Source organism: Magnolia sinica, chromosome 19 (assembly GCF_029962835.1).
Source record: "Magnolia sinica isolate HGM2019 chromosome 19, MsV1, whole genome shotgun sequence".
Classification (NCBI taxonomy): domain Eukaryota; kingdom Viridiplantae; phylum Streptophyta; class Magnoliopsida; order Magnoliales; family Magnoliaceae; genus Magnolia; species Magnolia sinica.
In genome coordinates, this window is record NC_080591.1 from 34278326 (window position 1) to 34350414 (window position 72089).

Here is a 72089-nt window from a genome sequence, read left to right on the forward strand (position 1 = left end):
ACACATGCACACCATACACACATGTGCATATGTCAAAAATATATATATTTAAATAAAATAAGAGAGATGGAGAGACGTTGCTGCCCAGCGTACAAGGATGCTGCTTGCCTACTGCATGAATTGGAAAGGAGGGGCTGTGGGCCCGCAATAGGCCCCACCCTTGATGTATGTACCTAATCCACACCGTCCATCATATTTCCCAGTTCATTTTAGGCCTTGAGCCGAAAAATGAAGCCAATCCAAATCTCTGGTAGGCAACACCATCAAAAAAATTATTTTAAAGGTAATAATTTGTTAGGGCCCGCTGTGATGTTCTGTATGCCTAAAAATAATGAATATTGGACTTGTTACATTTGTCCCAGGCCATAGAACCCAGCTGATGGATTGGATTGTCCTATTGTGGGCCCCATACTTGAAAAAGTATGATTTTGAAAAAAATAATAAAAAAAATAAATGGCAGCACCTGACGCTGTTGCTGTCAGCGTCAAAATGACGCTGCAGCAAGCAGCGTCTACCGCTGGACGCTGGAAGAATGTGGGCCCCACCACAGGCCCCACCTTGATGTATCTTGAACATCAGCACCGTACATTTAATGGGTTCCATTTAAAAATGGGTCACCCCCAAATTTTAGCCATACACGGAACTCAAGTGGCCCACACCATCAAAAATCATGTAAAGACATACTAAAACATATAGAAGTACTTGTTAGGGCCCAACTGAAACTTTGAAGCATCTGAAACTTGGACTGACCTCTCCACCAAGTGGGACACACACAATGGATGGATTGGATCTCTCAAGTGACCCACCTTGATGAGAAAATATACAAATAATAATAATAATAATAATAATAATAATAAAATAAAATAAAATAAAAGGGACGAGGAGGAGGTGACGTCCTCCCTGAACGTCCAGAGAGGGCGGTGATCATGGCCACACCATGATGTATGTGTTAAATCCACACCATTCATCCATCTTACTAGCACCATTTATTATATGGTCCCAAAAATCAGGCCGATTAGAAGTTCATGTAGGCCATGCCACTTGGACAGTGAAAATTGTACACAAAATACTTAGATTTTTCTGGGGCCCACCTTGGTGATGAAAGGTATATCTGGGTCATTCATCCACTCCTTCAGACCATTTTAAGTCATGAGTGAATGAGGCAGATCCACAACTTAAGTGGACCACACTATATGAAACAGTGGAAACGAAATTCCCTACTATTAAATCCTTTGAGTTCTATTGTGATATGTGACTGCCACCAAAGTTGGGTCAGCCATTAGATCGTGGAGCCAACTCGTTACATGTATTTTACATCCCAGTCGTCCACCATTTAGACCATCCATGTTTTATAAGTCTCACCCGACGTGTGTACCTTATATCCATGTCATTCATCTAGTGGGTGGTATCAGCTATGATGTTGTTTGTTATATGAATTGTTCATGGGTTGAACCCCACCATGTTAATGGGACCCACAATTATACAAAATATAATAATAATAATAATAATAATAATAATAATAATAAGGAAAGGGAATTGCATGCTTACCAATGAAAGCTTCCCTGGACATAATGCAATGCATGTAAAGCCCACCTAGGTGCATGTGTTGTATACCCACACTGCCTATATATTTTCAAGTCACTTGGGAAGTGAGCCCACCTCCTGCCCGTGGGCACAAGATGAAGTAGAACTCAATTTTAGGTGGGTCAGGCCACGCTACAAGTAGAAACCGTGTAATAACCATTGAAAATTCTTAGGCTCTAGTGTGCCCTTATATGCTGGGATACTTCCTTGACCATGGACTCCACTTTGTAGTATGATGTAGATCTATGCCTTTCATCAGTTTATCCTCATCATTTTAGGATATAGTTCCATAAACTAGTCAGATCCAAATCTCATGACACGGGAGCAATATTGATCACTTGTCCACCGTTAAATATTTCCTAGAGTTGCAGTAATGTTTGTGAGAAATCTATCCATCTATTCCTTTTAACCGATCATGGACCACCTAATATACATGTTTTACCAGCCATTCATCTATTTTGATTAGATCATTTTAGAGTGTGGGGCTGCCTATATATTTACTGCAATCTAAGTCATTTTCATGGTGCCTATTGTAATAGTTATTCCTCATTTAGTCCGCCAGTTGGTAGGAATCATGTGGATCACTACACTATAAGAATTTGTGATCTTGGGTGGCCCAACTAGTAGTGTGGATTGGTGGAAGTTGTGTGGAGCACCACATGTGAGTGCTTGATTTTTATAGCCCACCTAACTGTATGAAAATTGGGGCAATCGTATGACTACTTGTCTAAGTAGATTTATAATTGTTGTGGCCATTAACTATATGATCACTGACGAGATGAGTGATAACTAGATTTGACAAAATAGTGCTGAATATGTAGCTCATAAATCTTGTGATCATGCATAACGTGGATAGCCGTAAATTATGTGGGTATGTGGGGAATGTGTAGCCCAACCATATGATCAAGTAGTGCTTTTGTGACTACTAAACTATGTAAAATTGTGGTACTGGCTGCCCGGCTACGTGAAAATTTAGTAAAGCGGTTACCCCATTATGCGAAATATAACCATCTCACCTTAAGTCCTTAATTATGACAAGTAGAGTGACATTTGTGTGGCCACTCAACCATACGGACTTCTGATAATGGAGTGGACATAAGACCATGTGGGCATATGAGAATTGTGTGATTACTTAGACTCATGGACTATGCCGATGGTGTAACTTCCTAGGTACATGAACTTAGGACTTGTGACAGATTGATCATAGGCCCATTAAGATATATTTCCGGCCCATATGATGAGGCTCATTATGATGTATTTCATGCCCATGTGATGTGGCCCATAGTGATGTGTATTAGGCTCAGGTAGTGGCCTACCTGTAAAATAGATTTAAGGCCACTTGCAATGTATTCGAGGCCCATGGGCAAAGCCCAATGTGATGTATTTGAGACCCATGGGCGTGGCTCATTGAGATGTATTTTAGGTCCATGGGTTGTGGCTCATCGTGATGTATTTGAGGCCCATGTGTAGGGCTCACCTCTTGTGTATTTGAAGCCCATAGGTCGTGAAGCTTGATGTGGTATATTCATGGCTCATGAGCCGAGGCTCATTGCAATGTGTAGTTCACATATGATACGGCCTAATGTGATGTTTATGCGGCCCATAAGTGAGTCTCAATGCGATGAATGTGCGGCCCTTATGTGAGACCTAAAGCAATGTATCTGAGGACCGATGTGATGTGTGATTTTGCCATGATATATGTATTGATGTTTATGTGGGCTATTCCTTGGGGGCAATGTTGATTAAATGTCCACATTGTCGAAGCCGATTGTTGAGGCCAGTTATTGATATCGATTATGAGTATGTGACAGCATAGCATCATCATACATGCCCATACGCATCATTTGCATATTTGTTATGAGATGTGGTTGATCATTGCATATGTCATTGAGCAGATTGTTATGAGACTCCCTGATAGGCAAAGGTTATCTCACATGAGTGCACGGTATGTGCAGGATTGATGCATGACTAGATTGTATGACTTATGCATCTTGCATTGTGATTACTGTACGCCCTAGCGACATTAGGGTCGTAGCCTCCACAGGCATATCGTGGATGGCCAGATGGGACACCGAAAATCTGTTCTAGCATCGGGCTGCCATAGATGGCCCTGGGTGAAAATTCCTAAACCCTCTTGGTACCAGAGAACGCCCCAACGTCGAGACCGAGTGGATACATGAGTGCCCGAGTGTCGAATACCAGGAAGTCACGTCTCCCACTGTGTCGTGGTCGGTTGGGAGAGGGTGTGGCCTTACCCGCCCGACCGTAGGGGGCAATACTAGGCTGATTTTGACCAGCTCATGAATGGGTCCGCTATCGACATGCCGGATAGGTATTGGCAGACTATTGGCTAGGCGGATAATGAGGTTTCTTACGCTCACTTGGATCGTGTGGCTGGGAGAGCGGCAGTGCCATTTGGAGTGTACTAAACCCCAGTGATGATCCCAGAGATGAACTATACTGATATGTGGACTTATTGAGCAGGAGTTGCATATTTATTCATTCATTCATTCACTATCCACTCAGGCTGATGGTGCGCAAATATTTGTCATGTGTACCTTTGCAATGGCCAGGATTTCGGTTGGGACGCGACTAACCTGAAATCAGAAGTCTACCACATTGAGTCTGACTATCCAAATTAGGTATGAGACTGGTTTGGATAGAAGTCCCTTGTGATGGACCCCGTAGCCTGTGATACTACGTACTATCATCCCGACTTCACACTCCAGTAAGGTCATTTCATTCGCACCGCATATTGCATTACATCCATAACATACGGCATTTTGGGTTACTGTGCTTTTGCATTTAGATACGGCTGACGGTATGCGTGAACTCATTAGGAATTGTATATTGCATTGCATCCTCGGCATCTGATATTTGACTCTTTATGACCCTCATTTGCATAGTTGATCTGTATTGTGTACTTTGATATTGTATGATTATGGCATGACAATATGATGATGATGATGTGATTACGGATGCGTGTAATACGGTTATGGCCGTGGTATAGGAGAATGAAAATATGACTTGGTGATACTGGTAGCATTAACTCGGAGTATTACTATGATGCATATGCATTGCATTGACATTGATATCATACCTTACGTGCTACATGCCTTTCATATATATAATTTTCTTGTGATATATTTATCTTGCTTGTATGCAGAACACACTACACACACGTGTGTACTCACTAGGCTTTTTGCCTAAGCTTCCTATTTTCCATTTTTTTAGGGTTGGAGCAGCTTGGAAGACTTAGCTTTCTCGATGCATTGCATCTATCTTTCAATTTGGCAATGATGACGTTATGTACCTCTTGAAAAGCTTTGTACTTGTAGCCATCAGGACTTATAATGGAGAGTGTTGCTTGGTAATTTGATCATGCATCTTCATGCTCAGGTATTATTATATATAGATATATATACAAAAAAAGAAAATCAGTCAAAAATCTTCCTTATGGTGCGCCGAACTCGGGACTTGGTGTATGGAAGTCGAGTGCCGGATTCGGGGCATCACGGAAGCTGTCCGTTTCCGGGTTTGGGGCGTGACATTTTTCATGTAGACATCACTGAGGGTTAGGGATTTAAGTGAAAGAGGAGTGAAAGAGAGGAGAGAGACGAACCAGAGAAGCACCACACATGTGGACAACAATGAAGGCCCAGACGCACGTGCATGTGTGAGGGGCCCACGAATCGAAAAACGGTCAACTTGGCCCTGGTCGGCCAGGGGTGGACCACAAAACCCCTAAGTTTCGCGATGATCTAACAATTGATCTGTGCGCCGCGCTTTGCCGAAGTTTCAGCCCTCCTGCAAGGCCAGATTCCAGAAATCTATTGTAGGAAAGAAACGTCTGCAAAATATTGATGGATTTGCTGGGAGGATGGTTGTAGGGGAAGAGAAATATGGAAGATAGAAGGTAGGGCGAATCGGGATGAGTATGACTTCGCACCACAGTAGTCGGCCCTTCGAGGAAGGGAGGGTTTCACACCTAATTAGATTTCCACAACTCAAAAACTCAGAGAAGCAGAAAAAAAAAAATGCCGAAATTTTATTAATCTTCAATGAGAAAAACGACTATAAGGGATGCCTATTTATAATAAAACCATATACTCTAAAACTCGCGTCATGCGCGCAATCTATTACTTGGAGACGAATTAATTAAAAATAACAACTAATTAAAGTAATCTAAACCGTTCATGATATTCCTAATAACAATAATAAACAAAACCCAAAGTAGTAGATTAATTAAAATAGTGGGTCACGATCATGAGATCATGAGAACCCATGGTGGGATTCACATGACTATCGGGTCCACTCCAACAAACTAAAATGCAGTCTTCTAACTAGGAGGCCCTCCCTAGACATCGTTATCAATCCAGATCGATGGTGGGGCCCTCTTCCTTGCGCACGTGCGTAGGGTGAGCGTGCGTGTGAGCGTGATGTCCCCATCAAATAAGGAATTCTCTTGGAAGAAGTTGTGGTCATGCTATACTTCTTTTCTTGGTTTATATTGTGATTGTTCTTCTTTAAGCGCTAATGTTTATGTCCCCCTTGCACCATCCCTTGACCTTCCGCCAAAAAGAAAAAAGAGCATGGAGTACACAGCCAGAGGAGAACAAACACCTCAGTTTTATTATTAAATTCATACAATATATAATACACAGCTCATGAAAAAGACATGGTGAACCCAAAATACAAAGTGTTTTGTAGGTGACTAAAACAGAGAGAAGTGATGCGATCATCGATCCAATCATACAATAGTAAACCCAGTTTCCAATTGGTACCAGTGGGGCCAATGGCAATGGTTCAGTGCTCCAGACAATTGGTCCCTTGAGTTTGAGACCCTCCATGGATGGATCATGCACATTTTACTTTTCTTTTCTTTTTTTTTCTTTTTTTAATTTTTTTTTCTTTTTTATTTTAAAGCTAGAAAAAGGGCCCAAGATAGTACAGTCCTGACCTTTCAATTTGTGGACTACAACTGGATGGCTAAAAGCATAGTTCAAAAACACGAATCAGCTTGACATTCAGCAGGTATGGGTTGAGTCGAAGACTCTTCACTTGATTCGACTCGGTATTTAACAATTAAGTAACCAGTATTTAAAATCGTTAAAAAGTATAAAAGTAAGAAATGAAAATTTATGGAAAATATAGAAAATAGGAAAAAGTTAATGGATGGACAGTTTCTGCATGGTGAGATGAAAAATATACAATTGTCTAAATTCAGCAAAGAAGTATCTCCAAACCAGAGGTTAAGGTTGTTCAATGAATTTGATTTTTGGATAATGAACTATCTACTATGGGTCCCACAGCTTGGATAGTTCACTGAGTTAACAGTGGCACGTGTATAACCTCTTAGTGCATGCGTATCAGCTAATTCACCCATTGCCCTTTAAAGATTTGCTAAGCCCACACATGTACAAGGCCGCTCTTTTGCACACCAATCCATGTACCCAACAAACACAGAAGTGCAATATCTGGGCCATATATTAGGTCATTCCCACCATAACCATATAGGTGCACTGGTACAAAAATCAACAGTACACTCATTGGGTGAGCTACAACATCTGGAAACCACTTAAAGTTTTTTCTTAGCCATCCACCTATCTCTAATATTGTGGCCCACCTGATGAATGATGAGTGGAAGCACCTGAGTTTTTTGCCACATTATCCACAAGATATCAGTTTGGCCAGTGAACTGATTAGATCTCACACTTATGTGCCACCACGAACACATGCAGAGGTGTGTAGAATCTGTAGATAAGAAGCCTCAGCATGTCGGCCATGCATACCTCTTGCCAGGGTTTGCAAACCTCTCATTTTAGAGTCCTTTTTTTAAAATTTTTATTTTTAATTTTTTTTATTTTTTTATTTTTAAATTGCCTCCATCCACTTAGGATCCAGCGCGTCTCATTGCCAAGTGCTAATTGGGGCCCACAGATTATTGTGGTCTGATGGCTTGATTGAGTCAGGGAACCAACACGAATCTCCACTGAATCACTTCTAGTGTGTTTCATGGTGACTCGGCTCAAAATCTCGTTGAGTCAGCCAAGTTTCAAGTCGAGTCACCTAGTTTTAGAAGTATGGTTTAAAGAATAAAAATCCACATTCAACTGGTTTAAAAAAAAAAAAAAACAAGAAAGAAAGAAAGAAAGAAAGAAAGTAAGAAAGAAGAAGAAGAAGAAAGAAAGGCCCAAGATTGATGTCGATGATCTTCTTACCTGGAAGACTTTTGGGGGCATGGTCCATTGTCGGTGGATCCCAACAGACCAGTTGCCACTGAACCATGGTCCCGCTTGTGCAAACTGAAACCCCGAGTGAGTACACTGAATATCCTCAGTCCGCCTGAACCAACATGAAGGGAGAAGGAACTGTGCAACATAGAAATAACATGGTCAGGCCTATCGTTAGCAAATGATCATTTCCCAGTGAGTATCAATCAAGTAAAATTGAGAACAATGACTTGAATAGAAATTGATATATTGGATTAATCAAGTGTCACATCATAAGCCTACTAATTTACCACAGAATCCATTATCAGTGTCTTACCAGCAGCCACGTCGCAGAAATAGATGCTAGAAATGATACAAAGGGCAATCAAGGCTCCTTTCCAAACCCCGATGCAGGTCGTTGTAAATCTGATGGCCAAGAAAGATATCTGTAGGTTTGGCACCTTAAATCTCCGCTAGCAAAAGAACCAATGTAATTAAAGTACCACTCATCCGACGAATAGCCAAAGAAGAGAAACAAAAATCCACCTGATTCAGCAGACAAAATCATAGGCTGATTGGCAGAAAAATTCTCGAAGAATGGGAGGGTAATATGGTACTACCAAACTAGCGCAAGAACAAACATAAAGCTAAAAAAGAACCCATAGCCAAAAGTAACTGAATTTATTGTTGTAAATCATCAAACCCATAAACTAATAATAATAATAATAATAATAATAATAAATAGAATCTGCAATGACACCAAGAGATGAAGCGGACGCCATCCTACGGATCCATGCCTCGAGAATGCTCTTCTTCTAGATGGCCCAGCTGGGTTTCGAGATCATCGAAAGAGGACTCATCACCCATCCACTTGTCAATTCTTGAACCTTCCTCTGGTTTTCGTGATCCAAGGTCCCCAAAGTTGCATAACCCAGCTGAAAATGCCAATTCTTGATCATCAGAACTGAGGATATTTCCCCACACATCATGGCTAGAACTAGGCTGACTTGCACCAGCATCAAAACCCATGCTCCATATGTCTTCCTGTTTGATGATGCCCTCGATTGCCGGGGACATGAAGACCAACGGCATTTTATCTTGTGACAACTCCTCTGGAAATGAAATGAAATACTCAGAACTGCTGGAGCTAACATCAGTGTGGGAGCTCAATACATTCTTCTGCTTGAAGTGGACATCGCTGGGGTCCACAGTTGACAATCTGGACCCCTCCACTCCAATCTGATTCGATGCTTCTGTAAATTCTTGCTCTATTTCATCAGAAGTGAAACCCCCGATTTGGGCTTCAGCACCAGAAACTGCATCAAGCCCGAGCTTGCCCACCATATCTTGTAAAAGATAGTCTGGTAGTTGTTTACCTGCATCTGGTCCAACATCTTGCAGTGCTGTCATAGATGTAGTTGTGTCACCCAAACTTGGTTTGTACCTCACTATCTGCCCTTCCATAGATGAGCCCTGATTGCTGTGGCCCGCTTGTTGCTGCTTGAGAAACTTCCTTTTTACCCGCATAGCAGCAATCTCATGCTGTTCCTTCTGATGCTGAAGATGGGTTAAGAAGACTGGGTTTTGAAGTACCTTTGCCAAGAAAGAGACCATCTGCTTCTGCCGCTGCTCTGCTGCCTGTAGCCGTTGGTTCATCCTGTCCACTTGGTTGACTGTTGTGAGGTGCTCCTGCTGCAATTTCACAACCTCCTGCATCATCAAGTTCTTGTCTTTTCTCAGTTTCTCGGCCTCATCTTCCAATTCGGATTTCACTGTTACAAGGGATGGCCCCAGAGAGGGCCCAATCTGCGGGACCTGAGATGACTTGCGCCTGTGGATGTTTTTTAACAGATGCCTCTTCCCCTTCAGGAATTCTTCATTAGCAAACTCCCACCGATCTGTATCAATCTTGCGAAAACCCTGAGAAAATATCCAAAAAGAATCACAATAGAATAAAGAATAGAGGAAGGATCATGCAAGGAGTGAAATGCAATACCATGAACATGATGACATAACAATACTCTTGATACAATAGATATAAATGGAGGAAAGGCCCTAGACAGAAATCTGTGTAAGAGGGATTGCAGTATTTAAAAATCAAGCATGAAACTAAAAGAGAAGTAGTAAAAATTAATGCTGACACCACTATAGAATTATCAGTATCTGGAATATATACCAATACCTGTGAAAGCGGAAACTCCATCCTTCTGCACGTAATCAAAATTAAAATTGGAAGAAGAGGAGATGACTTTTTTCCCTTCTTAGTACTGAGTATAAACTATGAAACTTCATAAAAGAGAGCATAGTATCCAAAGCCAATATAGTGACCAACAGCCACAAAATTAGCTCATGACCATTAAGATGCTGATGTAAAAAAAACAAAACAAAAAAAAAAAAAAAAACCACTAAGAAACACCTGAAAGATACTATATAATAGCGCATATCCCTCGGTACGTTCTCCTTAACATGATCACATAAGTAGCAAAAAACAAATGAGAGAGCTGTGTGAGCCTTTTAGATTGGCTTCTGACTTGAGAGATGGGAAACCAAAAGAATCAGATGAATTGTTGCAATAAATATTCAGTAACTATATGGTAACTAGGTGTTCTATTTCCTGTAAATAACAAAAATAAAAATAAAATCACCTACTATCACAAAGATACAGTTATTTGTGCAATTTAGCAAAATGGGCAGAAAGAAACAGTCCGGATGCATGATGCAGCAAGTAGCAAATAAACGCCTTCCAACTACAAAGAACATCTGAAAGTATCCCTGTTCCAGTAAAAAGCAACAATGCTGAACTTTCCGAGGATATTCATACATGAAGCCAACAAATACAACTTCCAACCAGATGAACCCGGATCTATTCCTCTCAAAATCAATCAACATGGATTATTTTATCTCAAGAATATATACATCTTCAATTCAGTATGTACATTCAATTTCAGAACAAGTAAGGATACAGCAGAAAATTCTCCCAATTCCCAAATGATTGCAAGGTTCATCATGGTTCCACACAGATGCCCACAACAGCAATCTACAAATAAGTGTCTGCATCAAATACCAAATCACCTCAACACAAAGAAGGGTCGTGATCAAATTACCTCAAAGAGTAAGAGCAAGCACATGTATACATTTTCAATTCAATAACATGTACAAAATCAATTCCAGAAAAAGAAAAAAGGATACATTGGCAAATTCTCCTCATTTCCAGATGGCTTACAAGATACACAGCGGTTCTACAAAAATGCCCTCACCAGCAATCTACAAATTACATCAGCTGACTAATAGTAAACACCAGCAATAAAGAAAAGGAGGGGGGAAAACAAAACAAAAATTGAGAATTTACACACAGATTACATCAGCTGATTTCGGCAGGTTTTTAGCAATACCCACATATGTGTTGAGCTGCCGAACAAAACTGGAGAAATTGTTGTGCTTGAAATGGCGAGGAAGGACAGCCCGTGAGAACTCCACAGGGTCCCACACCACAAAGCTCTCTCCGCTCAAGCCCCACGAGATGACTGAATCCAATGACGGGTCATCAATCAGATCATAAATCTTGGAAAGGAATGGGGGGATTGGGATGCCTTGGAGGCAATCAAGGGGCTGAGGAACCCCCATTTTTTCTCGCTCTGCATCCATAGAACTTCCAGTCTCTGGCAGCATTTGAGGTGAGGAAAAGTTCATGACCTTTTCCTCAGACGAGCTGCATTTAGAGCCAATTAATGAAGAAGATGGCTCTTTCATGGCAGGAAGAACCATTTTTTCTCCAAATGAGCTGCTTTTACTTTCGGATTTCACCAAAGAAAAAGCTCCACAATCCATACTCAGTGAAGAAGAAGTAGACGAATGCTCTTTCAAGCCCATTTTTTCTCCAAAGGAGCTACCTTTGGAAGACATTGGAGCAGAAAGGGATTCAAAATCCATCAACACCGAAGAAGACAATGAAAAAGATGGAATTTCCCGAGAAAACCCCACCTTCTCTCTCAGAGAGTGATCTTTGGAAGACATCAGAACTGAAAAGGCTTCAAATTCCATCAAAGGAGATGACGAAGAAGGTGACACAAGCTCTTTCATCATGGAAACGCCCGATTTCTCCCCAATAGAGCTGTCTTTGGATGATTGCAAAGCAGAAAATGCTTCGAACTCCATCAATGGAGAAGAAGAAGACGGAAACTCTTCAGTATCCGAGAAACCCGTTATTTCTCCAAAAGACCCGTCTTTCGACGATTTCAGAGCAGAAGGGGCTCTGAAATCCGGTTTCTCACAGGAAGTTGATCCGATCGAGACCTCCAAATTGATCAATGGAGGAGAAGAAGAAGACGAAGAAGGTGGCGGAGCCAACGGTGGGGATTTCAACCGATTGAAATAGGGGTTTTCTCTGGAAGCCATCAACGGGGAGGAAATTAGGGGGTTTTGATTTGCGGAGAGAAAAAAGATAACTCCCTCTCCTTCTCTCTCTGAATGGAGGAGAAATGATCGGTGGAGGAGAGGGCATTTTATATAGAGCTGGGCTTTGCCGACTTTCTGTAGCTTTTTTCTGAGATAAAAATCTAGGGTTAGGGTTTCTGGAACTTTCGATTTTTTTTATTTTATTTTTTTTTTCTTGTTGAAAGAGACGAAGGCGGTGGTGGGTATTTGTAATACGCGGAGAAACGGGCTTTCCCGGCAGTAACAGTCGTTGGCGGGTAGAAGAAAAGTCTTTAGGTTTGAGCGCCATGTTGGGGGCTCGGAGAGGATGGGCCCCACCGGGGATGAACCACGGACTCGGTTTCGGTATTAACCCCGCCAGTACGGAACCGGACTGCCTGTGACGCCAGGGACGCGGATTGCGTACTACCCCCGCCCGTACCTGGCTCCGAATGGGCAGTTCTGTGGGCGGGCCCACCGTGATGTATCTGTAAATCCAAGCCGTTAATCCCTTTTTTTAGATTATTTTAAGATGTGGGCACAAAAATGAGTCAGATCCAACGCTCAAGTGGACCACACCAAATAATAAGCTTGGTTGTATTAAAATGCGCAGAGCACTAAATGTCAATTGCATTAAATGCAAAAGTCATCTGGTGTGGTACATTTAACCGTTGGATCTGCTTAAAGTTTGTTTCGTTGCCTTAAAATAATCTGAAAAAAGGGATAAACGGCTTGGATGTACAGATGCATTAAGGTGGACCAGCCCACAGAACTGCATGGGCATGGGTAGTACGCGATCCGTGTCCTGACCCAGGGGAAGCAGATTGGCTGGTGTGCCACACGCCACCGACCGGCTGTGTGTTGACGTCGCCAAGTTCCGTGGGTCTCATCATGAGGTACATGCTGTATCCAAACCGTCTGTTCATTTTGCGAGCTTTTGTAATGCTTGAGTCAAAAAAAAAAAAAATGACAGATCCAAACATTAAATGTACCACATTGTCAAAAGAGAACATCTACCATTGAAACCCTTTTGGGGTTCTTGGAAGTTTTGGATGAATATGTTTTTTATGATTTTTATTTCCTTGTCTGATCTTATGGATAAATTAGATGGAAAATAAACATCATGTTTGGCCATATGAATGTTTTAAATGTGAGAGCCATTCTCCCCATCGCCATTTGTACGGTGACTTACTTTATCTCTGAATGTGACTCATTTCTTTGTTACATGCTCTAAAACGATACGTCCGAATGAAAAGTTGATTTGGATATGATAAGTACATCATTTCGAGGCTCAAGGAGCATCCGTGCTGGCCTTCGCAGGACAAGTGTACACATCAGCTAGCTATATCAATGGTGGGTGTACACCAGCCAATCCATTTCCAACACTGAGGGAGGAGATATTCCTGTGCCGGAGGCTGTGGGGGGCAATGGATATATACGCCAAAAATTTACCATTACATGAGATCATAACAGGACAGTCTAAAAATTAAGCAGATCCAAATCTCATGTATGCAATACCACAGGAACAGTGGGAATTGAATTTATGGGGATACAAGTTTTGTATGAAGATTAGGGGTGTACACAAACTGAGTTAGCTTGGTTTGCTCGCTCAACTCAACTAGAAAAAGCTTGATTTGACTCGGTTTGAAGTTAAGTCTGAACTGATTTTTTTAGCTCAAAAAAATTTTGAATCGAGTTCGAGCTTGCCCGAGCTCAACTCGACTCGGATCAAACTAGTTCGGTGACTCAGCTACTCTAATATTGATGTTGCTCACTAAGTGTTTGATGAAATGACTCAAGGAGGTGTCAGCTGGTGGCAAGGAAGGTATGTATATGAAACAAATACCATTTTTCCTTTATATTAATGGTGCCTGTACAGTGTTTGATGAAATACTTGTAAATAGCTACTATTGTTTTACATAAAGTGAGAAATTGAAAGTGCATTGCATGTGTTTATGAAAATGCTGCAAAGGCTCGATTTTGGATCGAACTCGGCTCGAACTGGCCCTAGCTGCTGACTGAATAGAGACGAGCTAGCCCATCAGGCTCGAGGACCGAGCCGAGCCAAGTTCGAGCTGGGGTCAGCCGGTGGCCGAGCCGAGTCGAGCTGACCCCAGCCCGAGCTCGACTCGATCCAACTCGATGTACACCCTTAATCAAGATGATATTTCTGCTCACAATTTATCTGGTTGGTAATAACTATATGAACGGCTTAGGTAACAAAATGTTTTAACTCTAAACGTATTTCTCCCAACTATTCCATCTGTTGTGGCCCACTTGAGTTCGGATATATCTAATTTTTAGATTTCTGTCTTATTATTTTCTTTCAAAGCAGATGGATGAAGTTAATTTGTCTAGACAACTCTATAGACCTAAACAGCCTGGGCACACAGACAATCTGCTTCCCACCTGTGTTGAACCTGCCCCAGTATGGGAGGATTTGCCTATGATCATGGCACAAAGATATTCCTATGCAGGTGACTGTGTGAGGTCCACCGAGATGTCCGTGACAAATCAACTCCGTTCATCTGTTTTCAAATATCACAATAGAACATGATTCTAAAAATAGGCAGATCCAAAACTCATCTGAACCATACCACATGAAACAATGGCGATTGAATGGTTGAGGTAACATGAGTTTTTTATAGTATGATATTTGTTCCCGTGGATGACATATAAGATATTCAAGGAAAATTTCAATAGCAGACGTTGTTGTTTTCACTGTTTTGTTGGAACCGTTATGGCAGGGTGCTATGTGGGCCCACTATGACATAATTTTACCCTCGTCATTTAATTTGTCCATTCATCTTAGGGGTTGAGCTTAAAATTGAGGCAGATCCATATCTCACGTGGATCACAACATTAGAAAAGTGGCGATTAAGTCCTCATAGTTAAAAACTTCTGTGGAGCCTCAAAAGCATTGGATCAAACTGAGTTTTCCTTTGGTATAGTCTTTACAACCTCATCAACAGCTTGAATGGTGAATGGCAGACAAACATAACAGCTAGCTCTGAGATGTTTTAGTAGTTAGCGTTCAATCACCACTATTGTCCCTTAGTGTTGTGTGGTCCATCTGAGATTTCGATCTGCCTCATTTTTGGGATCATTCTCTAAAATGAGCTGCAAAAGGATAACGTAAAGATCAAACACATTATGTTTAGGGCCATCGAATACCCACCAGTAGCCACGTCAGTACTGGGAGGGTAGTATGCAAACCGCATTGTAATTGACCTCTGTTGGGCTCACCTTAATGTTTATGTTATTGTTCAGATCAAATTCGCTTTTGTGTGTTTGTAGGGCATGTTAGAGTTAGACGCGGCTCAAATTGAATCGAACTCCGTGTGACCCTAGGTGCTGAGATAGATCGATTAAGACTGGATCTGTAAAGATCAGCTATCTACTCAACCGTCAATCATTTATAATTATGCAATTTACATATGGGAGGGTTCATCATTCAAATAGATTTTTTTTCTTGCATTTTGATTAAAAGGATTTTAATATTCATGTGATTGCAATTGTAGTTTAATAATAAAAAAACAATAGAGAAAGAAAATAAAAGAGGAAAGTATTTTATTAATAATTTTTACAATTGACACTCACAGTCGGCTTAAGGGATAATAATAGTTTGTCGCCCAGCACGGACTAAGATTCATAACAGGACGGTCATAATGTGCGGGATGCTTGTTTGTTCGTTGCTCGATTGAAAACTAAGCTTCATAGCGAGATGGCTGATAGAGGGCAAATCTTCGACAATCTATTCATAGCTCAATTGGAACCAAGCTTTGTGGTAAGATGGTTGGTGATGTAGTTGTTTGTTCATAGTCTTGGAGGGAATCAAACATTTGGCGAGACGATTACGATTCGACTACCTGTTCATAGTCTGGTATGAGCCAAACTTCATAGCGAGATGGCCGGTGGAATCACTTATCACATAATAGGAAAACTCCGCAACCTTCAGTTTAAAATTGTATGATCTTCCTTATGATCTAACAAGATGTTATGGACGAAGGGTCGAGAGATAAATTAAGAATTAAAAACTAGGGCCACATGCTATGAACAATGATGAGAGTTAAATTAAAATAAATTAGAAAGATAAATGTCCATAGTGGGTGGATAGATGAGGCAGCATAGAGCTAGGTTTGGCTCTGTTCATATTTGTTAATTTGTCCCTTGAGCTCTTCATGGAATGTTGTTTATATAGGCTTTTAAGAGACAGTGGGCTTTCATGGTCTTCGACATCATGAAAAAGTTTGAGGATTGGTGTAACACCTCGTATTTCTCAGTACTCGAGTGTTACTATGGAGGCCCCAACTTAGTGTAAACATAGATCTAGCCTATTTAAACATTCAACTTCATGCAAGACTAAATCCAACCATCAAGTATAATCGTCATCCATAGATTGAGCCATCCATCCATTGATTCTCGAAATTAATCATCAAATCATTAAATCCACCATTCATCAGGTTTGTAATGTTCTATTGTATGGTCCATCCTTTGGAAAATACAGATCGGATTATATGGTTTCATATTCAACTCACAGATCACACCTAAACATTCTTAGGATCCCTAGGCTTATCGATGATTAAATACAAGCCAATCCAACCGTTGGATTGTTGGAATGGTTAGGATGCCAGGAGTTAGTAATTAGACTTTCGTGTGGTGTAACCCACTTAACAGTCAAAATTTCTTTAAGATTTAGGTACATGACTCATACTGATTAATCCATCGCAAGGACAAACCTGTTTTGAAAGTAGGTCCTACCATTTTAACTTAAGGTAGTAGTAATAATAATAAATAAATAAATTACAATATGGAAAACGTTATAATAACCACAATTTGTAGAATAAGTGGTCCGATCATTCGAACGACTTCCAAGACAAATTGAGGTCCAAGCTAGAATCAATTCAATCGCCAAATCAATACAAACCAACAAAATAAGACAAAATCGCTTGGTGTGACCCACCAAAGCTTCAAATTTGCCTCACCTTTAGTATATCACATGAAAATGATCAATTTAAACAAATAGACGGTGTGAATTGGCCATAAACATCACTGTGGATCCCACTTTTGATCTGAGTGCACACTAGTGTGTGTGCACCCACAACACACAAAACCAAAAAATCGGGTCAACTGCGATTGACCCGATACTTTTCAAAAAAGGGCAGCTACTTCCCTCCTTTTCTTTAGAAACGGCCAGCGAGCGGACTATGTCCACGAATCTCGATTAGGTGGGCCCCATTGGAGGTCAGACTAATGATTTGAACTGTCCATCATGCTTGGCTAGAAAAACCATCCAAACCCACGATGTCCGTGCAAGATCATGCATATGCACATATGCACAACTAGGAGCGCGAAGTGCGCTGCATGCGATTGTTTTGCCAAAAATAGAATATTCAATTTCTCTATAACAGCTGGCAAATTTGAGAATCCTTTCTCAAATCCTATCTGTCCATCCAAAAGAATCCTAGCCCTTGAAGCTAGGTTGTTATAACAAGAAAGAGAGAGAAGCCGCGGAAAGAATATTTTCGTTATGAAACGTGGCTCCATCTCAGCCATTCAAGGGCTTCTAGAAGCTCTTCCAGAGCATCCGTAGCACCCATTATAAGGCAACCAACAAGGCCATCTCGCGTCGATTGAAGTTATCGTGAGAAGCTCGTGGGTGTGCGAGTTAATAACCGCGACCAAAAATCTCGGAACCCACCAAGATATGGTTGTCATCCATCCAAATGGTGGGTCCCACAAGATCTTTCAGACCCATCCGAACTGTCTAAAGGCCTTAGACTCGAAGGTCAGCCACCTGATTCAGTTTCACCATTAACGACGGTGTCATCGTCCTCCTTTAATTGAACAAACCCATTGCTTGGCATGGACCCCATCCATTGATCTGAGACATTCATCATGTGGCCCATGGTGCCAGAAGTGCATCCATAACCTTCGATTACATCCATATAAACTAAATTCGGTAATATCATCATTGAAACTTAACGGATTACACCACTAAAACCATAACTAATCCGATGATTAGTTATGTCTGAATCTTTCAGAAAGGGATTAATAGAGCCTATTTAAGGCAGCCTTTTAGGGCAACCCTTTCCCGAAAAGGAAAGCCGAAAAGAGAGAGAAATTTCGAGTCGAGAGTTGCCGCACCAACTTGACTCGGTGAGTTGGTAGGCCGAGTTCGAGCGTAGTTCGAGTCCGGACCTCGCAAAGTTTAGAGAGAAAAAGAGAAGGAAGTTAGGAAAGAAAGAAGAAGAAGGAGAAGGTAGAGAAGAAAATGAGAGAGGCGACACCGCTTAACCACTACTCGAGTTGAGTCGACTTGCTGCGGGTCGGGTCTGATTCGTTCAAGAACCAGTTCGAGCCTTCCCAATGTCCAAAAGATTACTGGACTTCCAGCAAGGAGTTTGGAAGAAAAGAAAAAAAAAAGGGGGGGGGGGGGTGGTTTAGGTTCGTTAGTTCTCCATAGGCTGTCCAATTAAGCACTGAGTTAACTTGTTTTCCTATTTGACGCTGAAATCCAGTGCCATTTCTAGTTTGTTGGGTTTAGAGGAGAGAGAAGGATGGGGGAAAGAAGGGAAGAGAAGGAAGAAAGAGATGAAGAAGAAAGAGGAAAAAGTGGGGAGCACTATCGAGTTGACTTGGCTGAAACTGCCGAGTCAAGTTAGGTTGAGTCAAATCAGGTTGGGCACCCATTGTTGGACATTACATTTGGAAGAAAAAGAGATAAATATAGAAAGAAAAGGGGAGAAGGAAGAAGAAGATGAAAGAAAAGAAGAAGAGAAGAAAGGTGAGTCACTGAGTTGACTTGGTTCAAAACCGAGTCGGGTCTCTGACTCACTGACTGGTCAAGTCTAGGCCCTGCTAGAAAATTCTCAGTAAAAGAAGAAAAGAAGAAAAAGAGAAAGGTGAAAGTGCCCTGGTTTGTTAATTAGCGTGAGTGTTGAGTCAGCAAGTCAAGTGAGCTCCACAGGAAGATCATTCAAGTGTCTGCCTCAACTGGATGTGTTCTCTGAACTCGTCAAAGGTAAACTTAGCCTCACATCCCATGTCCCAAAACCCCCAAGTATATAAAACCTTAAAATGAGTAAAACAACTAAGGTGTTTAAGTATATCTTGCAAAATAGGAAAATTTCTAAGTTTTTAACCTTTCTCGATGTATTGATATCACATCGATGTGATCAAACACCTGTTATCGATGTCCTCGGAAAGTACTCGATATCATTGAATTGAGGACATCTTGTGTCCAACAACCAACTTGATCCTTGGACAACATTCTCGATGAATCGATGGACTCTTCGACATCATCGACATTCAAATACCGAAAACATCAAGATAGCTCGACATAATCAAACTGGCTAGTTTGTGTCCAGCGTGCTGTTAAGGCAAACCATATATTTATCGATATCTCGAAGCAAGCCTCGATGTCATTGGAACTCAAATTTCAATGATATCAACAGAGCTTCGATGATATCAAATTTGGACCAAATTAGTCCAGCGTGCTTTTGGGAAAATCTTCTGGATATGTTTGAAGAATCGAGACACTCTCGATAATATCGATATTCAAATTTTGATAATATTAAAAACAGGTCGATAGCATCGAAATCGGATAAAGGATTGTCTAGTGAGTTTACAGGAAAATCTTTTGAAAAAGATCGATGTATCGAACTAGGTATCGATATCATCGACATTTGAAATTCGATGATATCGAGGGAGGCTCGATAATATCAAAGCCGGTCAGTTTCAAGTCCAGCCTGCTCTCATGTATTTATTGTCGAGTTATTGAACCGTGTGTCGATGAAATCGGAGTTCAAATTCTGATGCCAATGAAGCATGTTCGATATCATCGAGCCTTGGTAAAAAAGATCCAGTTGCGTTTAACAGTTGAGTTTGTATCATCGAACGGACCTTCGACATCATCGAAAGTATACATTCGATGATATCGAAGCCTGTTCGGTGATATCGAACTCTATCAAAAATCTAACTATTTTATTACCGTTGGATCTTTTTGCCTATTTAAGGAGAGCTTGTTCTTGGTTGTTGTACTGAGAAAAAGAGAGAGAATTTTGAGAGAGTAACTACATATCCTCTAACCTAAGTCCTTTTTTTCTCATGGGAGTTCATTCCTTAATTCACCCTCATCATTGACATTTAATAGAGTGGATTGGTGAATGAACTTCCACATTTAAGGATCTTCCAGCTACCACCTTAATGAAAAATCATTGAGATGGGATCCCTTGAATGCCTAAGATCTTGGAATTACTCTGTCTCTTCAATGATTATCATTTAATAAAATAATTACTAACATAACCTTCTTGACTCAACCCGTCGCCATGCATCGAAGTATCATCAGTGTTACGCTTCAAGTGAGCTGAAGATTCTTCGTCATCAAAGGAGGAGATCTTCTTCATCAATGTGCTTAATGGGGCTCATCTACTTATCTATAAGTCATTAGAGTCCAAAGACCCTGCTGATCATTCCTTTGTGTAGGATTTAGTCACAGGTGGTTCTCACCCCTTTCAAGTCCTCAGAGGAGGCCTCCGACGAGAGAGTACGTGTGAGTGATGTGTGTTGATCTTTGATCTTGTAAAGCATAAACTTAGGTCCTTGGCCTATGTGGCCGAAAAGTTAGGTTCCTAGTGTGGATCCTTGGCCTGTGTGGCCTAAAAGGTTAGGTTCCTTGTGTGAATCCTTTGCTCATGTGTAGAGCATAAAACTCAGGTGCTGTGTGTTGACCCTTGCTCCTGTATAAGGCATAAATTTGTGTCTAGGTTCCTTGTATAGGTACTAGAGTCGACCTTGTGTAGGTTGTGAAGGTTAGAGGTAAACTTGATTTAAAACCTCTTTCAGTGAGATCCGGTACACTCAAGGGTTGAGTGCATCCGCCGGAAGTGGAGTAGGCACGTAGCCGAACCACTATAAATGAATGTGTTTGGGATTGATATTTTTGCCTTACTGTTTGTGTTTACTTTAAATGTTCTCATAAAGCTTGCTAACATAATTATTTTTAACTGATAAGAATCACATTACACACACAGTCGCATTGTTCATTCATTATAGACTAAGATTGAATACTCTTTAAATACTAGATAGTCTTATGACTGGATCCTTTATTTGGCTTGGAAGCCATTAGAGTTAAATTAGGGTCATCTTGATAGTTGCTTGTTAAATTAGGATTATGATAATGGGATTTTAAATCATCATAAAATTGTATAAAGTCCTATTCACCTCCCCCCCCCCCCCCCCCCCCCCCCCCCCCCCCCAAGACACTTTGACCTATTCCTAGTTCTACTAGTGCAGTCATTACCGCAATTTCAGTTGGTATCAGAGAGGATCTCTCTTAAGGGTTTAACCGCCTAAAGAGCGATCTTGACTGAAGTTAAAAATATGGCTAAAGGAGAGGACTCATCTATGACTAGACCTCCTGTATTTGATGGGTAAAACTATGCTTACTAGAAGGCTAGGATGCATTACTTTTTGAGATCTTTGGATCATGATGTTTGGGACATTGTTGAAAACGAATAAGTGCCTCCAACCGATCAGGTAGTACGTGATGATGGCACAACCATATCCAAACCAAAATCCAAAGAGTTGTAGTCTACTTATGACAAAGAAAAACAGACTGCAGAGGCAAAAGCAATGAATGTCATTTACTATGCTGTGTCCCAAGAAGTGTTTAATTAGATCAGTATGTGTGGAACTTCTAAAGAAGCATGGGACTTGTTGGAAACAACTCATGAGGGAACCAACATAGTAAAAAGATTCAAACTGCGCTCCTAACATCACATTTTGAAAGTCTCAGAATGGAAGAGCATGAGACCTTCATGGAATTCTTTACAAAATTGAACATCATCTGCAATTCTATGGGTGGATTAGGAGAAAAATTTCCGATCCTGAAAATATGTAGGAAAATTTTGAGATCCTTATCAGAACGGTTCAACTCGAAAGTTACAACCATTGAAGAGTGTAGAAACATGGATGAAATAAAAGTAGAATAACTAGTAGGTTCCCTACAAACATTTGAACTACACTTCAAGCAAACTCCTAAACCCAAAAATATTGTCCTCAAAACTTTAAAGCACACCACTAATGAGGAAAAGGAAAGTGAAAAGGATAATGAGGATGAGGAAGTAGCTCTCTTGGCTCAAAGGTTCAAAAAAAATTTCAAAACAGATAGATAACAAGCACAATATAGGCAAACCTTCTAAAAAGTCCAAAGAACCTTAGTGTTAAAACTGTAAGAAATTTAGACATTTGTCCACTGAATGCCCCAACACAAAAATCGAAGGAAAGGCCATGCCCGCTACCTGGGATAACACTGAAGAATCAAACTCAGACTTCAATGATTCAGAAAGTGATGGAGACCAAAAGTCCTTAAAAATACTCATGGCCTCCACATCTACAAACATTCCAGTGATACTTGAGGAAATTAATGAACCTCAAATTGAAGAGACATTTCCATTAGATGATGAGAAAGAAAAAGAAGAGAAAGAGAAGGATAAATTACAAGATACCTATAATCAACTTTATACACATAGCATCCATATCTTTAAAACACTTGGGATGAATGAAACTAAAACTAGTTGCTGCAGATGGATTTAGATAAAACTTTAGAGATCAATACACACTTGATCAATCATCTTCAAGTTCAACAATACCACTTTGAAATGATAAGCTGGAAAGAATTAATTTATCCCTTAAATCTGATGAGTCTAAACAGATTGAACTATTGAAAGATGAAAATATGCATCTTAAGAATGAAAATCACACACTTAGCTTTGATGCAGAACAATCTAGGAAGTCTGTTGAACTGAATTACAAATTCTCTTAGAGTAGTGAAAAATTAGAAAGACTCTTAAGGATGGGAAAACCTGGAAAAGAGAAGAGTGGATTGTGATATGAAAAAGTCAAATCAAGTCCTAAAAATGCAGCACTAATGATTAAGAAATTAACTGCATCAGAAAGTAAAACAAAAGCTACTTCTATCTGTCATTCATGTGGAGACTCAAGCCATCTTAAATTTGAATGTATTACTCCTAGGTTTAGCATCCTCGGCCTCGTCCGCAGCAAGAACATCAAGGTCGATGGTCGGGTGGAGCTTTTGGACCTCAGTAAGGCAAGTGTCGAAACTGGTGTTGTAGCCAAAGAGATACAGTTTGTCTAACTCTTCGGCCCTTTCCAACGACTCTTTGTACGCTTCCACTGCCTCGGCAGTTTGAGAGATCGCTTGGGCCTCGAACTTCCTTCGCAGCCTCTCCTGCTCCAAAACAGTTGCGGCCTCAAGAACGGTCCACTATTGAGCTAACCCATCGGCGGCTTTGCTTTGCTACCTCTTAAGGTCTTCTGTCAGCTGCTTGTTGTCCCCCTATGCTTGCTCGACCAAGGCCTTCAAGTGCTCGACTGCCTCCCGCAGGCGCACGACTTTGGGATTGGCCATATCCAAGCAAGCTTGGAGTGGATTGACCTCACCCTGGAGCTTCAACTCCCTCATTCGGCCTTCATCAATAGCCCTCCACAACTCTTCTCGCTCCATAACCGAGCCTCCAAAAGATTCTAGAGATCGGCCCTCTGTGCCTCGTGCTCAGCCTTCTGCTCCTCATGCTCGACCTTCTCCACCTCTAGCCGATCCATCTCCTTCAACCTCTCCTTCACTTCCACCATCATCGACAACAACTGATAACAGGCCACTGCGTGGTCGTTCATGAACTTGACATGGCTTCGGGAGAGCGTGTCAGCTATCTTCGACTCTAACACATGCTTGGCCGCTTAAGGGTTCAACAAAGTCATGTGATAACTAGGAGGTAAAGTCTTTGAAGTGGGCTCAGAAGCTCCTCCGACCCCATTGGTCACAGAAGCTTGAGCAGCCGCCTCGGGCGTGGCAGTGTATCCGACTAGGGCGTCGGTTCGACCGGCTAAGAGCTTAACCTCAACAGCAGCGCGGTGGGCTACAGATTGTGCGAAGACATCAGCATCAAGAGTCTCCCCGACCACCTCTCTCCCTAACCCAGGGGGACCTGTAAGGACTGAAGGAGGAACCTCGAGGGCTTGCTCCTCTAGAGTCGACGTCGAGATGGTGATAGACTCAACTCTGACGGGGCCTCAGGAGCCCACACTCTGGGATCAGGGATTGAGGCCGTGGCAGGTGTAGGTGCAGCTTCAGCCAGGACCGTGGCAGGCATGGCTTCGACTGAGAAGGTCATAGCTGCAACCGGAAAAGGTTCAGTCCTGGGAGCAGAGAAGGTCATAGCTGCAGACAGAATAGGCTTAACCTCAGAAGTCGTTCTCTTCTTCGGCGTCACTTTTGTCCTCGGTTCGGATGAGAGGACAACGTCCATCAAAGGGCGCGGTACAACAGGCCTCCTCCTCTTTAAGCCACCTGTCTCCATTCCTGCTAAAAAAAAAGAAGGAAATCAGCCAAAGTAAAATCTACTGAATGTCAGCAAATAATCTCTGAGGACCCTTACCCCACTTAACCAAAGTGAAGAGAGTGGGTTCGAGTTTGCAGAAACCAGACGACACCAAGTTCTCCCCGTTGATGAGTTTGAACCAAACGTGTTGGTCCCCAGCGAGCAATCTAGCTCGGCCAACCTGTTATTGTTGGAGAGGAGAGAGGTCTGGGGCCCCTTTCGGCTGAACTGCAAGCAGAGGCAGTGCTCGAGTTAAAACACAAAATGACAAATCAAGCATACAGTGCAACGAAAAGAAGTGCCCAACCTGGGTTAGCAAACTTGGTGGGGACCTGAACACGTAGTCCATCCAACTCAGAGGCAGGGGTCTCCCATTCCCCCGAGGCCCAGAACCACTTCCCTTTCCGGTCCTTGTTGGAAGTAGGAAGTTGGGTTACCAGACCCGGGACGCATAAAGGCCTAGCCGAGAAGTAGTCACAGGCTGGCTCCGACTTGTCGTACTTGGCCATATATAAAGCCTCTGGCTCTTCATCCAATGCCAGAGAATAAGGGTGGAGATGAGGATCCTCCAGGATTTTGAGAACAGCTGACCCGTCACCACTCCCAGTTGTGCGGTTAGTTCGCGCATGAATGGATGGATAGGGAATTGAAGCCCGCACTGAAGGGCACTGGTGAAGATGGCAATCCCTCCCTCAGCAAGAAGGCCCGCTTGGTCTATGGGGGTAGGGGTTCGGATATGCATCGAGTTGGGAATCTGATAATCTTCGCGGAGTTGGGTCATCTAGGACTCAACCAGTATCGATCCCCCAGGGACCAACGGCTTCGGCCTACCTCCCGATGGGCCTGCCTTCGACCGCCCCGCAGGACCTCTAGAGCCCTCTTCGGCCTCTTGCCACAGCCTTTGGCCCTCTGAATCACGGTTCTCTGGGTGGAGGTGCTAAGTGGTATGGCCTCAAAAGGGCCTTCGGAGTCTCCAGGCCCTGAGCCGGTGGTCTCTGGTCCGGAGTCAGAACCAGCTCCTCGGACCTCTTCCACTTCATCAGAGTTGCTCGACATTATGTAAAGAAAAAGTCTTAAGTGATGGAAGACTCACAGCGCTGCAGGTGATTTTCTCCGGCAGAAATTTTTCCAACTCTGGCGGCTTCCTCTGAGCAGAATCCCTTCTCCGATTGTTGGAAACCTTTTATCCGGTGACGAAAATCCTTTTTTCAATGGAGGCGATTTGAAAGAAAAAAGCAAGGGAAATGGAAAGCGAGGGAGCGAGAGATGCAAAAAGTGAATGAACGAGAACAGGAGGGGTTTATATACCCGCCACACACACCACATTACTCAGCGTCATCATTGCAGGCAACTGTCCTCGAAGTTAAGGCGCCTCAGCGCTGACGCCAAGGGACACGCGGAGAAAGAAGATACTTCCGAGTCCACGTTCCGAGGACAAAATCATCTCAACATTAAATGCAATTTAAGTTGCACGCGGCCTCTTGCCTCCCCATGGGCACGTGACATCGTCTCATTCGCTCCACCAATTGCGAATCGTAACCATTGCCACGCGTCCTTCGTCTAGAGGTCGAAATCCGAAGGGTTGCAGCCCCCGCACAAGCAAGCGTGACCCGAAGTAAGACAATGCAGTAATTGCATTCCGATCATCTCAATCGACATTATGAGCCGAGATATGGAGGCGTCGTCTCGTTTCCCAGACATTTACTCTCTAAGTCCAAGCTTGAACCAAGAGAGTAGGGGATTTCTGTTACTAGGAAATGTGATCCGACAAGTCAAGCTGATTACAAAGTTCGGAGCTCAGAGGGAAGACCTCATAAGGCTATGAAGGTTCAGTGTGGCCATGTCTACTACCAATGAATCACGACTCCGAGCTATGATCCTTGTCCAATAATTCACATTGGCGAAACAGCCAAGCTATACATACATCCAAGTCCGAGAAAAATTATTCGACTCTCCGAATATTAGTATTCGGCCTCAGGTCTGGACAGGATGAGGCCGAGCCAGGGTGAGGACACTCCGAGTGTCGAGCCGGAAGACTAACTTAAATACGGGCATGACCGAAGATCTCACCCAGGGATACGCGTTCTTAAGACACGATATGCTACACGACCCGAAGATTGCGGATAATATCTCCACGATTACAATATCTGCATGATTGAGTAAATCATGTCGAAATTAACAGATACGATCCATTCTATCCACATGTATAAATACCACTAGACCCCATTGCAGTAGGTACGCAATATCGAGTACCCTCTCTGTATATTAATCAACTTAGACCCAGAATCCTTAGCCTGACTTAGGTATCGGAGGGTCTCCTGTTTAAGTCAGGGCCTCCTTTGCTCACCTTTCTGTGCAGGACCAGGGTCAATTTCAAGTTTTCAGTATTGAGTAAAGGGTGGTCAAGATTTCAGTATGAACGGTGTAAAACTTTTGTGGCCGTATAGATGTTTCAAAGCTAGTTGTTCATTTTCCATTATTTCCTCTGGCATGGCTTAGTTGAGCCTTGAATCCAACTGATTTTTAGTTGCCTGGCTATAAATGAGCTCGTAAAACTGACATTTACACGACGGGATGAATTTCTCACCAGCAGGGCGGTGGCCTCGGGTAGCTATCCAGCCTAGTAAATTCACTGCAAAAGGCTTGGTTATGAAATCCGCTCCAGCTTCCCATGTATATAATGATGTCATACGGAAGTCACGTTAAGCCTCACATGGCTTCTCGGTACTTGTAGCAACCTTTCATAGGGGACGCGGATTTCCTGCGAAAGCCTTTCGCAGGAAGTTCCTGCGCAAGATTTTGTGTGGGGCCCACTACGACGTTTTTAAGAAATCCACTCTGTCCATCCGTTTTTAGACTTCATTTAAGGACATGCGACCGAAAATGAGGAGGATCAGAGACTCATTTGGGCCACACGAGAGGAAACTGTGGGGATTTAGTGACCACCGTTGAAGCATTTATATGGCCACAAAAGTTTTGTATCGGTTTAATTTCTTGGCTTTTTCACTTCATCTCAGTGAAAATGACCTTATAAACGGTTTGGATGGAATATAAACATCAAGGTGGATCCTGGGAAGGTTTCAACGGTAGGAATTCCTTTCCACACTGTTTCATTTAGTATGGCCCACTTGAGTTTTGGATCCTAATAATTTTCGGTCTTATGTCCTAAAATGAGTTCAAAAAACGGATGGACGGGTTGGATTTCTAAAAAACTTCACAGTGGGCCCCATCCAGAAGCCTCACATGGCTTCTCGGTACTTGTAGCAACCTTTCATAGGCGGCAGGACAGATTTGGAGGCGCATTGTGTGGTGTGCCCCTGCACCTCTGAAGTGTGTTGATGTCACTAGAATTTATAGGCCCTACTATGATATATATGTGGTATCTACACCGTTCATATATTTCACGAGATCAGTTTAAGCCATGAAAAAAACAAAAACAGATCTAAAATTACCACATCATAAAAAGTAGCGTGGTCAATGCTACCCACCATGATGTTTATTTATCCTTCAACCTGTCCGTAAGGCAGCACAGATATGGACGAAAGGAAAACATAATTATAACCTTCATCTAAAAATTCTACCCAAAACCTCTATGCTGCCTTTGAAGTTTTCAATGGTATGCATTCAATCCCTCCTCTTTTCATCATGCGGTTCGCTTTAGCTTTGAACCAATCTCATTTTTGAGCCCATGTCATGAAATGATCCCGCAAATGGATGGACAATGTGGATATAACACAGATCATGATGGGCCACGAAACCTGGTGACGTCTATGCACCAGTGAGTTCCGTGGTGTGAAGCCCACCGCGCAATCCGCATCCCATCAGTGTGATCACGTGTTTTGTAATGAGTTTGGCAATTTCTCAGCCCTTTTCAGAGCTTGACATTTTTTAAGTGACATAGTTGGAAAATTTCTTAGAATAAAATATTTAAAGTATTTATTATAATCATTACATGATTATAAAAAGAAAAATACTTAATATGTTAGGTTGCTAATAGTTTTTTTATTAATATGGATAAGTGTGGTGCAAAGACAGGCACCGACACTTGATGAGCTCTGAGTTGCACGAGCAGTTCACATATCCATATCGTTCACCATTTTAGAATATGAGACAAACAATTGATAATGTCCCCACACCAGAAATAGGAGCGAGGATAATGATTTTCACTGTTAAAAAATTTATAGGGCCTTTTATAATATTAATTTTTCAATCTGTTACTACGGTCAAAAATATATAAATGAAATGGAAAAGCTAATTTCATAAAGATTCAAAACTTTTGTGAACCTCCAAAAGGATTTTAATGGTAAATGGTTCAATCCCTCACTTTTATATTTATTATTATTATTTTTTTTGTGGTGGTCCATTTGATCTTTAGATAGTTCTTTTACTTTTCAGCCTAAGCTTTAAGACAAGATTACCAAATGGATGGACAGTCGATATAACCCATGCAACACAATGGGATCCACAGAACTTGCTGATGTCAATAAACCGGAGCTGGTGTGTGGTACACCGGTCAATCCGCTTCTGATTGTCACACGCATGCTTTCTTAACTTCTCATACGTCACACCATATTTTAGATTGATCATAAGGGAAAAGTCTCTATGATTGGTGGACAGTGGACATTTGCTGGACGGTTGAAATGAAAACTAATCGCTGGTTCCAATTTAAAGAAAAAATAAAAAATAAAAAATCCATAAATGTGAGATTCTGTTCCAAGCGCTTCAATCGATCAGATTTAGATGTAGACCCACCCATGGTAGGTCATGCAATTTGCATTATTTAAGTACGCATGTAAATTGAATATGTTCAATTAGATTATCAAATAACTCCATCGATGGGAAAGCTGATATTTATTCCACTTGCGGCTACTGTAGTCTTCGAACACGTGTGGGTCCCACGTGCTTCCTTGTCATGGGACTTTTTGTTTCCACACTACAGTTGAAAAGCAATTTTATTTTTTTATTTTTATTATCAGTTTACTTAGCATCTAAGCAAAACATACTACATGATATGCTGCCCACAGCTTTGAAAGGTAGACACGAGTGGGGCCAGATGAAGATTCTAGGGGAGCCGATTAGGTGTTATCCGGGGGCCCACCTTGATAAACTTTTTGTATATCCATGCCGTCCATCCGTTTTCTCATATCAATTTAGAATGGGATCCCAAAACCTAAGTAGATCAAAATATCAGGTGGATCACACCACTGGAAACAATGGAAAATGACAATTAAAAGCTTTTTGTGGCCACAAAAGTTTTGGATCAAGCTTTATCTTTATGTTTTCACTTCATCCATATCTGTTTGACCTTATCAACGGGTTGGATGGAAATGACGCATTGTGTTGGGAATCGCTATGGGCCCTAAGAAGTTTTTAATGGTGGGCGTTCAATCACCACCGTTTCCTGTGGTGTGATCCACCTTAGATATGGATCTGCTTAATTTTTGGGAACACGTACTATAATACTAGGGTGTAAAAAGGGATGGACGGCGTGGATATACAACACATCATTAAGATGGGTCCACTGTAGGGTAACGCCCACTACGCTGTTACCCAGGGCGCGTATTAGGTACTACCCCGCCTGTTCCAGGCTCGGGACAGGTGCCGGCTCCGAGGGCCACTGAGTAGCCACCGTGATATATGATTTTAATCCACACCATCCATGCACTTTTTCATGTAATTTAGATTTTTATCCCAAAAATATAAAATATGTAATGCTCAAATGGACCACAGTGGGGATTAAATTCTACCGTTGAAAATTTTCCATAAGTTTTATATATATATATATATATATATATAGAGAGAGAGAGAGAGAGAGAGAGAGAGAGAGAGAGAGAGAGAGAGAGAGAGAGAGAGAGAGCAGTGGTCTCCAAATAGCACCGCACGAGATTTCGTGCACACTAAGGCATTCACGTAGGCCGTAAGAGACTTCATGCACATCAAGGCCGGCTTACTAACTTGTAGGCTAGGGGTGGGCGGATTGTTGCTCTTACTTGGGTGGTAGACTCCCGGGAGTTTCAACACTCGGTCAAGGGTTCGAGTATCCATCGGTGGTGAAAGCCCACTACGGCGTGAGTGTGTGGGGGGTGTGTGTGTGTGTTAAAAAAAAAAAAGAAAAAAGGCTAGGGGTGGGCCCAACACAATAATTTCGTGAAATCTACTATGACCACAAGGTCTGTGATGAAAATTTAGCCACATAATTCAAAACCCAATTAGACTCATGATTTAGGTGGGCCACAATAAAGGAAAAAGTGAGAGAAGGAAATACTTACCCTTGAATTTTTGAAGGGCCCCACCATGATGCACTCCGACCATTACTTGTCTCATGAATATTCATGCATGGTTATAAAAAAATTAGGCACATATATAATTTATGTGGGCTACAACAAATGAATTAATTTGGATGGTAAGCATCCTCCCACACTATTTCCATTAATGTGCCCTAACTAAATTACAGATCATGCTGATGTTTGATCCCTAATAATAATTTTTTATCACCCACCTCATGGCTAGAGTGGATTTCACATACACATCAAGGTGGGCATCCCCAACACATCCTATTAGCATAAGATGGCAGGACCAGTAGAACGTGGATTCCATTATGCATGTGAATGTCTACCATTAAAAATTGTAAAGGGCCATGCAAGTTTTGGATCAAGCTTATGATTGATTTTTTTCCCCTTCATCTATGTCTTTAAGATCTTACTATCAGGTTGGATGACAAATAAACATCATTGTGGGATCTAGAAAGGTTTCAACAGTGGAAATCAGTATCCCCACCGTTTCCTGTAGTATGATCCACTTGATCTTTGGATATGCTTCAATTTTAAGCTCAACTCCTTAAATTAGATGAAATAATGGATGGATGGCATGGATAGACCACATAGACCAGATACATTCAAGGTGGTCCCAAATGAGTTTACCCAATAAAATAAGAGTATATTGAGTAACTTAGTACGCAATCCAATTTCGCCAATATAGACCTTGTTATTGGTTGTGCAAGCTCGTGGCCTGCACAATGATCCTTGTGTTTTTATCTAAGTCTATCCACTTTGCTAGCTCATTTTATGACATGAGCTCAAAAAATGAGTTAGATCCAATTTAAGGTGGACCATACCACATAAAAAAATGGTGATTAAACGTTGACCATTAAAAACTTCCTAGGGTCCACTATAACATTTATTTGATATCCAACTTGTTGATTATGTCATACAGACTTAGATGAAGGGAAACACAAATATCAGCTTATTCTAAAACTTTTGTAGTCCTTAAAATTCTTTTAATGGTGGGCGTTCAATAACTACATTTTCATGTGGTGTGGTCACATAAATAGTACATACGCATAAATTTTTCATTACCGTGCATGAATTTTAACAAGGCAGATAATGGTTGGAATGAATGTCACAAAGGAATCACAATGGGGTCCACCCTCAACCTACTGTCTAATTAAGCCGGCCTTAGTGCGCACGAAGTCTCACGCGCTACGGTTCGTAGGAGACCACTGCTCTCTCTCTCTCTCTCTCTCTCTCTATATATATATATATATTCACTTCATCAAGGTGTGTATATGACCATATCAACAGGTTGGATGGAAAATAAGTGACACGTGTAGACCCTAAGAAGGTTTCAATGGTGGGCTTCTTACGATCATTACTTCCTGTGGTGTGGTCCACTTGAGTGCTGGATCTGATTTATTTTTGTTCTAATAATCTAAAATGATATTTAAAAATGGATTGAAGGTGTGGATAAAACTAATGCACCACGGTGGCCCCTCGATCGGAAACGGATTGGCTACTCCCCCGCCATGGCCCCACGCTCATGATCAGTGCTCTGTGGGCCCCACCATGATGTATGTTTTTCATCCATTCTGTTCATCCATTTTTACGGATCATTTTATGAGTTTATACTAAAAATTAGAGGGATATAAATCTCAAGTGGACCACACAATAGGAAAACAATAGTGATTGGATATCCATCATTAAAATCCTTCTAAGGCCTACTGTACTGTTTATTTGACATCTAATCTGTTGATTAGGTCATAAGTGCCTAGATGAAGGGGAAAAACAAAGATCAGCTTGATCCAAAACTTTTATGGCCCCAAAAGGCTTTTAATGGTCGACGCTCATTCAACACTGTTTCCTATAATGTGGTTCACTTGAGATTGCGATATACATCATTTTTTCTTCTTATAACATAAAATGATCTAGAAAAATGGATGGACGGAATAGCTGAAAAACGCATATCATGGTACGGCCCACATAGCACCGACCACCAGCCACTGGCTGGTGGCGGGGGAGTAGCCAATCCGTTTCTCCCTCAATCGCCATCGGAGCCTCACCTGTCCCAATCCGCGCCCGTTACCCGGAGACGCGGGTTATATGCCGACAACGTCAGTAGCATTTGGCCACTGAAGTGACGTCACTATGCTATGTGGGCCCACATGATGTATGTGTTGTATCCATACCGTCCATTCATTGATCACTTTATGGCATGAAACAAAGAACGAGGTAGATCTAAAGCTCAAGAGGACCCTACCACATGAAACAGTGGGTGCAGTGACACTCACCGTTGGAACATTTCTAGGCCCCACCATGATGTATTTTTGAGATCCAATCTGTTCGTAAGTTAACATAGTTATAGAGGAAGTGAAAATACAAATATAAGCTTTATAAGAGACTTCTATCACCCCTAAAAAGTTTTAAACGGTGCATGTTACCGTCTCCACTGTTTTTTATGGTGGGTTCCACTTGAGCTTTGGATCTGCTTCTTTAGTTGTCTCGTTCCATGGAATGATCTCTTCAAATAGATGGACACTGTTTATACAACGCATACATTACGGTAGGGCCCACACAACTTAGTGACGTCACTTGAGTACGCAGACATTGTGGTAGGGCCACGCAACATAGTGACGTCTCTTCAGCACCCTAAGTCGGAACGGATTGGCTACTCCCCCTGACACAGGCCAGTGTGGTAGGTGCTATGTGGGCCTCATATGATGTATGTGTTTCATTCATGCCGCCCATTTATTTTTCTAGATCATTTTATGGTATGAGACAAAAAATGGGGTATATCCCGATCTCGAGTGGACTACATTATAGGAAATAGTGTCGAATCAACGTCGACTAGTCAAAACTTTTCGGCGCCATAAAAGTTTCAAATCAAGTTGATCTTTATTTTTTTCCTTCATCTAGGTCTCTATGACCCACTCAACATCTTGGATGACAAATAAACAGTACAGTGGGCCTTAGGATGATTTTAATGGTAGATATCTAATCACTATTGTTTTCCTGTGGTGTGGTCCATTGAGATTTATATTCTTCTAATTTTTGGTCTCATATACTAAAATGATTTAAAAATATAGATGGATGGCATGAATGAAACACATACATCACAGTGGGGTCTGCAGAGCACCGAACAACAGCCACCGTGCCGGTGGCAGGGGTAGTACCCAATCCATTTCCCCTAAAGACTCCCTACTGACATTGTCATTATTTAAATGTAATTGGCGTCCGTTATGAGACGCGGATTTGCTACTGACGGGTTGAGCAGGAGACCCAATGCGGAAATGATGTCACCCAGTTACGTGGGGCTCACCATAATGCATGTTTTGTATCCAGACTGTCCATCCATTGGAGAGATCATATTATGGCATGATCAAATAATGAGTCAGATTCAAAGCTCAAGTGGGCCTCACCAGAAAAAAATAACGGGGAAAGTGACCCCATGGTTAAAAACTTCCAAAGGCCACAAAAGTTTTCGATCAAGCTGATACTCGTGTTTTCCATTTTTTTCATGCCTGCGTTAACACATGAGCATGTTGGATCTCAAATAAACATCACGGTGGACTAGGGAAGATTTCAAGGGTGGATGTCACTCTTCTCACTGTTTTCTATGGTGGGGTTTACTCCAGATTTTGATCTGCCTCATTCTTTGGATCATTGCCTAAAATGATCTCTCCGGATTGATGAACAGTGTGGATACAACACATACATTATGATGGGGTTCAGAGAACTTGGTGGCGTCTTCAACAGCAAGTCCATTACCTACCCGGGTGATACCTAATCGGCTTCTAGATTTTATGGGGATGGGGATTAGCAACTGACACCTTGAGTATCCACATCGGCTACTGAAGTGACGCCACCTAATTTGGTGGATCCCACCATAATTAATGTTTTGTATCCACATTGTCCTTCCATTTTGAGAAATCATTTTAAGACATGAACCAAAGAATGAGTTATATCTAAAGCTCGAGTGTACCTCACTAAAGAAAACATGACGCCCACCATTAAAAAATTTAAGGGCCACAGAAGTTTTCCATCAAGATGATATTTGTGTTTTCCCTTCTTTAATGTCCGTGTGAACTTATGAATAGGTTGGATCGCAAATAAAAATCACAGTGGACGTGAGGAAGGTTTCAACAGTGGGCATCACACTCTTCACTGTTTTTTATGGTGGGGTCCACTCCAGATTTGGATCTGCCTAATTCTTTGGATGATGCCCTGAAATGATCTCTCCAAATGGATGAGAGGTGTGGATACAAAACATATATCATGGTGGGGCCCATAGAACTTGCACTTCATTAGTGAGTCTCCCTATTCACCCTATCAGTAGCTAATCGGCGTCCATTCACGTGGGATTCAACTTGTCAAGGATTTGAATTTCCCAACTAGGACGCCAATTGCCTGTGACAGCCCGTCGGAGGTTTGGCATTATAATGTAGACTACACCAAAATCGTCATTTAGGGCCTCGCAAAAAAAAAGGAACGGTTCAGAACTGTTTTAGGTACCGTTCCAAAGTTTAGAGACAATTTTAGGAATAGTTTTAAACCATTCTAGTGCCAACGGTCAGATTTTAGGAACAAAATTTTAAAAACAGTTTTAAACCCTGATTAATGCTGCCAACGGTTTTAAACCTATTACTAATACAAACAGAAACTAAAGCTGTTTCCACCTTCATTGAAAGGACCAACTCCACGGGCTCAGCCCCATTACTAATACAAACAGAAATTGAAGCTGTTTTCCACCACTGAGAAACAGGACCAGCTCTACTCATCAGGTGGCAAAAACATCAGTGTGGTCCACCTGATGAATGGACCAACCCCGTTATTGGATCTAGGCATACGACCAAGTAATTTCTAATTGAATTTTATGAACAAGGAAAGAATACAGAACCACTTCAGAATCTCATATGAATTTTGAAGTTGTATCCACATTCATTCTTTGAAACAGGACTGCCCTGTCCATGCATCAGGGAGCAACATCATCAAACAGAACATGCTGGGGGCCCACCTGATGAATGGACCACACTCATTATTGGAACAAGCCAATTATTATGAGCAAAGAAAGAATTTCATGAGCAAAGAAAGAATAATTTCTTACACAGCCTTATTTTATTTTATTTTTTTTTTGAAAAAAAAAAAAAAAAAACACGGAACACACTTAAACAGACCATTCATTCCCAACTGAAATTTGAAGCTGTTTCAGCACATTCTTAAACATGTCATAAACACACCACTCCTGAGGAAGAGTCACTAATAGAGAGAGATTATCAGAGAGATGAATCTTCACTCCAAAAAACAAAACTAGTGGTCAGTGGCTGTACATGTTTGGGGGAAACACAACCCAAAACCAGTCAGCAGTCAGGTGGAGGCAGCGTCCTTCGACTCCTTTAAGAATTTCGATGATGGAGGGAGTAAAGCGACAGCTCCACGTAGAGGATTAGAGTACTTCCGGTGGACCGCCTTTAGCTTACTATCTGCTGCAGAAGAATGGAAGTTCACCAAGAGCTTTGTGCAGTCCCTGAGAATAGAGAATAGCATAATTACACAAATGTTAGTGACTACCTGCAAACATGAGTCACAAGTGTGGCCCACCTTGATTAAATGGGACCCATTTTAGAATAGGCAGCTGACTCTGCATTCAGATGACTCGATCCTACCATTGATTTTTAGCCCTTGTGGGGCCCAACTAAATGACTGGACCTCACCCATTTGCATATATCCACAGCCCTATCATGCATTTCTGCTTCCGTCAGCTCCTTCTGGACTTGCAGTCCACAGTTCTTTGCCTCACCAGAACCTGGGGAATTCAAGATTCCCGTAATAGAGGAAGCAGAAGATCTCTGGATTTTTGTTCCTATTGCTCCATTCATCAACTGACACTCGAGACCTGCCAGCATTTCACATGCACGTTCAAAGGATTTCATATATGAATCTGGGCCATGCTTGTCTTAGTCCGAAGATGAAGGTTGGATCCTTTCAAGGAGAGATTTTGCTTCTGAAATTCTTCCTGTCTGCATCAAGCAAATGGCCAGATTGCATTGCTTATTTTTATCTGGTTCTATGCATAGAGCTTTCCTTCGTGCACGAGATACTTAACCATCGTTAGCATTCTTACATCCATTATCTATTAATTCAATTAGATGATAGTGAAAGTTCAGTTTCTTAAATGGTAGATAATTTGAAATTGACAGAGCAATTTGCTCAGCCCCACAACTGTACAGTGAGTGGGAGAAATGCAGAAAATCTCTCCCATCTGATCACAAGAAAGAAAGTGAACTGGGCTTGAAAAGTCCATTCCATGAAGTTACACTTGCATACCATGAATGGTCACAATCATCTGATAGGGGAGATGGAGGATCAAGGCCCATCCCACGGTGGGCTCAACAGATGAACAATTTAGATTACTGAAATGTGGGTGCTTCCTTTGTCATTGCTGAGTCAAATAGAAAAAAAAAAAAGAAAAAAGGCAAAAGAAAAAGAAGAAAGAAGATGTGGTTTCTATGGTTGAGTTTGGAAGTTGCTATATTTGAATTGAGCAGAATAGCCTCAATGTCCAGTGGGTTTTTTTTTTTTTCCAAATATCAACAATAGTAATATTACATTACATACACTAGCAAGGAGGAATTATAGGATTCTCGACCCTTGGCTGTACAAACACTACCATGTGATCTATCCAATGGTCATTCCCACCTTTTGGCTTCTGACCCAGCCACATGGTGGCCCATGAGATCAATGGTCATCAGAAACATGCTGACCATGTGTACGGTCAGCCCCCTGTCCCTGATCAATGGTCAATGAAATTATCCTGGACGATGCAGCTGAGCTGGATTCTCCCCTATCAAGCACAAGTTCGGATGCACATCTTGACAAGATACATCAAGTTGTGCACACCTTCAGGTTTCTCGAGGTTGTATTGAGAGAACATACCGCACACTGCAATATTGGGACCATGGTACTTAATGTTCACTAGTACTGCATCAAGCATTTTGCCGCCCACGCTCTCAAAGTAAATGTCGATGCCCTTGGGAAAATGCCTGACAATAAATTCCAAACATTTGTAAAAACTAGGAAACGGGACACCCATATACCATTTTCTTTGTTTTCAAAATTGAAATTGCCAACCACAGTGCAGAGCTTTGCTAAGCCCACATTCACGTGCAAAGGTCTGGGTAGATGACCTGTCTAAATAATCAAGTTGTCCAATCAACAAGGGGGCATCGCACATGTAGAATGTGAGATTTTGGTAATTCTTTCTAAAGCAACTTCAACATGTGTGGCTTGCCTATTGGGTGGGCCAACTTGATTATGAGGCCACATCATTTACATTGTGTGACCCAGCTGATGTGCAGCTTATATGTCAACACATGGATGGTGTGTTTGTTTAGCTATGTGTAAGGGCTTGTGGACAAATAAACAACGATGTTTTGAAGATAAATCAATGGTGTTTGAGATTCTCATATGCTAACATGAATACTTACCTTTTTAAAGCTACAGTCAAGTTAGGTTCTTCCTTGTAGTTGAAAGCATCATCAAACCCAAACTTACTCTTCAATAGACCAACCTGAACCCACAAAACAAATATTAGCAATTTTTCCCTACTACATAACAATGGTAACAGAAACACCATTTTATAACAGTTTGCATTTTGGGACTACATGTGAACATATTTATATTACTAGGAATTACTTGATCTTCATCCATTGTTCAATAATCTTGACCATTGGTATGTTGGGCCCCAATGCAGATGAACTGTGACCTAGGAACCTCCTCAATAGAACAACCCAACCATTCAAATTGTGGCCTCAACATAATAGTTGAGAAGAGGAATACAACAACACTACACATACAACTAAAATATGACCAGGATTGATGTTATACTTAGTTCACTTCAGTAAGATGCTCTGTTGTAAGCTATTTTGTAGGAAGAACTCCAATTGAATAACACTGAACAAATTGAGGTTCTTACGAATATCAAACTCAAAAAGTAATTCATAGATCAGCAGCTATCTTTAAGAATGTAGGATCACTTTCTATTGCCTTTTCTTTTTTATAATTGAAGGACTAACATTCAAATGATACAGTGTAGATACAATATGCAAAGACTTTGATCCCAAAGAATGCCCTAAATGACACATCTGAACTTCTCTAATGCTTTGATCGAGTCATCCAACCAGCCAAAAATTCATTAAAGAATGACTTCACCAGAAGCAGTTCTGTCTTTACTCCGACCAGTTGTGCTATCAACAACTGTCGACTTCGCCATGTGAGGCTTGGCAAGTTCGATTAGATAGTCACATTCCTCTTTGGACTGCTAAAAAACTAGATTAGTATTTGTTCTTTCAAACCAACGCTACTCAATTTCATCCAATCCCATCACACAAATAAACAACCAACAGCTCAATAAACGTAAATGAAACAATTTCAGATGAAGATGATGCGCGTATAAACAGTCTACACATTAAGAAGCTTGAACACACCAATTACACTCAAAAGCAAAATCATGTAAATATGGCTATCCATCACATTTTACTTATGAATATTCAGGCCTTGAGCAAATGATTGAAGATAAATTCAAACTGTATACACACTGTTTTGTCATGCATTTTCATCCATACGACTCCCAAACTAGTTCGCGTGAGATCCTAAATGCTAATGCATGCCTTTCTAATAGGTAAAAAGAATGTTCCATATGATTTAGATAAAACAAGTAACAACTTACAGCTGGATGCAGCGCCACAATAGAAAAAATGAAAACCAGAGTCAAAGTCATAATGATAAAGGTGTTAAGACCACAATCATGTCTTGAGGGCTTAAACCAGTGGAAGAGCAGCCCCGTGAAGGAAAATGTTGCCACATAACAAACAAGTGAGACAACAAACAACGCCATGATGATGATATTATGAGCGGCGTATGACAACGACGACGACGATATATTTTTCATTACACTTGGGTTCCAATGTATGATGTCGCTTAAAAGGAACAGCCTAACATGACGATGATATTATGAGAAGCATATGACGATGATGAGGATGACAACGACAAGCGGCATATGATGACGATGACAAGAGGTCGTCCTCCATGGCGCTGGGGTGATTCCTCTACAGAGGACTCTAGTAAATCAAACGGATCCGGCACTCAGACATCTAAGCGTCTCCAGGGCCCGAATTACACTAGCGACGATGATCATCTATAGGCCGACCACCCAACACAAGGCGACAAGGATTGGAAGGAGGTCTCTCTCCAGAAAACTTCAACGGAACCATCCTCCGCCAAGAATCGAGTATCCTATCCGACCTTGTTTGTCAAAGGTTTCCCGAAGGGTTAGTACCTGCTTAATATCGAACATGTTTTTGGCCGAGCCGGAGCGGTAATGGACGTAGTAATGCCTCACGACAGGGAAACAGGCATGTACAGAGGCTTTGCCTTGGTTCGAATGTCCTCGGAGGAGGAGTTAGCTAGAGCTGTTGGCATGTTGCATGGTGTCAAGTTCGCCGGATGTCCAATGTTGGTTCAACGTGTGAGATTCAGTCCTGCGTTCGTTCACGCCTGATCGTCGACTGTGAAGCCACGGCCTTTGTCTACCAAGGCCTACCGACCGACGACCTCTAATCTCCCCCCCCCCCCCCCCCCTACTTCCCTTCCTCAACTCCCAACCTCGCCTGCTACTCTTTCCTTCAAGGAGGTCCTCCTCCATCAGAATCAACCTACTTCCTGCCCCACCCCACCACCCACCAATCCACTTACCCTGAACCCTCACGATGATCAACACGTCTCTACAGCTTCTAAACTAGGGGTCCCCATCGTAGTTAACTCCGCGGACTTTCGCAAGGCCTGTGAAGAACTAAAGGACACTATCGTTATCTCGTACAAGGAAGGGGCCTCCATTTCTCAGGTTCGGGACTGGATATCTAAAACCACGGGTTTCCAGCTAGGTAACTATAGGGCAGGTAACTACAAACTTAAACCCCTCGGCTTCAATGAATTATGGGTGAAGGTTTGTCCCGGCGTCAATCACGAGATGCTGCTAATGGCTGGTCATCTCCATTCTGGAGGGCCAGTGGCCAGAGTAATGAGGTGGGAAGAGTTCTCCACCTTCGGTATGGAGAACGTCTGGTTTCAAATATGGGGAATCCCTCTGGAGCTTTGGTTTGACGAGTTCTTTATCACCATCGTGGCCTACCTCGGTTCGTACCTTGAACTTGATCCGAAGACGAAGCTGGGCGAGGAGATCAGAGTTATCGGGGTTCGAGTTAGACGGAAGAAGGAGGCTTTACTGCCTGCGTCCGTCAAGGTGACTGTCGATGACCGGTCCTTCGAATTCTCGGTAGTCAAAGAATCTCCCGATGAGCAGTATCCTTGATTGGGTGACCTGTGGCGAATTCAAGAAGATTCGGCGCCATTGTCGTTGGAAACCCTCCTGTCCTCCATTGCTGAGATAGCACGTGCTACCTGCTCCAGCGGAGTACCTGTGGGCGACTCTGACTCTGGTGTAGTTGGCTGTCGTCATTTGGACCGTCCGCTCTACGGTTTGGAGACACGTGGTCCTCTTCTCCTGCCTTGCATGTCGCCTCCTTCAGCTGCACCGTCTCGAGCCCTAATCGTGATTAATGCAGTCATATCGTCGGAGACGCATGGCATCTCGACAGGAACTCGTGCTGCTCAAGTGACATACACAACGGATTCATCGGCGATGCGTGGCGTGTCGAAACGGTCTTCGGGGTCACAGTACCGCAAGGAAGCTTTTTATCTGGGGGATAAGCTGACGAGCCCCTCAGTTCTCGAGGCAATCTGCAGGAAATCGTCTGATGCTTTTGATTTTCCGTTGCCCGCCTCTTCTCCTTCACACAAAGTCGGACACGCATCACACTTTGAAGTTCGCTAGGCATAGGTAGCAGGACACGTGGGTGGGCTAAAATCCTCGTGCTTTTTGTGCGACGGGCCCTCGTCGGGTCCGGACCTGAACCCTGCCCCTACCTATTCAGCTGTTATCTCTCAACCTGAGACCCGACCTATAAGCCTAACCGCCTCAATCCCTGCCTCTACTACATCCATGTCCCATCCCAATATCTTGACCCCCATCTTCCACTCAGATTCCCCTGCCCCTATTTGGAAAACTCCTAGCCTTACCCTTTCACCCCTCCTCTCTTTTAATCCCTATCCTTTCTCTGACCCTGAACTCGACTCAGGTGGGTTCTGATTATCAGTCCCGTCCTTCTTCCCCAAATTCCACCCTTGCCTCCTACATTTCACCTGGCGACGCGTTGGAGTTGGGTCCGCTGATGCTGTTCGACGAAAATTTCTCTATAGAAATCCTAATGGCGGAACCCCTCCAGATGATAGCAGACCCGCATTCAGAGGCCACGCCCTCAGAAAAGGAAAGGGCGGATCTGATATCAAAGTTACAGAACAAACGCTGGATTAAAGAAGCTATTGGGAAGGTGGGAAGGTCTTTAGGCCTTTCCTTTGGAGATCAATTGGAAGATTAAGTTACCTTATTCCAGTGTATAGAAGACCGTGGTAGGCCCCTCCAAAAATGTAACTCGCCTACCAAACAACTGGCCAAAATATCTAATAACCGTGAGCTTTAACGTCTAGAAGCCAGTCCAGGGTTCCTTTTAGCTTTAAAAGCCTCACCCAGGAGACAGGGCAATCGGGGAAGGATGGTTATCCAATGAAGATCTCTCACTTTTGTTATCTAACTTTTCAATTTTTCTTGTCAAAATAAAAAATTTAGTTTTCTTTTTTAAAATATATTTTTTTTTTACAATTTGTCATTTTGTTTAATTTTTAAATTTTTTTTTTTCAAAATATCATTTTTTGAATCTCACTTTTGTTATATAACTTTTTAATTTTTCTTGTCAAAATACAAAATCTAGTTTTTTTTTTTAAATATATATTTTTTTACAATTTGTCAATTTTTTCACAATTTTGTTTAATTTTTTAAATTTTCTTTTTCAAAATATCATTTTTAAATCTCACTTTTGCTACATAACTTTTTAATTTTTCTTGTCAAAATACAAAATCTAGTTTTTTTTTTTTTTTTAAATATATATTTTTTTACAATTTGTCAATTTTTTCACAATTTTGTTTAATTTTTTAAATTTTCTTTTTCAAAATATCAATTTTTTATCAAATTTTTTTCTTTTCAAAATTATCAACATTATTTAAAGTTCTTAATTTTTTTTTTTCAAAATCTAGATTTTTATAAAATTACAGTTTTTTTTTTTTAAAATTTAAATTTTTCTTAAACATTGTTAATTATTTTTCTAAGCTTCTCAACTATTTTTTTTTTTTCGAAATTCATAATTTTTTTGAGCTTCTTAATTTTTGACTTGAGCATTAGAGACGGTCTTTAACAGGGCTATAAGACGGCTAAGGACCGTCTCTAATAGAGACGGTCTTTGTCAGTCTCAGATTACAAGTCAAAGACGGCCAATGACCGTCTCTAATGCAGATGGCCATTGACCGTCTCAGATGACGGCATATAAGACTGTCAAAGACCGTCTCTAATGCGGACGACCAATGATCGTCTTAAATGATCGCATATAAGACGGTCAACGACCGTCTTAAATGATTTGTGGACGTTCAAATTTTTAAGACAACATTAAGGACGGTCAGGGGTTGTCTAAAATTTTAGAGACGGTTTACGGTCGTCTCTAAAGCGTCTTTAAACCAAGCAATTTTAGAGACGGTCCAGAACCATCTCAAAATTCGTCCTTTTTTTTTTTTTTTTTTTTTTTTTTTCCATTTTTCACGTAGTGATCGTTGGATAGATGGTTAAATGTATGGTTGGATTTATTAGTTAATGAACAGTTGGATCGAATATGTCCAAATCAATGGTTGAGATTGAACCAGTTGATCTTGTAGATCGACGGTTACATCGGACTAATTGGGTACGTCGATCAATGGTTAAAATTTGATGGTCAAGATTTATTTGGGTTATTACATTCTACCCTAAAAAAAAAATTTCGTCCTCAAAATTTACATACCTATAATGTAAACAGGTGAGGGTATTTCTCTTGGATCTCGGCCTCTCGTTCCCAAGAAGCCTTTTCCTCGGTATAGTGACTCCACCGAACTTTGACTAACGGTATAACTCTAAATCGAAGCGCTTGGTCTTTTCGGTCAAGAATACGTACTGGGTGTTCGATATATGAAGCATCTTTTTGGATATCTAATGGTTGCCAGTTTCTAACATGAGAAACATCCTGCTCATATTTCTTTAACATCGACACATGGAAAACATCATGAATACCAGACAACTGAGGTAGTAAAGCAAGCCTATATGCGACAACACCAACCCTCTCTAGAACCTCAAATGGACCTATATACCTTGGGGCCAACTTTCCCTGTTTACCGAACCTCATGACGCCCTTCATAGGAGAAATCATTAAGAAGACGTGATCTCCACTGCAAACTCTAGATCTCTTCTGCGATTGTCTGCATAACTCTTCTGATGAATTTGTGCCGCGCCCAAACGGTTTCTAATGATAAAAATCTTTTCTGTTGTTTCTTGTACAATCTTTGGTCCAAGCAAACTACCTTCTCCAACTTCTACCCAACAATTTAGAGATCTACAAGGCCTCCCGTATAAAGTCTTATATGGCACTATGCCGATACTCGTCTGGTAGCTATTATTATAAGCGAACTCGATCAATGGTAAATAATCATCCTAATTCCCTTTGAAATCAAGCATGCAAGCTCGGAGCATGTCTTTAAGTATCTGATTCACTCATTCAGTCTGCCCGTCAGTCTGAGGGTGAAAAGCTGTGCTAAAATCAAGAGTGGTTCCCAGTGCCTTCTTTAAACTTCTCCAAAAACGAGAGGTGAACTTGGAATCCCGATCGGATATGATAGATACAGGCACTCCATGTAGTCTAACTATTTCTTTAATATAGAGTTTACATAATTCCTCTAGGGGATAGGTAGCACGAATGGGAAGAAAATGTGTGGACTTAATTAACCAGTCGATGATGACCCAAACTGCATCATGATTATTATGTGTCCATGGTAATCCCATAATGAAATCCATGGATATGTGCTCCCACTTCCACTCGGTAATTGACAGTGGCTGTAACATCCCTGACGACTTTTGATGCTCTGCTTTCACCTGTTGACACGTGAGACATTTGGCCACAAATTCAACGATCTCCCTCTTTATATTATTCCACCAATATTGCTTACGCATATCACGATACATCTTCGTAACTCGAATTCCGGCTACCTGCAATCTGTAATCAGTGTTTACGCACGATCCTAAGTCGTATCCCCTATTCCAAAGTCGACTCGACTCGAGACTTATATCCTTGCGACTGCGCCGTCGCCGTGTTCCAGTGCCGCATCTTGCGCGCTGAGGCGATACTCGGGCCAGGAGATGTGGGCCCGCGTTCAGTTCGAGGAAAATGCTGTGCATCGCAATTCCAAGAGAATATCCCATCAATCATATTAAATGTCAAGTACTCCATCCCATCATGTCAAGTACAACACCCATCCCCAAGTAACCCCAAAGTCAAAGCAACCCATGCCTTACATGTTAAAGTACACATCACCCATCACTCCATCACCTATCCCTCTCACTCGTTACAACCTCTCTGTCTCTCTCTCTTTCATTTCTCTCTCATTCCTCCCAAGCAATCGTCTAAGCTTCCATGAGAGAAGCTAGGTGTGGCCCACTCCCTACCACCCAATCCCACCCTCCAAAATTAATCTTAACCGTTGAATCTTGTTTCCTTGGAGCTCTAGAACCCATTGGTTGAAGAAGGAAGAAGAGATCTTGAGGTGGGTGTATTTTATGATTTGATTTATGTGATTTTGATGATTTGAGGGCCCACATATGGTGGGACCCATCATGATGTATGCATTGTATGATAGAGGAACTCATAGTGGCGGAGCTCCTCCCATCTCCACCGATCTCTCTCTCTCTCTCTTTTTCCTCTCTCTCTCTCTCTTGTGATGGGTGTGGCCCACTTGATCCACACTGTGCAGCTGTGTCGACCACATGCTGATGTATGTATTATAGATCCACCCCATCCATACATGGGATGTGGGGCCCAGCTTGATGCTGCCATGTGGGATTTCACCATGATGTATGGGTTTTAAATCCACTCTGTCCGTCTACGTGAGAACCACCTTGAATGTATATCCAGACCATCCATTTGGACGGTGGGCCGGCAGGCCACACTAGCAGCAATAGTTGCTGCATCGCCGTTAGCAATTCTGTGGGCCACAGCATGATGTATTGTTTCATCCACACCGTCCAGGCCATCTAGACGGTTCTGGACACCATTATGGACGGTGCTATGGCCCCCACTGTGATGTATGTGTATATCCACACCTTCCGTCCATTTTCCTTGGACGTGGGCCACCTTACACGTGTGGCTCGTATGTGGGTGGGACCCACCTACATGTATGTATTTTATCTAGTCGTCCATCAATGGACGCCGGACGCTATTGCCCTACAGATCAAAAATTAAAAAAATTAAAAAAATAATAAATAATAGCAATAAATAAATTATGTATATTAATTTATCATATATATATATATACACGATATATATATATACATGTATATGTGGTGGGCCCCATGTGGTACCCACCTGTCTGGAGCGGATTTGCTGGAGTACCTCCACCAGCTGTTTAGATGTTGTATTATCATCAGCGCTTGGTGCGTCTGATCATGAGGGATGCATTATATCCTAACCGCGCATCCATATGGGGACCACTGTGATATGTGTTGTATCCCACACCGTCCATCTGACGGTGGGCCCCTCCATGATGTATGTGTTGAAGCACACCGTCCGCTGGATTGGGATGGTGGGACCCACCTTGAATGTATGTGTTTTACCTACTGCTGGATGGTGGGGTCCACATTGATATGTGTTTTATCTATGTTGTCCAATCACGTAGACCTCCATGAAGTGTGTGTTTCATCCTAACCGTCCACTATCATCACTAAGTTCTGTGGGACCCACCCTGCACGTGTGGGGCTGGGGACCACCCTGATACTTGTTTTTACCCAAGCCATCCACTTGTTTTGCCAGATGGAAGCACCAAGATGTATTTATTTCATCCACACCGTCCAGATTGTGCTGGACGGTGCTATACAATATTTGGACAATGCTGATTTAAATGGATAGTGGGCCTCACTTGATGTAAATGTTGTATCCATTCCGTTTGGCCCCCATGATATATATGTTGTATATTCACACCATCCATTCATGTGGCCCCCTTTGTGATATATTTGAGGCCCATGGGCTGTGGCCCATTGAGATTATATATGGCCCACCGTGTATGAGGCCCATTGGTGCGGCCCATGTGATGTGGCCCACTTAATTGTATATGAGGCTCATTGGCATGACCCGTTGGTGCGGCCCACTTGATGCATATAAGGCCCATTGGTGCGGCCCATTGATATGGCCCATTGTGATGTATTTCTGGCCCATTTGGTAAGGCCCATTGTGATGTATTTTTGGCCCATTTGGTAAGGCCCATTGTGATGTATTTCTGGCCTATATGTCGTGGCCCATTGCGATATGTATTAAGCCCATGTCATGCGGCCCATTATGATATATATTACGTCTATGTGATGCAGCCCATCATAACGCGTATTAGGCCCATGTGATACAGCCCATTATGATGTGTATTCGGCTCATGTATTGTGGCCCATCATGTTGTATATGTAACCCATGAGTGAGGCCCATCGTGATGTGTATTAGGCCCTTGAGAGAGGCCCATGGTGATGTATATTGGGCCATTGTGTGAGGTCATGGGCCCACTATATGTTTGGCTCTATGTGGACCACTCTTTGGGAGTAATGATGGTTAAATGTCTACATTGATGGGCAATGATGGTTAAATATCCACATTGTAACCTTCTCTTAGACCCTTTGTTAGGCCGATTCTGATTGTTAAGGCCGATTCTAATTATTAAGGCCGATTCTAATTGTCAAGGCCGATTATCGAGGCCGATTCTGATTGTCGAGGTCGATTCTGATTGTCGAGGTCGATTCTGATTTTGAGGCCGATTCCGATTGTCGAGGTCAATTTTGATTATCGAGGCCGATTCTAATTATCAAGGCCGATTGTTGAAGCCGATTCTGATTGTCGAGGATGATTCCAATTATCGAGGCCGATTCTGATTGTCAAGGTCAATTCCGATTGTCGAGGCCAACTATTGAGGCTGATTCCGATTGTCGAGGCTGATTCTGATTATCGAGGCCGATTTCGATTATCAAGGCTGATTATATAGGCCGATTATCGGTGCCAGTTATCGATATCGATTATGAGTATGTGATAGCATAGCATCATGATACATGCCCATATGCATCATCTACATGTTTCTTATGAGATGTGGTTGACCATTGCATATGTCATTGGGCGGGTTGTTATGAGACTCCCTGATAGGCAGAGATTGTCTCACATGAGTGCACGGTATGTGCAGGATTGATACATAACTGGATTGTATGACTCATGCATCTCGCATTTTAGGATATGACTACTATATGCCTTAGTGACATTAGGGTCGTAGCCTCCACAGGAATATTATGGATGGCTAGATGGGGCACCAAAAATCTGTTACTAGCTTCGGGCCGCTATAGATGGCCCTGTGTGAAAATTTCTAAACCTCCGAGGCCAGGAGATGCCCCAACGTCGAGACCGAGTGGATACATAAGTGCCCAAGTACTGAATACTAACAGGCCACATGTCCCACTATATTGTGGTCGGTTGGGAAGGAGTGGTGGCCTTACCCCCCTGAGGGTAATGGGCATAACTAAGCTGAGTTTGACTAGCTCGTGATTGGGTCCGCTATCGACGTACCGGGTAGATATTGGCTGGCTACTAGCCATGCAGATAGTGAGGTCTCTTCCACTTGCATGGTTGTATGTCTAGTGGGTGGCAATTGCATGTAGAGTGTATTAGACCCCGATGATGATCCCAGTGATGTACGGTGTTGATATGTGGACTTATTGAGTGGTAGTTGCATACTCATTCATTCATTCATTCACTATCCACTTGGGCTAGTGGGGCGCTGTTACATGTACCTTCGTAATGGCTAAGATTTCAGTTGGGGCACACAATTAAACTGAGATCAGGAGTTTACCACATTCAGTATGATTATCCAAATTTAGGTATGGGACTGGTTTGGATAGAAGTCCCTTGTGATGGACCTTATAGCCTACGATACTATGTACTATCATCCCGACTTCTCACCTTGCATGGTCATTCGCACCACATATTGCATTGCATCATCGACATCTGATACTTTACTCTTTATGACTCCTTATTTGCATAGTTGACTTGTATTGCGTGTTCTGATATTGTATGACTCATGAAATTGTCAGTATTTTTGCTTACTCTAATATCGTATGATTCATAATCTTGCCATATTTCCGATATTGTATGTTTATGGCATTGTATTGAATACTTGACACTTATCTTGTGCACACACTTTCACCACCCTCTAAGCTTTTTATAAGCTTATGCACGATAGATGCATGTAAGTGATGTTAAGTTACAGCAGCATTGAGCTTGGAGTGTGCAGCGATCTTGTGGAGTTTTATTTTTCTATATATGTATTTCCATTTCAACACTGTATTCAAATCTTTATATCAGTAGATATATGATGATGATGTTGTTTTTATGATTTGGGTAAACTTGTGGTTTTGCTTCTTACGAGATAAATGTACATTGGAAAATCCTCCTTATAAGATCCCAAGATCGGAATCTGGCGTATATGCATTGGGAGCCGAGAATGGGGTACTAAGGAGGCTGTCGGCACCAGATTCGGCGATCAAAAATTTTGTGAGCCCGGTTTTCGAGTTTAGGGCATGACACATGTGATGTGACCCATTTGATGTTTATGAGGCCCATTGGTGTGGCCCGTTGATGTGGCCCACTTGACATTTATGAGGCCCATTCGTGCGACCTGTTGATGCGGCCCACTTGATGTATATGAGGTCCGTTGGTGCGACCGATGTGATGTGACCAATTTGATGTTTATGAGGCCTATATGATGAGGCCCAATGTGTTATATATGAAGCCCATGTGATGCTGCCCATTGTGATATGTGAGGCCCATATGGTAAGACCCATTATGATTGTATAAGGACCGTTGAGATTGTATGTGGCCCATTATGTTGTGTATGAGGCCTTTGTGTGAGGCCATGGGCCCACTATATGTTTGGCCCTATGAAGGCCACTCCTTAGTAGCAGTGTTGGTTAAATATCTACATCGATGGGCAATAATGGTTAAATGTTCACATTATGACTTTCCCTTAGGTCATTTGTTAGGCCGATTCTGATTGCCAAGGCCGATTATAGAGGTAGATTTTAATTATCGAGGTCGATTCCGATTGTCGAGGCCGATTATCGAGGTCGATTAAGATTGTCGAGGTCGATTCTGATTACCGTGGCCATTCCTATTATCGAGGCCAATTGTCGAGGTAGATTCTGATTATCGAGGCCGATTCTGATTGTCGAGGCTGATTGTCGAGGTCGATTCCGATATCGAGGTCGATTCTGATGGTTGAGGCCGATTCTCAGTATCGAGGCCGATTATCGAGGCTAATTTCGATTGTCGAGGCCGAGGCCGATTTCAATTTCGAAGCCGATTCTGATTCTGATTGTCGAGGGTGATTTCGATTATTGAGGCGGATTCTGATTATCGAGGCCGATTCTGATTATCGAGGCTGATTGTTGAGGTCAATTTCGATTGTTGAGACATATTCCAATTATTGAGGCTGATTATCGAGGCTAATTTTGATTGTCGAGGCCGATTCTGATTGTCGAGGTTGATTCCGATTATCGAGGCCGATTCCGATTGTAAAGGCCAATTATTGAGGCCGATTCTGATTATCGAGGCCGATTCCAATTATCAAGGCTGATTATATAGGCCAATTATCAATGCTGATTATCGGTGCCAGTTGTCGATACCGATTGTGAGTATGTGACAACATAGCATCATGATACATGCCTATAGGCATCATCTGCACGCTTGTTATGAGATGTGGTCGACCATTGCATATATCATTGGGCAAGTTGTTATGAGACTCCCTGATAGGCAAAGATTGTCTCACATAAGCACACGGTATGCACATGATTAATGCATGACTCATGCATCTTGCATTGTGTGTTGTGATTACTGTACGCCATAATGATATCAGGGCCGTAGCCTTCACAGGCATGTCGTGGATGGCTAGATGGGATACCGAAAATCTGTTACTAGCATTAGGACGCCACAGATGTCCTTGGGTGAAAATTCCTAAACCTTCGAGGCCAGGAGACGCCCCAATGTTGAGACAAAGGGGATACATGAGCGCTCGAGTTCTGAATACCAGCAGGTCGTGTCTCCCACTGTATTGTGGTCGGTTGGAAAATGGTGGTACCCTTACCCGCTTGAGGGTAAGTGCATAACTAGGCTGAGTTTGACCAGCTTGTAAATGGATCCGCTATCGACGTGTCAGGTAGATATTGGCTGACTACTAGCCAGGCGGATAGTGAGGTCTCTTCCACTTGCATGGTTGCACGTCCGATGGCGGCGATTGCATGTAAAGTGTACTAGACCCCGGTGATGATCCCAGAGATGTACGGTGTTGATATGTGGACTTATTGAGCAGGAGTTATAAACTCAACATCTTACTCATTCATTCATTCATTCACTATCCACTCGGGCTGGTGGTGCGTAACTAATTTGATATGTATAGCTTCTCAATGGCCAGGATTTTGGTTGGGGCACGTGACTAACTTGAGATCAGGAGTTGACCACATTGAGTCTGACTATCCAAATTTAGTATGGGACTGGTTAGGATAGAAGTCCCTTATGTTGGACCCCATAGCCTGCGATAGTATGTACCATCATTCCGACTTCACACTCTTGCATGGTCATTCGCACCACATATTGCATTGCATCCTCAGCATCTGATACTTGGCTCCTTATGTCTTCGCATTGCATAATTGATCTGCATTGCATACTCTGATATTGTATGATTTATAGAATTGTCAGTATTTTCGACATTATATGATTTATGGACCTGCATTGTATACTTGACACTTACCTTATGCACACACCTACACCATCCTCTAAGCTTTCTATAAGCTTATGCACGATAGATGCGTGCAGGTGGCGCTAGGTCGCAACAGCGTTGAACTTGGAGCATGCAGCCATCTTCTGGAGCTTTGATTATTGATATATGTATTTTCTTTTCAACACTATTCAAATGTTTATATTAGTAGATATGTGATGATGACGATGTTGCCTTTGTGATGATGACGATGTTGCCTTTGTGATTTGGGTAAACTTGTGGTTATGCTTATTATAAGTTAAATGTGCATTAGAAAAAAAATCCTCCTTGTAAGATCCTAGGATCGGAATCTGGCGTATGGACGCCAGGAGCCGAGAATGGGGTACTACGGAGGCTGTCGGCGCTAGATTCGGCAATTGAAAATTTTGTGAGCCTGGTTTTCGAGTTTGGGGCATGACAGATAGCTTGATATATAGGTGGGGACTACTTTCAACGGTCGAATTTAAATCACAATGAACGTGAATATCTAAGTAGGTTAAGTTTGTATTTATATTAAATCAGATTACGTGGTAACACTCGAGTACTGGAAAGTACGGGGTGTTACAGGACCGCCATAAACTTTACGCGATTAAGACATGATGAATTAGATACATACACTCAATTGAATTGCCCAAAAAAATTAGGGAGTTGTGGAATTAGAAACCCATATTCAGGTTCCCCATTGGAATTCTCAAGTTAGACGCAAAATTTAGAGACTACTAATTTAGGTACCCACGGAATAAATCTCCAAAATCCTATATAAGCTTTTTTTGAACTAAAATTCATCCTTAAATAGAGTCACAACCAAGAAGAACAAATTTTCCTTATTGGAATAGAGATTTTCAAATTATTCCAGAATTTGTGACTATTTCGATGAAATTTTGACACGTGGTGAAATCTCCACTAGTTGTAGAAAGAAGACACATTAGAAAATTTTAAAGAATTTTCCAATAGGTCACTTAGGTCTCCACCAACCTTTCTTTAAAATTTCACCTCGATTGGGTTCATGTAAAATTCCATAAAAATTCGACGGTAATAAAAATCAATAGAAATTCCTGTTGGACATTAAGATTTTATACACCTCGTAAGGATGGAACACCCTCTAAACCATTGAATCTTACCTCTTGAAATTTTTTAGAGCCTCAGGAACAAGTTAGGGGCTTAGGCTCCAAATTTTGAATAAATTGGACGTATGGATCAGAAGTTAAAATTCCTGGAGTAATAGACTATCAATATAAAATGATTTTGCGCGTTCACAACGACGACACTAAAGCTTAGGTTCAAAAAATGAATGGATGATTTGGGCTATCCTTTATAAAATCTATCCTAATTCATTCTTGTCTAGTCCGGTTAGGATATCTGGCTTTTAAAGGGAAACAAAGATTTTCCCCAAAGAATTAGAATGATCAGAACCATAGGTTTACGGAACCATAATCAGGTAAGGCTTAGGCGGATTAATCCAAATACCAAATCTCAAGGTCGAGATTTTCTTTGGGGAAGCATCTCAATTGCTACAAGTGGATCCTTAACACCCTAATTCTCACTTTTAAATAATACTTTACTCATTACTCAAAATTACTCATTTAAATTCATATTTCTGCTTTGGTTCTTCATCTAGTTCTAATTCTAGTTAAATTTAGAAGACACATAAGTTTAATCCCTGTGGATTTGACCTTCGTCTCATTGAAATTATTACTACATCGAGACAATACACTTGGAGTTACGAACAAGTTTTTGACGCCGTTGCTGGGGACTAATGGTTCCGTTTTTCTGAGATTAACTGGTTTTGGAATTATGTTAAGATTAGGGTTTGTTTATTTTCTATTTTTAGGTTAGGGTTTTTTTGAATTATTTTTAGAAACTAACTTGTCTTTCTAATTCTAAGTTGGGAACTTTCCTAATTTGTTTTTAGAAACTAACTTGCTTTTGATCTTAATATAGAAACTTCTAATTTGGTAACTTTTTTCTGATTCTCTCTCTTTCTATTTCTAGATTTCTTATTGCTTTAGGTTCCTTCTATTTTAGGTTTAGGTTAGATTCTGAACTTGAGGGTTGAGTGTGTTTCATTCCCAAGTGGGTTTGTGATAACACTTGACATCTCTTGAGTGAAGGAGGATTAGTTGAGGTGTTATCTATCCATCACAGGATTAGACACCACCAGAGATCCTTAGAGTTAACTGAAGTTATGGTTGCCAATCAACCAGCCAATCAACCTCCAAATCCATGTCAACCTAGCGTTGAGGAAATCCAGGATGAAAACGAGGTGCATGAGATACATCAAGCATCCCCGCCTCATACTTTATAAGATTATTTACAACCAGTGGGGGTGAGCACACCTTCATATATGGTTTTTTTAGAAAATATAGGACATATGGATATCAAGGCTAGGGTGATCCAATTCCTTCCAAAATTTCGTGGACTTGAATATGAAAATCCATATTCACACATGAAAGAGTTTGATGAGATTATAACTACTTTATATTTTCTAAATGTATCTGAGGACACAGTTAGGCTGAAACTCTTTCCATTTTCTTTGAAAGAGAAAGCTAAGACGTGGTTGCACTCACTACATCCATGATCTATTGGTAGATGGAACGACATGACAAGGGATTTCATTAAGAAAATTTTCCTATATCATAAAACGAACACCCTTAGAAAATCAATCATGAACTTCGCCCAAAAGGAAGATGAAACATTCTTCCAATGTTGAGAGCGGTTTAAGGATCTTGTCAATTCATGCCCACAACATGGTTTTAAAACTTGATGAATAATAAGTTTTTTTTTTTAATGATGGGATGACTTCTTCCATGCACCAAGTGGTCGAGACAATGTGCAATGGGGAATTCATGAACAAAGAGGTCAATGATGTGTGAGATTATTTTGACAAGTTTGCTGAAAACACATAATCATCGGATTTCTCTCTAAAATCTAGCATCACTTCTAGGCCTACTAAATCAAAGGAGAGGGGTGGAATATATCTTCTGAAAGAAGATGATGATATAAATGCTAAAGTGGCTAATCTCACAAGAAAACTCGAGGCCATGAAACTAAAGAAGGATAAGGCTAAGGAAACTGTTTGCGGTATTTGTACTTGCAACATTCACACAACTGAAAATTGTCCAATAATACCTATTTTTCAAGAGGTACTGAATGAGTAATCTAATACCGTGAACAATTACCAAAGACATTTCAGTGGATCCACTTCCAATACATACAATCCTAGTTAGAGAAATTATCCAAACTTCAGTTGGAGGACTGGACAAACTGCTTCTCCTCAAGGATTCCCTAATCAAATTCTAAATCAAGGGAAACCTTAAGAGGATCCAGTTCTAAAGCATCTTTAAAATCAAGAGTGCTTCAATCAGGTATGCTACAAGCCTTTTAAGACCTTACAAATGCCATACAAGGGCTTGAGACAAAAAAATGCAATTGGAAAAAAGGAAGCCTTCCAGCTTAACCTCTTCCCAATCCAAAACAACAATATGAAGTCAGCGACTTAAGCTCTTCAAATCAAATAGAGCAAGCTAAGTCTATCACCACTCTTAGCAGTGAGAAAACAATTGACAAATCTATTCCGGTAAGGGCTGAAAAGTCCAAGGACCCAGAAGAGGACAACAATGATGGACCTAGCAACACTCCACATGAGTTAGAACCTGAACTTCAAGGCAATCCGATTGCTTCATTTCCCCAACAATTGGTTGCACCAAAACCTCTCTCTAACTCTCAGGACATTGTAGAGGTGCTGAAACAGGTGAAGGTCAACATTCCTCTACTGGATGCTATTAAATAAATACCTTCATATGTCAAAATTTTGAAAGACTTATGTACGACCAAAAGATGATAAAATATTTGAAAGAAAATCTTCTTAATAGAAAAAGTGAGTGTCATCCTAAAGTAAAATGTGCCACAAAAGTACAAAGATTCTGGTAGCCCAACCATTGCTTGTATAATTGGGAATTACCAGATTGAGCACACACTTCTTGACTTAGGAGCGAGTGTAAATCTGATCCCAGGCTCGATGTACGAACAACTGGGTCTAGGTGAATTAAAACCCACTCAGACCACAATACAACTTGTCGATCACTCAGTTCGTGTACCAAGAGGGATAATTGAGGATGTGTTGGTCCAAGTTGACAAATTGTACTACCTAGTAGATTTTATCATCCTAGATACTCAACTCATCGTGGACATAAACACTCAAATTTCAATCATTCTTGGTCGTCCATTCCTTGCCACATCAAATGCAATAATTAATTGTATGAATGGAGTCATGTATTTATCTTTTGGGAATATGACATTGGAGCTCAAGATCTTTTTCAATATGAGAAAACAGGCAGAGGATGAGGACATTGCCCACAATATTAACTTGATTAATTCTTTCATGGAAGATAGAACACTTTTGACCTTATCTTTTAACCCTCTAGAGACGTGCCTGGTCCACTCCCATGATTTAGATGATGATATGATTAGGGAGATGGGAACCATACTGGATACTATGCCGGTACTTGAAGTTAATTGGTGGAGGCCACAATTTAAAGAATTACCCCAAACTGAGATAGTGCCTCTACCTTCTAACCTCAAGGCATTGAAGCTTGACCTAAAATTTTTACCTTCTGATTTGAAATATGTCTATTTAGGTCAAGATGAGACATATCCGGTTATGATTTCTTCCCACCTTAAGAAAGAATAGGAGAGTATGCTTATCTCTACTCTCATTGAGTACAAAGGAGCCCTTGGATGATCGATTGTGGACCTCAAGGGAATTGACCCCTTGATTTATACTCATCGCATTTATCTAGAGGATAATGTGAAGACCTCCCAATAACCACAATGTAGACTAAATCTAAACATGAAGGAAGTGGTTAAAGCCGAGGTTCTTAAACTATTAGATGTGGGTATTATCTACCCTATATTTGATAGTCAATTGGTGAGTCCAACTCAGGTAGTCCCCAAGAAGTCTGGAATCATCATCATAGCCAATGCGGATAATGAACTCGTGTCAACCAGAGTTACTGCTGGTTGGAGAATGTGCATTGATCATAGAAAATTGAATACCGTCACAAGGAGGGACTACTTTCCTTTTCCCTTTATCGATCAAATTTTGGAAAGGCTAGCTGGTCATTTTTATTACTGTTTCCTTGATGAATATTCAGGCTATAATCAGATTAAGATAGCCTTTAAAGATAAAGAAAAGACAACATTCACATCCCCTTACAACACCTTGCTTACCGAAGGATGTCATTCGGGCTATGTAATGCCCCCGCCACTTTTCAGCGATGTATGTTGAGTATTTTTTTAATATGGTAGGGCAATACTTAAAGGTTTTCATGGATGATTTCTCGATCTTTGGTCCATCCTTCAGCGAATGTCTGGAAAATCTGAAAAAGTATTGAAGCAATGTGAGGAAAAGAACTTGGTACTAAATTGGGAAAAGTGTCACTTCATGGTTCGTAAGGGAATCATCCTTGGACATATCATCTTGTCTAAAGGAATTGAGGTAGATAAGGCTAATATTGATTTTATCTCTAACTTAGCTCCACCTAAGAACATACAAGACGTGCAATCCTTCCTAGGACATGCCAGATTTTACAGATGATTCATAAAGGACTTTAGTCACCTCTCTCACCCTTTATACAATCTACTTCAAAAGGATGTACCATATGAGTGGACTGAGCAATGCTAGGAAGGTTTCATTAAGCTAAAGGGCATGTTAACCACCACACGTATCATGCAGCCATCCAATTGGAGCAGTCATTTTGAAATTATGTATGATGCATCTGACTATGCTCTTGGCTTGCTGATATCACTAATTATCTTACTACAGGTTTCACGCCAACGCACTGGACTGTGCAAGATAAGAAAAAATTCTTTGCCAAGATATGCAAATTTTTATGTGATGATCCGTATTTGTTTAAATATTGTCCACACCAAATCTTAAGGAGATGTGTGCCAGATAATGAATACTCAAAGTGTCATCTCCTTTTGTCATTCTCAGGCCTGTGGTGGTCACTTTTCTACTAAAAAGACCACGACCATGATTCTACAGTGTGGCTTTTACTGGCCCACTGTGTTCAAGGACACTTATGAGTTTTGTAAAGCTTGTGAGTGTTGTCAGAAATTGGGAGCTTTGTCCCATAGGAATATGATGCCTTTAAATCTCATTCTGATCATAAAGGCATTTGATTGCTGGGGCATCGATTTCATGGGACCATTCCCCCAATCCTTTGAAAATTTGTACATTTTGCTGGCAGTAGACTATGTAACTAAATGGGCGAGGCGATCCCATGCCTGAACAATGACCATCAAACAATTAAATTCTTAAAAGAAAATATCATTTCTTAGTTCAAAATGCCTTGAGCCATCATTAGTAATGAAGGTTTACATTCCTGTAATAGGCCATTTGCGACCTTAATGAAGAAATATGACATCTCTTACAAGGTGAGCACTCCGTACCACCCATAAATGAGTGGGCAAGCTAAGATTTTCAATAGGAAAATTAAATATATTCTGAAAAAGATAGTTAACCCTGACCGCAAGGATTAGTCAATCTAATTGATTGATGCTTTATAGGCTTACCATACTGCATTTAAGACACCTATTGGAATGTCTCCCTTTAGACTTGTCTATAGTAAGGCTTGCTACTTGTGGAGTTGGAACATAGAGCCTAATGGGTTATTAAAAATCTTAACTTTAATTTGGACAACACTGGCTTGCTATGCAAACTTCAGTTGAATGAACTTGAAGAAATCTGGAACGATGCATATGAGAATTCGAGAATTTATAAGGATAGAATGAAGGTGTTTCATGACCAACACATTCTTCGAAAATCATTTACATCTGGTCAGAAAGTCCTTTTGTACAATTCTCAGTTATATTTTTTTCTGAGTAAACTTCAATCTCATTGGACTGACCCTTTCACTGTTACTAATGTCTATCCTCATGGGGCCGTTGAGTTTGGAATCCAAACAATGGCAATGCCTTCAAAGTGAATGGACATCGTTTTAAACCATTTGTTGAGAAATTTGATTCAGAGGATACATCCATACCTCTGATTGATCCTGTTTATCAGGAATGACCTCCTAGTCTGATAGAGGTATAATTAAGTATACTGCTTTCCGCTGTTTAAGATAGTTTGCTTTCTACTGTTTAGAATAGTTTGTTTTGGTATATTTAAGTATACTGCTTTCTAGGCATGTATTATTACTTTCTACTCTGTGTGTTGGGATATTTCTTGGACATACTTTTTCTTCTTAGTATATGGACATGATATTATGCATTAAGTTCATATTTTGATTATCATGGTGATGCTATTTCCTATCTTATTTCATTTACTTCTCTTATCTTTTAAAATCTTTCCTTTGTCTTATTGTGACAAAAAGGGGGAGAAATTGTAGAGATGTGTGATGATGGAATATGGAGTGTAGTATGTATGGAAATTTTTTTTATAGGTTCTACAAATCACCTCTCTTGGATTGAGGGGGAGTAATGGAATGAGGGGGAGATGTGTTTATTAATCATTTGTTACTCAAATGGTGCATGATTCTTTATTGTGCTTATATAACTATTGAATGATTCTTTAGTGTGCGTATAACTAGTGCATGATTCTTTATTGTGCATGATTCTTTATTTGGTTTTGTCACAAATTTGACAAAGGGGGAAGATTATAAATGCTATTATGTAAATCTAGCACCCATAGTGTTGTCAAATTTTGTTGTGCCAAACTATTTAGTAATTGTATCATGCTTTGAGTTGAAGTGATCATGTTCGTACATTTTAAAGTTTTCTAGATCTTCATCGAACTTGCCTACATCTTCGAGTTGAAGAGAAGGGTGTTGAAGTTCATTGTTTCAAGCTCAAATTCAAGAGCTCAAGTTCAAATTTGAAGTTTAACTATTGTACGCTGAAGACACAAGAATTCAATGTAACTCAAGCTCAAGTTCAAGAAATCAAACTCAAGCTTTACGTATCACAAGTATTTAAGATTCCGAAGCAAATGATGTTTCAAGTGTTCTAGCTCATAAACAGGTTTGGATGACCCTAGATTTACCTTAGGTTGTGTTATATTCATTGCATATTTTATGTAGATCATTTCATATGTTTATAGGTCATTATCTCGACTAGTCTTAGACCTTGTTTGACTAGTCCAAGTACTAGCTTGACCAGTCTAAGAGTTTTCTCTACTAGTCCAAGGTTTGTTGATATTTTTTAAAATTTTTTGTTAGGCGCTCGACCAGTCCTGGAGACTGCTCAACCAGCCGAGTGAACAGTACTCGATCGGTCGTGCAGGCTCGACTCAAAGTCCAGCAAGTTTTCTGGTCCCACTCGACTAGTTAAGTACATTGCTCGACAGTTGAGCAGGCCACTCGACCAGTCGAGTTGTGAGACCCGTATCTGAGCCTATACCGTTCCATAGGCTTCTGTGGTCCTCCTAGCAAATTTCGATGACCCGCGATGCGTAAATAGTAGTTGCGCGTGATCCTGAGTTGTATCTCATATTCCAGAGTCGGGTCGACCTGAGACTTATACCCTAGCGACCGCGCCGTCACCGCGGTTCCAATGCTACGTATTACACACCGAGGCGATACCCAGGCCAGGAGATGTGGGCCTGCGTTTAGTTTGAGAAAAATGCCACGTGTTACAAAACCTAAGAGAATGTCCCATCAATCACATCAAATGTGAAGTATTTTATCCTATTCCCAAGTACAACTACCCTCCCCAAAGTTAACTCTCTCCCTTACAACCCATACCTAGAGAAGTACATTCATCCATCACTCACCATCCCTCTCCCCCATCACTTCTCTCCCATCACCTCTCTCTCTCTCTCATCTCTCTCATTTTTCCTCCCAAGCAACCCATGTCTAAGCTCTCTAAGAGAAGAGCTTGTGTGGTCCACCTTCCTACCACCCAATTTCACCCACCAAGCTTCATCTTGACCGTTGAAATGCATTCCATGGAGCTCTAGAACGCGTTGGTGGAAGAAGGAAGAGGAGATCAAGGTGGGTGTTCATCATCTCGATCTTTGATGATTTGAGGGCCCACATGTAGTGGGACCCATCTTGATGTATGCATTGTATAGGGAGGGCCCATAGTGGCGGGGTCCCTCCCCTTCTCACGTTTCTATCTCTCTCTCTCTCTCCCTCTCTCTCTCTCTCTCCTTCCTTGTTGATGTGGCCCACCTATTTTGTGCATGTATGATCCAGACCGTCCAGCCATTTGGCCAGCCCTGTTGCCTGACCTGGATGGAGGGAAATCATAAATATCAGCCCTATTAGCGCTGTTGGTGGGCCACACGTGTGGACCCACCTGTAGTATGGGTTTTATCCATACCACCACTGTCCAATCCCTGGACGATGGGACAAACCTAGATGTATGCCTTATCCCCACCGTCCATTGGTTGGATGTGGGGCTTCCTTGATGAGTGTGTGGGATCCACACTGTCCATGAGGCCCACGTGGTATATGTGTTTTATCCCAGCCGTCCAGATCCCTGGACGGTGGGCCCACCATTGATATATGTGTTGCATCCCTCCTGGACGCTGGTAAAAAATAAAATAAAATAAAAATATCAATTCAGTTCAAAAATGGGTGAGCCACACCGATGTGGACCCACCTTGATGAATTGTATCCTTCACCGTCCGTCCAGTTGAAGGAATGAGGTGGATTCAAATATCAGGTGGAGCTCACCACTGTCCAAATCATGGGCTCACCTTGATGATGGTCATCCTGACCGTCTAGCCCGTATGAAGAGGAAAACACAACTAGCAGCTTGATCTACCATGGGGCCCACCATCTTAACTTGCTGCATCAGCACATGGGACCCACATATGTATGTGATTCATGCAAACTATCCGTCGAGGTGGGACGCACCGTGATGTACTGTCCACACCGTCTAATCCACTGGACGGTGGTTGCCAGACCTTGCTTTCTTAACAATATATATATATATATAAATAAAATAAATATTATAATAATATAATATATTATATAAGATATATGATGGTGGCCCACCCATGTTGGACAACCTTGATTGGGAAACAGATTGGCTGGGGGTACCCACACCAATTGTGAATGCTGATGTATTCACATCAGCAAGATCGTCTGATCACAGACGTGATCCAGACTGTCCGTCCATTTAAATGGTGGGCCATGCCTGTGGATACCACCATGATGTATTTATTTCATCCACACCGTCTAGATTGTGTTGGACGGTGCTGGACAATGTTTGGATGGTGCTGAATTGCATGTTCAATGTTTGAATAGTGCTGATTTACAAAGACAATGTTTAGGCGGTGCTGATCATCATTAGAGTGCCATGTGCCCCATAGAATGATAATGTACAGTGATACACATGTTGCACCTACTACTATTGAAATAATTTTTGGTGTAATCCAAGCTCCCACTTGAGGCCCACTTTGATATACTTGTGGCCTATCTATGAGGCCCACCATGATGTATTTTGTGGCCCATCCGTTAGGCCCACTTTGATGTATTTTGTGGCCCATTCAAGAGGCCCACTTTGATATGCTTGTGGCCCATCTATGAGCCCCACCTTGATATATATTTGTAGCCCATCTATGAGGCTCATTAGTGCAACCCATTGATGTGGCCCGACTTGATGTATACAAGGCCCGTTGCGATGTATATTATGCTCATGTGAGCGACCCATCGTGATGTATTTGAGGCCCATGGGTTGTGGCTTATTGTGATGTATTGAGGCCCATGGGTTAGGGCCCATAGTGACACATTGGAGGCCTATTTTGCGGCCCATGTGTTGCGCCCCATTATGATGTATTTGTGGTCCAGTGGTTGTGGCCCATGTGATGTATTTGAGGTTCATGTGCAGTGCCCACCTATTGTGTATTTACGGCGCATTTGGTGAGGCCCATTGTTGTGTATTTATGGCCCATGTTTGAGGCCCACCATGATGTGTTTTGCGGCCCATGAGTGAGGCCCATGGTGATGTATATTGGCCCTTTGTGTGACGCCATGGGCCCATTATATGTTTGGCTTTATGTGGGCCACTCCTTGGGAGCAATGTTGGTAAAATGTCCACATTGATGAACAGTGATGGTTAAATGTCCACATTGTGACCTTCCCTTAGGCCCTTTGATAGACCGATTGTCGAGGCCGATTATCAAGGCCGATTCTGATTGTCGAGGCCGATTCTGATTGTCGAGGCTGATTTCGATTATCAAGGGTGATTCTGATTGTTGAGGCCGATTCCGATTCTGAGTGCCAATTTCGATTGTCGAGGCTGATTCCGATTGTCAAGATCGATTTTGATTATCGAGACCGATTCCGATTGTTGAGGCCAATTCTGATTATTGAGGCCGATTGTCAATGCCGCGCCCCAAACTCAGAAACTGGGCTCACAAAATTTTTGATCGTCGAATCTGGTGCCGACAGCCTCCGTAGTACCCCATAATAGGCTCCTAGCGTTCATACACCAGATTTTCTATCCTAGGATCCTAAAAGGAGGATTTTCCAACATACATTTATCTCATAAGAAGTATAACCATAAGTATACCCAAATCACAAGAACAACATCATCATCACATATCCACTTATATAAAATTTTGAATACAGTGCTGAAAGGGAAATATATATAAAAAATTAAAGCTCCAAAAGTCCGCTGCGCGCTCTAAGCTCAACGCTACTGCGACCTAACGTTACCTGCACGCATCTATCATGCATAAGCTTATAGAAAGCTTAGAGGGTGGTGAAAGTGTCTGCACAAGGTAAGTGCCAAGTATACAATACAGTGCCATAAATCATACAATATCGGAATAAGCAGAAATACTGATAAGGTCGTGAATCATATGATATCAGAGTAAGCGGAAATACTGACAAGTCCATAAAAATATCATCAACCTCATCAAGGATATACGATGAAAAGACATAGCAAGCCAATGTCATATGCTGAGAAAATAATGTAGAACGGCTATGTGATGCGGAAACATAATGTACTAGATATCAGATATCAACGATGCAATACAATATGCAATTCAGAAGAGGTACGAATACCATAAGCCTCATCTAGGTCATATAATTACAGAAACATACCATCTCAAAATGCCATATGCCGAGGATGTAATGGATTATGGCAGGTATACGGCCCTCATGCGCTCATATATATCCACCCGGTCTTGACATTGGGGTATTCTCTGGTACTAAGAGGGTTTAGAAATTTTTACCCAGGGCCATTTATGGCAGCCCGATGCTAATAACATATTTTCTGTGTCCCATTTGGCCATCCACGATATGCCTGTGGAGGCTCTGGCCCTGATGTCGCTAGGGCGTATAGTAATCACAACACACAATGCAAGATACATGAGTCATACAATCCAGACATGCATCAATCCTGTGCATACCGTGCGCTCATGTGAGATAACCTCCGCCTATCAGGGAGTCTTATAATAACCTGTCTAATGACATATGCAATGGTCAACCACATCTCGAAACAAATATGCAGATGATGCATATGGGCATGTATCATGATGTTATGCTGTCACATACTCATAATCAGTATCAATAACTGGCATCAACAATCGGCCTCTACGATGTGGACATTTAACCAACATTGTTCCCAAGGAATGACCCACATAAAGCCTAACATATAATGGACCCATGGCCTTGCATAAGGGCATAATATACAACACTATGGGCCTTACTCAAGAGCTTAATACACATCACGATGGGCCTCTCACATGGGCCTAATATACAACACCATGGGCTCCATTGCTTGGCCCTCAAATGCACCACAATGGGCCTCATCACATAGGCCTCATATACATCAAGTGAGCCGTATCACATGGGCCTCAACAATGGGCCTCGACAATCGGAATCAGCCTCAACAATCAGAATTAGCCACAACAATTGGAATTAGCTTCGACATTCGGAATCGATAATCGGCCTCGACAATCAGAATCGATAATCAGCCTCGACAATCGAAATCGGCCTTGACAAATCAGAATCGGTCACAACAATCAGAATCGACCTCGATAATTGAAATCGATAATCGGCCTCTATAATCGGATTCGACTTCGACAAATCGAAATCGACCTCAATAATCGAAATCGGCCTTGACAATCAGAATCGATAATCGACCTCGACAATTAGCCTCGACAATCGAAATCGGGCACAACAATCGGAATCAGCCTTGATGATCAGAATCGACCTTGATAAATAATCGGCCTCGACCATCAGAATCTATCGAATAAGGCCTAAGGGAAGGTCACAATGCGGACATTAAACCATCATTGCCCTTCAATGTGGCTATTCAACTAACATTGCTCCTAAGCAATGGCCTACATAAAACCAATCATAAAGTGGGCCCATAGCCTTACACAAAGGCCTAATATACATCTCAATAGGCCTCATACAAGGGCTACATACACATCACTATGGCTGCATCACATGATCTTAATACGCATCACGAGGGGTCTCAACCCATAGGTCTCAAATACAATAAGTGGGCCACGTCAATGGGCCGCACCAATGGACCTCATATATACAACAGGTGGGCCCTACTCATGGGCCTCAAATACATAACATGTGGGCCCTACACATGGGTCTCATATGCATTAAATGGGCCACGTATCTGGGCCTCGAATACATCAAATGGGCCACACGTCATGGGCCTAATACATATTACAACGGGCCTTGCCCATAAGCCACGAATACATCACAATGGCCTTACCCATAAGCCTCAAATACATCACAATGGGCCTCGCCCATGGGCCTTGAATACATCAAATGGGCCACACATCATGGGCTTAATATATATCACAATGGGCCTTACTCATGGGCCACGAATACATCACAATGGCCTTGCCCATAAGCCTCAGATTCAAGCTGGTGGGCCCCATCATATGGGCCTTAAATACAAGGCAAGTGGGCCCCATAGATGGGCCTTAAGTGGGATTGGATTACGTCTAAAATCATTTCAATAGTTACAGGTGCAACATGTGTATCACTGTACACAATCATTTCATGGGGTACCTGGCCCACTAATGATGATCAGCACTATCCAAACATTGCCCAGGTAAATCAACACCATCCAAACATAGTCCAACACCGTCCAGCATAATCTGGACGGTGTGGATTACAAAACATAAATCATAGTGTGGCCCACATGGTAATACTGATGGACGGCTTGGAGGAATACATATATCACGGTGGAATCCCCACACCTCGTCCCAATAGAATGGATGGACGGTCTACATAAACACATACATCAGCTGGGTCCCACAAACCTTGCTGACAACACAACAGTGGGACCCACAGAGCTTGGTGGCGTCAATACATCAAGGTGGGCCGTGAATGGACGGTTTGGATGAAAGGCAGATGGATGGCGAGTATGCAAAGCAGGTGGAAGGTGTAGATGAAATAGATGCATTATGGTGGATCTCCACCATCTAGATATTTGGACGGTGTGGATGTATAAAAATATACATCGTGGTGGGTCCATGTCTAGCTGGACGTATGGCGTGGATGGAATCCTTACATTAGCTGGGTCCCACATGCCTTGCTGACATTAATAAAATAGCTATATAGCTGCTGTATGATGCATCAATTCAATCAGCACAGGTGGGTCCCACGCGGGGCACCAGATATGCATATATCATGTACACTAATATATATATATATATCTTATATTTTTATATTATATTAGTATTATTATTATTTTAATCAACCAGCATGCAGCGTCTAGCGTCCAGCAATGGAAGGACGACTGGATGCACAGATCATCACGGTGCATCCCTCACACACAGTCCAAGGACGGACATTGTGGATATAAAACATATACATTACAGTGGGGGCCTACCATCTGGACAGATGACAGAGTGGATATATAATTCATACACCAAGGTGGGTCCCATCCCACACGTACAACATGTGTAGGGTGGCCCCACATGAGCTGAAAATAGATGGACGGTGTGTGAGAAACACATACGTCACCATGGGGTCCACCGTCCTGCACAAGCACGGAGTGGATATAAAATAAATACATCAAGTAGGTCCCACCTATATGGATAGTGGAGTCCTCACATGTGTGGGGCCCATGCTTCTAGGTAGCCAGCATAAAGACATATATCACGGTGGGTGCCACGTAGCGTCCACCATTATATATATATGACAATATAATATATTATAATAATATTATATTTATTATACCTTTCTTTTTTATATTAGCTGGTCAGTACACACTTCACTTTGTGGCCATGTCTAGCGTCCCTGGACGCTGGACGGTCTGGATATAACACATCTTTAAGGTGGGCCCCACCTACAGATGTGCTACCAGGTGGGCCACCAAATGACTGGATGGTGTGGATAAGACATACATCAAGGTGGGGTCCACGCATGTGGGCCGCCCCACTTAACGATCCAACTGATATTAATGGTTTCCTTTCAACCAAGGTGGGCCCACTTACTAGATGGCTTGGATAAAATACATACTTCATGGTCGGATCCATCCAGGTGGGCCACACAGCCATATCATCACAAAAAAGATGAAAGAGAGGGAGAGACAGAAAGGAAGATGCGAGTGATGGAGGGACCCATGCACTATGAGCCCTCCTTTCCATGCTCTACAACATACATCAAGTGGGTCCCATTACATGTGGGCCCATTGATCAAAATCAACGGTGGAGATCCTTTCTCCAGCAAAATGTCAGGTCTAGATGACCCTATTCATATAAGGAAAATAAACATCATGATGGGGTCCATGGAGAATGGCCCCATCATAGAATGATCATGAGAATCATGGTGGGCCATCGACCACACCTAGGGTCTAAAGTGGGATCCATACCATCAATCGGTAGGCCCCACTTGGCCCATCATAAAAAAGATGAAATCTAGGCCTATAAAAACATCCACCTTTGATCATGGACTTCTCCTTCTATCAAAGCATTCTAGAGCTCCAATGAATGAGATTCAATGGTCGAGATTGGTTTTGGAGGGTGGGGATGGGAGATAGGAAGTGGGCCACACAAAGCTCTCTCATGAAGCTTGCTTGGACGTGGGTTGCTTGAGAATGAGAGAGAGAGAGAGAGGTGATGGGAGATAAGTGATGAGAGAGAGAGATGGTGGAGTGACATGAGAGGTAAGGTGCTTGTTGAATTTAAGGTACTTGTGTAAGAGAGAGGTAAGGGTAGGGTATGGGTTGCTTGTACTTGACGTTGATTGATGGATTGATGTAACATTTAATGTGATTGATGGGACATTCTCTTGGGATTTACAACGCACGACGTTTTCCTCGAACTGAATGCATGCCCACATCTCCTGGCCCAGGTATTGTCTCGGCATGTGAGACTTGGCGTCGGAACCACGGCGACGGTGCAACCGCAAGGATATAAGTTTTGAGTTGAGCTGACTCTGATATACGAGGCATGACTCAGGATTACGTGTAAACGCGATAACAGATCGTGGGTCACCAAAATTTGACTGGAAGGACCACGAAAGCCTACAAAATGGTATGGTCTAGGATACGGGCCTTACAGTCAAGGCTGATTCTGATTGTCGAGGCCGATTCTAATTATTAAGGCTGATTGTGATTGTCAAGGCCGATTCTGATTGCCAATTTCGATTGTGGAGGATGATTCCAATTATGGAGACCGATTCTGATTGTCGAGACCTATTTTAATTGTTGAGGCCAATTTCGATTGTCGAGACCGATTATATAAGCCGATTTTGATTATCGAGGCCAATTCCGATTGTCGAGGCCGATTATCGAGGTTGATTATCGGTGCCAATTGTCGATACTAATTATGAGTATGTGACAACATAGCATCATGTACATGCTATACGCATCATATACATGTTTATTATGAGATGTGGTTGACCATTGCATATGTCATTGGGCAGGTTGTTATGAGACTCCCTGATAGGTGGAGATTGTCTCACATGAGCACATGGTATGCGTAAAATTGATGCATGACTGGATTGTATGACTCATGCATCTTACATTGTGTGTTATCATTACTATATGCCCTAGCGACATCAGGGCCGTAGCCTCCATAGGTATTTCGTGGGTGACCAGATAAGACACTAAAAATCTGTTACTAGCATCAGTCTACCATAGATGGCCCTGGGTGAAAATTCATAAACCTCCGAGGCCAAGAGATGCCAAAATGTCAAGACCGAGCGGATACATGAGCGCTTGAGTTCTGAATACTAGTAGGTCGCGTCTCCCACTGTGTCATGGTCGGTTGGGAAATGGTGCTGGCCCTACCCGCCCTAGGGTAGTGGGCATAGCTAGGCCAAGTTTGTCTAGCTCGTGATTAGGTCCGCTATTAACGTGCCGGGTAGATATTGGCTGACTACTTGCTAGGCGGATAGTTAGGTCTCTTCCACTTGCATGCTTGCGCGTCCAGTGGGTAGTGATTGCATGTGGAGTGTACTAGACCCCGGTGATGAACCCAGAGATGTACGGTACTGATATGTGGATTTATTGAGCAGGAGTTGCATACTCATTCATTCATTCATTCACTATCCACTCGGGCTAGTGGTGCGTAACTGATTATTGTGTACCTTCGTAATGGCAAAGATTTCGATTGGGGTGCACGACTAACCTAAGATCAGGAGTCTGCTACATTCAGACTGGCTATCCAAATTTAGGTATGGGACTAGTTTGGATAGTAGTCCCTTGTGATGGACCCCATAGCTTGCGATACTACATACTATCATCCCGACTTCACTCCAGCTTGGTCATTTCATTCGCACAGCATATTGCATTACATCCGTAGCATTTAACATTTTGGGATGCCATGTTTCTACATTGATATGACCGTTAGCATTCATGCCTTGCATTGCATAGCCTTGGCATGACTGCTGGTACTCATGGACTTACCAGTATGTTCCGTTTACTCTGATATCTTATGATTTATGATCTTGCCAGTATTTTCGACATTGTATGATTATGATATTGTATTTGTGTGCTTGACACTTATCTTTCGCACACACTTTCACCACCCTTTAAGCTTTCCATAAGCTTATGCACAATAGATGCATGTAGGTGGTGTTAGGTCACAGCGACGTTGAGGTTAGAGCGTGCAACAGTCTTCTGGAGCTTTGATTTTTGATATAAGTATTTTCCTTTCAGCACTGTATTCAAATCTTTATATTAGTGGATATGTGATAATGATGTTGACTTTGTGATTTAGGTAAACTTTTGGTTATACTTATTATGAGTAAAATATACATTGGAAAATCCTCCTTGTATGATCTCAGGATCGGAATCTGGCATATGAGGGGGTACTACGGAGGCTGTCGGCATCAGATTCGGCAATTGAAGTTTTTGTGAGCCTGGTTTCTTAGTTTAGGGCATGACAGAAGTTGGTATAAGAGCATAACTTGGGAATACTTGAAGATAACATCACGTATCTGCTGATAGCTACCCTGCACTCTATGATTGTTGAGAACTTAGAATGGTTAGATCCCCGAGTTCAAATAACTTAGAAATTTTCTGATATAGCTCCCTACCGTTGAGATTGTGAGGCTCCATAGTATTCTATTGTTGATCATTTCTGAATCGGAATTCGAGGATTAGTGAGGTCATCATAGCGTTGATGAGGCATCCTGGGGGCACGAGGTTTAGATTAGAGAGCGCTATTTGTTTATAGATTGATTATGCCTTGTATGGTATTGATTAGTATATGTATAAGTCGATGCTTTCTCTTCCATTGCCTTGTCCTGCGTGATAGTAAATTTTGAGGATGAAATTTTTATTAGGAGGGGAGAGCTGTGAGCCCGTATCCTAGTCCGTACCATTCCGGAGGCTTCCGCGGTCCTCCCGGTCGAATTCCGGTGACCTACGATGCGTAGATAGTAGTTGCGCGCGATCTGAGTTGTATCCCATTTTCCAGAGTCCGCTCAACCCAAGACTTGTATCCTAGCGACCATGCCATCACCATGGTTCTGACGCTGCGTATTACTTGCCGAGGCAATACCTAGGCAAGGAGATGTGGGCCTGTGTTCAGTTCGAGAAAAATGCTGTGTTGCAAAACCCAAGAGAATGTCCCATCAATCACATCAAATGTCAAGTACTCTATCCCATCTCCAAGTACAACCACCCTTCCCAAAGTCAACTCTCTCTCTTACAACCCATACCTAGTCAAGTACATTCATCCATCACTCACCATTCCTCTCTCCCATCACTTATCTCCCATCACCTCTCTCTCTCTCTCTCATTTTTCCTCCCAAGCAACCCACATCCAAGCTCTCCATGAGAAGAGTTAGTGTGGCCCACCTTCCTGCCACCCAATTCCACCCTCCAAGCTCCATCTCAACCGTTGAAATGCGTTCCATGGAGCTTTAGAACATGTTGGTGGAAGAAGGAAGATGAGATCAAGGTAGGTGTTCATCATCTCGATCTTTGATGATTTGAGGGCCCACATGTAGTGGGACACATCTTAATGTATGCATTGTATAGGGAGGGCCCATAGTGGCGGGGTCCTTCCCCTTCTCACGTTTCTCTCTCTCTCTCTCTCTCTCTCTCTCTCTCTCTCCTTCCTTGTTGATGTGGTCCACCTATTTTGTGCATGTATGATCCAAACCGTCCAACCATTGGGCTAGCCTCGCTACTGACCTGGATGGAAGGAAATCACAAATATCAGCCCTATTAGAGCTGTTGGTGGGCCACATGTGTGGACCCACCTGTAGTATGGGTTTAATCCATGCCACCACTGTCCAGTCCCTGAATGGTGGGATAGACCTGGATGTATGCCTTATCCCCACCGTCCATTGGTTGGACATGGGGCTTCCTTGATGAGTGTGTGGGATCCACACCGTCCTTGGGGCCCACGTGGTATATGTGTTTTATCCCAGCCGTCCAGATCCCTAGTCAGTGGGCTCACCACTGATATATGTGTTGCATCCCTCCTAGACGCTAGTAAAAAATAAAATAAAAATATCAGTTTAGTTAAAAAACGGGTGGGTCACATTGACATGGACCCACCTTGATGGATTGTATCCTTTACCGTCCATCCAGTTGAAGGAATGAGGTAAATTCAAATATCAGGTGGAGCTCACCACCGTCTAAATCATGGGCCCACCTTGATGATGGTCATCCGGACCATCCAGCCCGTATGAAGAGGAAAACATAACTAGCATCTTGATCTACCGCAGGGCCCACCATCTTGA

At 41.9% G+C, this 72089-nt stretch overlaps 2 protein-coding genes and 1 non-coding gene across 6 annotated transcripts; all 3 read right to left on the minus strand.

Annotated features, from left to right (window-relative positions):
* Nucleotides 1–8368: 8368 nt before the first annotated feature.
* On the minus strand, nucleotides 8369–12568 carry LOC131234451 (heat stress transcription factor A-3-like). Its single transcript, XM_058231341.1, has 2 exons — nucleotides 11193–12568; nucleotides 8369–9716 (listed from the first exon to the last, which is right to left on the minus strand). The coding sequence occupies exons 1-2, from the start codon at nucleotides 12189–12191 to the stop codon at nucleotides 8580–8582; spliced, it is 2136 nt and encodes a 711-aa protein (XP_058087324.1). The 5' UTR covers nucleotides 12192–12568; the 3' UTR covers nucleotides 8369–8579.
* A 23473-nt stretch (nucleotides 12569–36041) lies between these two features.
* Nucleotides 36042–39763, minus strand: LOC131235467 (NADP-dependent alkenal double bond reductase P2-like). 4 transcript variants are annotated; one of them, XR_009166158.1, is made up of 4 exons: nucleotides 39611–39763; nucleotides 38370–38452; nucleotides 36484–36966; nucleotides 36042–36409 (listed from the first exon to the last, which is right to left on the minus strand). XR_009166158.1 is itself a non-coding variant. In XM_058232651.1 (3 exons), the coding sequence occupies exons 1-3, from the start codon at nucleotides 39659–39661 to the stop codon at nucleotides 36250–36252; spliced, it is 294 nt and encodes a 97-aa protein (XP_058088634.1). In that variant the 5' UTR covers nucleotides 39662–39733; the 3' UTR covers nucleotides 36042–36249. The 4 variants fall into 4 exon arrangements, 2 of the variants coding, with proteins under 2 accessions (XP_058088634.1, XP_058088633.1); XR_009166157.1 differs by having other exon boundaries at nucleotides 36549–36966; nucleotides 39611–39761; XM_058232651.1 differs by lacking the exon at nucleotides 36484–36966 and having other exon boundaries at nucleotides 39611–39733.
* Nucleotides 39764–54595: 14832 nt separating this feature from the next.
* On the minus strand, nucleotides 54596–54702 carry LOC131235764 (small nucleolar RNA R71). Its single transcript, XR_009166285.1, has one exon. It is a non-coding gene; the product is annotated as a small nucleolar RNA R71 (small nucleolar RNA).
* Between the last annotated feature and the right edge of the window lie 17387 nt (nucleotides 54703–72089).

Bases quoted from the DNA above. Each gene is read 5' to 3' on its own strand.
- LOC131234451 (XM_058231341.1), bottom strand. From the start codon at position 12,191: ATGGCTTCCAGAGAAAACCCCTATTTCAATCGGTTGAAATCCCCACCG. The intron at 9,717-11,192 runs GTGGGTATTGCT...ATATTTTCTCAG, and splicing joins TTCGGCAGCTCAACACATAT to GGTTTTCGCAAGATTGATAC.
- LOC131235467 (XM_058232650.1), bottom strand. From the start codon at position 38,518: ATGGTGTTTCTGTTACCATTGTTATGTAGTAGGGAAAAATTGCTAATA. The intron at 36,410-38,369 runs GTAAGTATTCAT...CTCTATTCTCAG, and splicing joins TTGACTGTAGCTTTAAAAAG to GGACTGCACAAAGCTCTTGG.